The sequence below is a fragment of the Ictalurus punctatus genome, chromosome 8 (assembly GCF_001660625.3).
Source record: "Ictalurus punctatus breed USDA103 chromosome 8, Coco_2.0, whole genome shotgun sequence".
Classification (NCBI taxonomy): Eukaryota; Metazoa; Chordata; class Actinopteri; order Siluriformes; family Ictaluridae; genus Ictalurus; species Ictalurus punctatus.
The window spans coordinates 12,211,540-12,283,628 of record NC_030423.2 but is presented as its reverse complement, the minus strand read 5'-3'; the positions used below and the strand labels follow the sequence as shown (position 1 = coordinate 12,283,628).

Here is a 72,089-nt window from a genome sequence, read left to right as displayed (position 1 = left end):
GATGGTACAACACATGCAGGTTGGTTTTTTTTTTGTTTTTTTTTGTTTTGTTTTGTTTTGTGCCAGTGTATCCACTTGTGTTTCTATCAACATTGAGAGGCACATTATCTATTTCTGTATATGAGACATTTCTGAGACGCAATGTTCTCAATTTAGCCGTAAGCTGCGATTAATTCCATTAAGTAAAGGATAAAACATGACCTGGTGTGCTGTTATAGGAAAATAATCAACGACAATGTGTGGTGATGTGTTACCACTTTGAAGTTGAATATTATGTAACGGCAAGCCCTGAATTTATTTATTTATTTATTTATTTATTTATTTTACATCTTTTTTACGTCTTACACCGCAGCAATTTACCAGCAAGTTAGTTATAGCGGCTGTAAACAGTTTCTCTCCCTTAATGTTTAGGCAAAAAAACACACAGTCGTCTGTTCTGAATAGTTGCCTATGGTGGAAAACTCTCGGCTGATGCTGACACCCCAGACTCCTTTCATAATGTTAAATGATCATCTCCTTATAAAAAATGCCACCATATGAACGCTAAAATGTTTTTATTTGTTAAATAACAGCACACATTTTAATTTGATCAGCATTAGCTGATCAAATTAGATTATTAGATTATGTGGCACGTTAGATTATGTGGCATGTCCTACAAGTCCAAGTAAATTACATGCTACTTTAATGAAACAATAATGTATTAGCAAAAGCACACTAATGTAAACCCGAGTTTTGCTTTGAGCCTAGGACTAATGTCAGTAGCTGTAGAAAATTCGTTGACGGATTCTGGCGAAAGATATTACAGAGTTCAGCAGCACCATGGTACAGTATAAACCTGAAGATCTTGTGTGGAGTTAGTAAGAGTTACGCTACCCAAATGCACACACCAAGCTTTCCTCACTATTATAACTTACTATGAATAATGCCCCATTTTATTGATTGATTTATGTTTAATTCCTCTGTCACATTCCCTGACCTCTCAGATGCTTTTGATTTGATTCCATCACAGGTTCTCAATTGTGATGAAGCTGTAAATCTTATTGATGATATTTTACAGGTTTCTTATCGAGGATGGTGTGATGGTTCTGCATGTACAGGAAACTGTAGGCCAGATATGGCCCTTTTTTTTTCTTTTTTAAACTTGCCCTTTTACTTTTAGTTCCTGTTTAATTTCGAATTTCCCAAACACAATTAAATTGAAACTTTTGACCCTTTTTTTCCTTTCCTCCCTACTTTTACCTCCCCCTCTCTTTTTCTTTCTTTCTTTCACTGTCCTTACTTTGTCTATTACTTTTTCCTATGACCTTTCTTTGTTATTTGATCTCTCTCACTCTCTCTCCTTCCTTCCTTCCTTCTAATTCCCTCCTGTCTGTTTTGGTGCTGTAGAAGAAGCAGCGGCTTCCTTCCTCTGGGACCTCCACTATCTTCATGCTGTCGCAGACTACCAGCACTCACAGCTTTTCCTGGAGTGACTGAGGTCTCTTGGTCTGCTCTTTGTGTTTTATGTTCGTTTCTTCCCCCTGTGTTCTGCCTGCCTTCTCCCCATACTTGTCTTTGTCTCCCCCTCATTTGTTGGGGTGTGTAGTCCAGAGTGTCTCTTGGGCTGGTGCTTGGTGCATTTATTCCCGAGAGGAACGCTTGATGGGCTTCTCTTCAAGCTCGAATGCTGGTTGTTTTTGGGTGTGTGTAGAATGAATTCAAAGGAATTCCATGGGTTCATGCTCAGGCCCTCTGTGATGGATGGATGTCCTTTTGGTTAGCCTGTGCTCGCCACTGTGAGAATGCTGCAGTGTGTGTGTGTGAGAGTTCTCTCAGCTGCCTGTTCCCCAGTCACTCGCTTTGTCTGTGCATGCCCAATCAGGTGAACACAGCATGCATATGCACAGATTATACCTGCATGTGTGAGCCAAGTCTACACTGTTCTATACACAGCTACTGTGGGTCATCAAGAGTGTGTGCATTGAACGTTACAGAGTTTGTGTGTATGTGTTGGTTGAAACCCACACTGGTGTTTTAGTTTGAACTGCTTTATTGCTATCAAGGTGGTATAATTTACATGCCTTAAATTATGAACAGGTCAGACTGTGTCAGGATATGAAACCTTAATTCCTCATCTTACACATCATGCAAAAGCCTTCTTTTCACTGCTTCTGACAATCGTTAGTCACATTTTTCAATGGAGAAATTTCAGATTTGTTTTTGTTCCAATATCGATGCAGGTTACAGTTATGGAATAAGTCTATATATATATATATATATATATATATATATATATATATATATATATATATATATATATATATATATATATATATATATATATATATATATATATATATTACAGTAGCCACTGTCTGTTCTCGTTTTTCTTTTTTTTTTTACCAAAGGTGAACTGGCTAAAAGAAAAAAGACGACGAGTATCGTTCTTTCCAGTCCGAATAGGAAGACAATTTTGTATTTGTGGATCTGCAGTTTGTCTCGGTTGCTGCAAGCTTTAACTGCATTTTGTATTGATGGATTTTAGCATTTGATGTGCAAGTGCCACCTACAGGCCTATTAGCTGAAGTGTAGGCTGTTGGATGAAGAACATGACAAATGTGAAAATGGCCTTTATTATATTACCACTTTAATAATTATGCAATAATAGTAAATATAATAACTATAATAATGCGAATAAGCATATAAAAACGTTAAAAGATGCGCTAAATTTTCTCTGGCTCTTTAAATAAAACGTTTGGTTTTTTGGGGGGCTTTTATGGTTCTGCCAGCTGAAAAGGTTCCCGACATCTGGTGTTGATATTAGTTACAGTAAGTAGTGTGTTTTGTAAAGGTAATAGCATTGTGTTTAGGTCCTGGCGAACACGCATCACTAACTTCCCTCCATGCTTAAAAAAAAAAAAGTTTAAATGTAAACATTTATTTTAAATACATTTTTAAATGTTAATTTATTTTAAATAATAAAATAATTACTTTTTTAACAATAATTTTTTTAAAACCCAAGCTTGTTTCATGGGGAAGCACTTCATGATTAGCCTGGCTTGCATGCTTGCACCCATCCAGAGTGTATAACATCGGGTTTTAATTCTGACTGTCGGGGTCAGTGGGTGGAAGCAGTGAAAAGGATGTGTAAGGTTTTGTTTATCAGACTAATAAGAACTATAGCATTGCCATTATAGCCAACAAACTGTTGTTTTTTGTGTGTGTGTGTGTGTGTGTGGTTGTATGTCATGGTTAAACTTTACAAACACGCATATACATTTATTCCATGGTGTCCTAAGTGTCTTATACACTCCCCACCCTTTCAGAAGAAGCCGTCTCTCTCGGGTGCGGGGGGCAGCCAGTCCTCCCGGTCTTCAGCCAGGCCTCTGCTCATGAGAACCTTTTCAGACGAGTCCAATACTGTCATATGAACAGGTACCAGACCTACCAATCACAGCCCTTTTTATCGCCCTAAACTAACCGGGCGGTCAGTCATGTCTTCTGGTAAATTCCTGTACTTACAACCTTCACCTCATCAGCTAGTGTTGTTTGGGTGAAAATACATGGTTTTTATCACTGCAAGTGAAATTACACATTGTAAAATTGAAGAGAACAGCTGGGCTGGGCGGTATATCGATAAATTTTCAAGCTAGATATTCAATTATGTGGCAATGGTTCCGATTTAAAAGATCAGATGAGCAGCAAAACAATTGTCGTCTGTAGAGGACATTTTAAAATTTAAAATCTCGTCCAGCATTTACAACAGCGCCATAAACTGCAATACGAAGAGTGCGTTAAACTTCACGCTGCTGCTGCAGCAACCCCACACACGAAGCCGTCACTGCCCGGAAAGTCTTCTGCCTCCTCGAAACAAACTACCTTGCGAGCTTCATTTACCCGTGCTGTGCATTATGAAAAGAACAGTACCAAGTGGCACGATATAACCAAGTCGGTGGCCATACAGCGCTATAGATATGCGCCCTGTTGCAACAGTGGAACCTGTAATTGTACCGTTTTAATCAGTCTGTTATCGTTGAAATCAACTAAAGGCGCATTCTCAGAGATGGGCCTATTTCTGTTTAATATAGGCTATTTATTTTATACAGTTTTTCATTTACATGTTGATACATTGTGCTACTGTATATTTCCAAACAGGCATTTTATACCGAACGCAGTCCGTTTTAATAAAAGTGCCTGCGACATCACGCATGTGACTTTAACTTACAACTGAACGTTTAGCCCACTTCGTAGAAAATACAGAAAAATGTGTGTGTGTATCGATAGATAGATAGATAGATAGATGGATAGATAGATAATATATATTGATAATATTTATCGTGTATCGCAACTCAGCCTCAAAACACAGATATGATTTTTGGTCCATATCGCCCAGCCCTAGGAACAGCATCTGTAGATACGTTTTAACATGTATCTTACATCTGGATTCAGCGAAATTCTCTTACATTAGTTTTGCCATTATCTCAGGTAAAGTATACCTCTCACTCTTAGAAACAAAAATTGAATTAAATTGAAGGCTTAGGCTTAAGGTGGGATCTGAAATGAAATCTTTGGCAGGTTAAGCAGAATGTTCCTTTCAACCTTCTAGAGAAATCCCTTCTATCGAAAAAGCTCTTGCCTGTTCTATTGGAAAATTCCCTGTGATTGGGTACTTGACTAATATGTGATTTATAACTAACTAAACCCTGTTCAGCTATGTTGGTCTGGGAATCTTTTCTGTGGTCAGGGTTTATCTCTCTCTCTCACTCTGTGTGTGTGTGTATATGTGTGTGTATATGTGTGTGTGTGTGTGTGTGTGTGTATATGTGTGTGTATATGTGTGTGTATATGTGTGTGTATATGTGTGTGTATATGTGTGTGTATATGTGTGTGTGTATGTGTGTGTGTATGTGTGTGTGTGTGTCCTGTGTCATTCATATATGTATATACTTTGCCGATTTATACTTATATACTTTGTGTGCGTCAGTGGCCTTGTGCGTGATGTTAGTGTTTGAATGTGGGTTGGAATTTGTCTTCTTTTTGTTTGTTTCATTTCCGTGTTGCATGAGTCATCCCTGCGATACCTAACCTGCCTAATCCTGGTCAGTGTGTGGTGTATTTGGTTGCAGAAACTTGGCCTTTAACGGAAACTTTGCACCCTGAATATGTGTTACACATGTGCTTCTGCCTGCTGTGAATGTGTGCATGGTGATTTGCGTCAGCTATAGATGAAACTATGCATGGCTCACTCACCAGCATTAAATCCGCTTTTCTGTCCTTCTCAGCTGTTCGAGGACACCCTCCTTCATACAGCCAGGTAAATCGATGGAACTGATGATCGATGGCCGATGATGCCAACGATCAGCTCTCAGCAGGTCCGTGTATGTTGTGCTCATTCGTTTTTTTGTTTTTGTTTCAAAATGAGAGGGGGGAAAACAGCTATTTAATTTTATTTCTGTACAGTGGAAACGAAGATAAATCATGGCAGATCTTTTTCTTTTACTGTGATCTAGCAACCAACAAAATTCAAGTGAAGAAAAATGCACAAATTTACAATAACCTAGTTCGATAAGTGCCCTTTTCGTAACGAGTCATGTGACTGTGCTCGGAATTAACCAGTCACATTCAAACTCATGGTCAGAAGTGTTTATCGTGTACCTGTCATCAGTAAAATTGACCCCAAATCAAGATCAGCTGTTTCGTATCTTATTAGTTTTGTTTGACTGCTGAAGCCATGGTCTACAAGAGCTTACGAAGTATGTGCAGGATCTCCGTGTCAAAATGTATCAATTAGGGCAGAGATACACAAAAATTTCCAAAGACATTAGATATTCTATGGAACACTGTGAAGAACATCAACAAATGGAGAAAATGGAGCATTACCAAGGGCAGGACAGCACTCAAATATTGATGGAGTGACGAGAAGGAAAATTTCAGGGAGTTTGATGCTAAAAGAAGACAGCTGATCACCCATACCCATGCTGAAACATGATGGTGGCAGCATCACGCTATGAGGCTGCTGCTTTTCACCTGGGACTGGGTTTCTAGGTTAGGGTTAAATATTAGTTAAGAGTAGTGTACACTTATTCAGCCAGGTTATTGTATTTTTTTTTTTTTTTCTTAAAATGTTTTTATTTGTGTTTAAATTTTGTTGGTTGGTCTAAGGTAGAAAAATCAGTTTTTTAATTTTTTTTTTTTTTTTTTTTTTAAAACATTTTGAAACAAAAACCAAATGAGCACAATGTCCGCAGACCTCAGACCCAGAGCCTGGCTAAGAAAATCAAATCAAAACTCAAGTAATACTCTAATCACTTCCAATAAAGTATAAACAAACTGAATCATTTGGATCAATGATTAACTTCACGTGTTGTTTTGATTTGGGATGCTGGTGATTTAATAAATAAATAAATTTTATATATATATATATATATATATATATATATATATATATATATATATATATATATATATATATATATATATATTATATATATATATAATTTTATTTGTGTTATCTTTGTAGGTCATACTGTTTCCACCTGACTTTTTAAATACATTTTTAAAAAGTGGTTTTCTTTCTTTTTCCTTTTTTTTTTCCTCCAAACTTTGACTTGAAACATTACCACGGTTGCTGTGTGTTGTAAATGAACACAAGTTAAACATTTAAACAATTCTCAGTTTACAGCAATACATTAAATAATCCTCTGGCCATTTTACTAGGAACACCCATACCTCTGCTCAGTGGCATGGTTGTCGTTGCCACATGGGCTGGTTTGAGTATTTCAGAAATTGAGTTTACACAGAATGATGCAATAAATAAATAAAGTATACAATTCTATATATAATCTCACACCTTGTTGATGAGAGAGGTCAGAGGAGAATGGCCAGACTGGTTCCAGCTGACGGGAAGGCTGCGGTTACTCAAATAGCTATTCTTTACAAAAGTGATGAGTAGAAAAACATCTCAAAATGCCCACTGAACCTTGAGGTAGATGAACTACCAGAGCAGAAGACCAGAAAAATCTTTAACTGTAGCCTCAGATTCCTGTTCTTGGCTAACGAGTGGAACCTGAGGGGTGGGCTTCTGCTGTTGTAACCCATCCCCTTACAGTTTGATGTGCTGTGTTTTCTGAGATGCTTTTCTGCTCACCACAGTTGTAAAGAGTGATTATTTGAGTTACTTTAGCATTCTTGTCAGCTCGAACCAGTCTGGCCAGTCTCTGCTGACCCCTCTCATCAACCACAAATTTATTTCAGAATTTTTTATTTTTCTCCCCCCCACACCATTCTATTTGACTGTTTTTTGCATGAAAATCCCAGGACATCTGCAGTTTCTGAAATACTTAAACCAGCCTATCTGGCACCAACCACCAAGTCGCGGCAAAGTCACTGAGATCCCATTACCCAACCCCGCATTCCGATGTTTGATGTGAATATTGTCGGTGGTAGTTCAGCTCGGAAACTCATGCCCTGCGTAGGAATGACGTGTCACGCTGTGTGTTTCTGTTCTTACTACAGATCACCACCATCACAGCATTGTCCTACAAGCTTCTGAAAGAACGCTACTGAAGAACATGGAAAAGCCTGGAGGGAAAGAACCGTGAGCTATACTGGCTGCATGTCCTCCTGCCTGGTCAAAAACCGAAAGAAAATGGGAGCAACCAAAAGAAAACAAGAATCAAACCAACAAAGCCTTCTCATACCAGGCCTGGATCCCGCAGTCTGGCAGCACTCCGGCTCTTATTTCTCTCCTGTTCATCCTTTTCTCTTTCTTGTATGACTTCACACATGCACACTGTGTCGCTGGTCCTCACAGCATGTGCCACTTTTCGACCACGATGTCCCATGTCCTATCCACCACGTCTGTCACCAGTGCCACATTCCCACGCAGTCATCCCAGCAGTTTTTTTTTCCTTCTCCTTCTTCCAGGTTTTAGTTTAGCTAGTGTCAGATGTTCAAGATTGTGGGATTTCTCGAACATGCTATACTGATGGTCCTGACCCTATTGGTTTACAGATCTGCCTTTCAACAACACGCTGTGTGTCCACTTGAGTTAAGCGAGAGGTGTGCATGTGTTTCCTGTTGTGTGTGTGTGTGTGTAGGGGGGGTCAGGAAGCATATTTTAAAGTGTGTAAGCTCTTTCTTTAGTTCTCCATTATAAATTTGGCTGCAGATCATCATTTCTAATGACGCAGGGATCACTTGAGACATGGGACTATGGATTACTACTTGTTAATAAGTGGACGTGTATTTCTGTCGAGCATTTGCTGGAAAACCAAAAAAAGTCTTCTGGTGTGCCTGCTGTCTGTAGCCAGCCCTGCACATGGGATGGTGTATGTATGTGGTTTTTTGTGAGACAGACCAAGGTGAACTTTTAAACCAGCACATATTCGAACAGAGTGGCCAGAGCGTTCTCTCTGTAGCGGCACGGGGTTAGTTTCCACTCTTTTTATTGTTATTTTTCGTCTTCAAACATGAGCATAGCGATTGTCTTTGGCTCCTTTGTTCTACCCTTCCTACTTTGCGCTTCTTCATACATTCCATACTTTCTTTGCGCCATCGTTTCAGTCACTTTCTCGATCATTGTCAATCCCCCCCTCGACTGTGTGAATCAAGTTGACATATTTATTGAAGTAGTTTTAGTCACAAATGTTATATTTTTATGGACGCATATCTTTTTATCATCAGGAACAGTAAGTTTAGCCTGTGTAATCCCACATGCTGGGTTCGTTGGATGTTTGAGAGCAGGGATAGCTGTTCGATCAGCGCTTCACACTTTTTCCTCAGTCGGTTGAAAGTTAGAACGGTGCATGAGGTCAAATCTCAATACGCCCTTTAATAGATGCTGAATGACTATTTATGTTTGTATGTATTTGCTAGTAGCCCAAAGTGGGCATGGAGAACCAATTTTGGCATGGGGTTGTTTTTAAATTTTATTTTTTTTATTTATTTTTTTTTTTTACAAAAATTAGGTCATGTTTTGAAACCATTCAGATCTAGAAGGCGTTGTGCCCCGTTGCAGCTTAACCCGATTTAAACCAGCTTACATGTGCATTACTGTGAGAGCGGTGGCGCGTGTTAGACCTCTGACTGTGTCATGATGCCGAGCATCTTAAGCCCAGATTTCAGTTAGCCTATGAGCACTTTCTAATACTGTCATTACTTGCTATTTTCAGAAAAGAATATACGTGAAAGCTCTATATTGTATTTTTATTTCATTTGATCGAAAGATTTATTTGGAAATGTCCGGGTTACACAGCCATTTAGCTGTGACATTCTGAGATAAAGTCGTCTTAGTCTGAGTCATGGTGCATGTGTGCACAGCGGACACATACACCAGTTCCGTGTGTGTGTGGAGCTCAGAATAGGGATGGGTGAATGGGACCTGCTTGCAATGTTTCAAATACCTTTAAATGACATCAGAGATGCTATTTTCACAGCTTATAACTGTTTGATTGTCATACTTGCCTGAAAACAAGGGGAAAACAGTTGACTGTATTTTTAATGCACCCTTTTTTCTAAGCTATTTATTTTATAAGAAAATGGGTTTAAAAATGTACAAAAAAAGAAAGGTGTAAGACTGCCTGAGGGTTGAGCACTGTGGCAGTGTCAGGATGTGGTGCTGATTGGAGTCCAGCACAAACAAAGTCAGCCATGTCCTCCGTGTCAGGACCCTCAGGCGCTGACCCTCTGAGCTGAATGTACCTCTTTAACACCGGTCTGTTCCAAATATATATTAAAAAAAAACAATCTTTATATAATAAAACTGTTTTGAAATCAAATTTCTTGTTGGCTGAGTTGCTTTAATGGTAAATAAGTTAAATCGAATTGTTTTATTAATCATATTTTAATCAGTAGTTTTTTTTGGTGAAACAATTTATTTAGACCTTATGAGAGGCAGCCAAAATGTATTTGGTCGAGTAGGGGACTCCTTGGAGAAGCTCCCCTATGAATCCGTTTAAGATGATGCGAGTATGTAAAGCTACATCAGGAATACTGTTAAGAATGAAATATAAAATAGTTTCAAGTTGTTTAAAATGAGTTTTTCATTGTATATTTTTGTTATGTTATCTCATAGTGGTAATGTCCTTATTATTCTAAAATCAAGAAAACATTTAAAGCACTTCCGCACCCCTATCCCCAACAGTTTTTCATCGGAAAGAGAAAATTATTGATTGCAGAATTCAATTGTAAAACAGTTGAAAACATGAAAGTACACATTTAACAGCTGACCAAACCCCTGTCCCCATCAACCCACCCATCCAGCTTGCTCATGACCAACCCAAATGTAAAGGGAGGAGAGGAAAAGGGGATAAACTATCAAATTAAATTAAAGCTGAACGGTAAAGCCAGGAAAAAAAAAAAGGTTGTTTTGGAGATTCCCAAAAATACTCTTGCGTAAGACCTGAGTGTGTACCTGATTTTCTCCAAATAAAGAAAATGAACCAATCATCACAGGAGTATAATTTCTCCACTTGAATAAAATAAAAGCATCTGGCTAAGAGGATACAGAAAATTTATAATGCTGGATTGTGGAGACATCTCTAAAATGTAAACCTAATAAGGCAATGAAAGGGCAAAGCTTAAAAATAGTAGAAAAGCGCTCAAATATTGACTGTCCTAAAACATCTGATCGCCTAACAAGTAGTTTCACGATGGGAACGAGTTTGAGGCAAGTAAATCCATGACACGCATAACTTACCGTCTTCATGACCTACTTCCATTGCTACTCATGTAAGGACCCAGTCACCAATACGAGGTACAATGTTTATTTGCTGTCCAGTAGTAGAACAGAAAATTAGGAAGTGCCAGACCTCTGTTTATGATTCAGCAAGATTAATCTACAAACACTTGCCAGATTCATATTCCAAATAAATCAAGAAACGTATGAATCAAAGATCCTAAAAAAAATAAATAGTCTGGATATAAAAATTTAGCATACCAATTTTTTTTTTTTTTTTAAGGTCTGAGAAATAAGTCAAATTTAATTTTATATTACATTTTAATATATTATATGTAAGAGTGTAGAGAAGGCAAAGTAAGTGAACAGAGTGACTCCTAAATATTTGAAGTAGTTCAATAAATTTTTATTTGTATAGCACTTTTAACATTTTTCACAGAATGATTAGAATTTATTACTCTTCTACAATTGTATACTACAAAGTCAAACAGTATTAAGTGTGTTGACGGGGTGTTTAGTGGCGCGTCACTTTCTTTAGGTCGAAGCAGCAGTTCTTAGGGACAAGTCTACACTATGCATTAGTGTGCTTATCCACTGAAGACAGGGTGAGACATGGGCATAAACTGTTTTTAGGAAATTTTTTCGGTAGAAAAACAGCAGTAGAAGTGTGTCAGGTTCAGGCACTAAAACGAAATCAATATTATTTGCTGAGAAGGGCCATATTTTCCACTCTCTGGTATCACCTCTGTAGGTGAGGATAGAGTAACTCATTACTCGAGTAAGCAATTATATTCTATTTTATTTGTATAGCGCTTTTAACAATGGTCATTGTCTCAAAGCAGCTTTACAGAAACATATGCACACAGGATACAGATTTTAAATGTGTGAATTTATCCCTATTGAGCAAGCCAGAGGTGACGGTGGCAAGCAAAAACTCCCTAAGATGATATGAGAGGAACCAGACTCGGAAGGGAACCCATCCTCATCTGGGCAACAACGGATAGTGTGAAAGTAAAAGAAAGTTCATTATGGTTTTTATATGAAGTCTGTTTGTTGAACTAGTCCACTGTTCACTAAAGGAGACTTGAGTGCAAAATTGTATGTGGTAACTGCAGTCCTAAGGACATAGTGGCAACCGTAGTCCCAGCAACCCTGAGTTCCAGCGAGAATGTTCATGTGGAATTGAGGTCCAAAACCATTGCCATGGTACTTCAAGCGGTACCATCCTCAGCAATCTCCAGGCAGCACTGCTTGGGGTCGTCCTCAGAGGCAGAATGTAGCCTCCAGTTGAGAGCTCCATCCAGAGGTAGGGCATCAGGACGGATCAGGCAGGTCCAGAGAGCAGAAAGGGTCAGGATCACTGACATCTCCATAATATCATGTGTGGCTCGACAGAAGGTGAGAGGGAAAGAAAGAGATGGGGAGATTGTTAGGTATGCTTACTATCCCGTGATGGGTAAGACCTGTGCTCTTTTCTTTTAATATTTCAGGAACATCCGTGACTGAACTTAATTCAGTCACTTAATGTCAGTCAGTTAATGAGTAGTTCACATGTCTGTGTTTCAATCATCAGCACAGGGTAATTAGGGGTCATATTGGTGCAGTGGATATAAAAAAAAAATGCTATTTTATTTCACACTTCCTTGTAAAAATAATATTTATAATAATACTAATAAAAAAAATGTTCCAGATCTGTCAAATTGCGATTGGAACTCCTGTGCACAGCTCTCAAGTCATTCCACAGGTTTTGGATTGGAATGGTCAGAGCCCAAATCAATGTTGATCATCTTATTCTTAAGCCATCCCTTTACTGACTTGGATTTGTGCTTTGGGTGGTTATCATGCTGGAAGGTGACATTCTTCTTCACCTTCATCTGTCTATCAGAGGCCTGTAGGTGTTTTGCTAAATTAGATCGGTATTTAGAGCTATCCATGATTCCCTCCATCTTAACTTTAGCCCCAGTCCCAGCTGAAGAGAAGCAGCCCCATAGCATGATGCTGCCACCAGCATGCTTCACTGTGAGCATGGTGTTCTGTCTTATTTTTGTGCAAAACATATCTAAAAAAAAAACAAAAAAAACAACTTTTTGTCACATGGTTTGCAGTGAGTGTATGTTTTTCCAAAATATAGTCGGACTTGCCTAATTTTGTGATTTATTTTATTTGTTTATTCACTTTGGGAATGCACTTCAGTCTTGCCACTCTACCCTATAGCCTAGACATATGAAGAATACAAGAGATTGCTGTCACACGCAGGGAGTGATCATCACTTGACAGATATTCCTGCAGCTCCTTTAATGTTACCGGCAGCCTCCCTGATAAGCTTTATTCTTGTGCTTTAATCAAAATTATGGAGGGACACCCTGTTCTTGGTAATATCACTGCGGAGCCCCATTTTCTCCACTTGTTGATGTCCTTGGTACTTTTAATGTTTTAGGAACTCTTTACTACCCCTCTCCTGATTCATACTTTCCAACAATGAGATCCCGTACATGCTTTGTAAGCTTTTCACAGATCATGGTGTTAGCAAAGCTTGGATGAAACCAAGATGTTAAGAAAATCCTACCGAAACAGCTGATCTTGATTTGGGGGTAATCATACTCACATCATTGATGACAGGTGTATGATAAACAGGTGTATGATGTGTTTGATTAATTCTGAGCATAATCACATGCCCCATTATAAAGGTTGTGCACACTTATGCTTGGCTGGCTGTGGCTCAGTTGGTAGAGTGGGTTGTTCATTAATCATAGGGTTGGCGGTTCGATTCCCGGCCCACGTGACTCCACATGCCGAAGTGTTCTTGGGCAAGACACTGAACCCCAAGTTGCTCCCGATGGCAAGTTAGCGCCTTGCATGGCAGCTCTACTACCACTGGTGTGAGTGTATGGGTGAATGAGACACAGTGTAAAGCGCTTTGGATAAAAGCACTATATAAGTGCAGACTATTTACTTATGTAACTAGGTTATATTAATGTTTTTTCTGTTTCTTTTTTTTCTTTTTCCTAAAATGTTTGTTTTGTTGGTTGCTATGATTCGTTAAAAATATCTGAATGGAAAAATATCTGACATGATTTAACTTGGTTTCATTTTTTTTACATTACAAAAACCTGCAATTTTAACAGGGGTGTGTAGAATTTTTATATCCACAGTAACTTTAACTTTAAAGATACAGTGCCCTCCACTAATATTAGCACGCTTGGTAAATATGAACAAAGATGGCTGTGAAAATTTTCTTTATTGTTTAACCTTTTGATCTTCTGTATTAAAAAAAAAATCTCACAAAATTCACGTTAAAGGAGAAGACTCGGAGCTGTTATCTTGGCAAAGGGAGGTAACACTAAAAAGGTCCCAATAATTGTTGCACACCTCTATTTACCAATGTTTGTTTGTTTGTTTTTTAACCTGTGTTTGCACAATTGCTTGATATAAATGAGAGCAGAGTATTTTTGTGAATCTTTTGAAGTAAAGATCAAAAGGTTAAATAGTGAAAACAAATTTTTCACAGCCGCCTTTGCTCATATTGACCAAAGGTGCCAATATTAGTGGAGGGCACTGTATATGCAGATGTTACAATGACCCTCAGTGAGCAGCTGTCATAAATATAGGTTATGGAAAATGATTTCCTAAAAAGTCTGGAAACTGTAATAAACATGGATATTGGAAAATGAGTAGTACTGGATATAGGTACATATCTGCAATTGTTCTCTTACAATACGTTTGCTCTCCATGTCCGTTTATGTTTCCACTACCGCTCTGCTCTGTTGTTTTATGATATGAATGGTGAGTGCAAAGCAGAGAAGAAAAAATGTTTTTCTTTCCCATGTAATGATCTACACTGTGTGAGTGAGAGTACTGACATAGCAGTCTGATGCAGGAGCTTCCACTTAGACAACACAACAACAGTGGAGGGATTTTGCCACTCCCTCTATGCCAGTCTGACCAATGAGGGGAGTGGAGACAGCAGTACAGGGAGGAGTCTGGAGATGGAGTGTTAGCAGCCTCACACAGAGCTGCAGCACTGACGCACTCTCATCCACAGAGGCAGTGGTGTGTAGAGAGAAGAAGAGGACTGTTATGGAGTGATACTTCACAGACGAGTCATTACAGTTTGGATTGTCCTGACATCCGGCACTTCTCTACCTTATCCTCTGTGTGCATGTGTTTAGCATAGGGTGAACTGGACTTTCTCCTAGTCACAGCAGTGTGTGTGTATGCTTGGTGTTAATTTTCCTAGATGGCACCCTGAGCTGGAGAAGCCGGAATACACACTTTGCTCCATTCAAAGTGACTGTCAGGAGAGGAGCCCTGATCCAGCTCTATGCTTGGTACTTTTCATTACTTTTAGGATCCAGACGCAGGAAGGATGTGAGGGTCTGGAAGGCCCGACATTGTGGTCTTTAACCCTGAAGCACGGCTAGGGAATGGGCCCAGGCTGTCCTCCCCAGCCTCAGAGAGACATGGAGGGCTATTATGGTCTTCTGCAGGCTGGCACTGTGCTGGAGAACACACTACAGCGTGAGTACTCATCACACACAAACTCGTCCTGGGTGTATGGCTTAGTGGACAACACACAGCCATGCACCTGCTGGTTTAACTGCTGCTTGTTTGCTCATCTGGATAGTCATCTTAATACTGATGCAGCATGGATTATTTTAAACCCTGAACAACTTCGACCCAGATTCTGAATTCGTTTATGATCTGCATATACAATGTAGCGGCTATGCCGTGTGTAAGGCTTAATTATACACAGTGATCATATTTCCATACAGTATAATTTGATCTAATATCAATGTCTGGACAAGTTACAGCGCAATACACATTTCTGAGAGTATCTTGGGTATCATTTATTATATTTATAACACTAACCAACTCCTTTGTTACGGTAATAAAGAGCTGATTGGACAGTAAGTATATTTTGCACCCAGTGTTTGATTCCCCATGCTTTTCTTGCCTTGCTGTGATAAAATAATGAAATGATAATAAGCTTTTCAACATTTTTAATACGACTACTGGTTTTCTCACGCCAATAAAACTGAAATACCATGATATGTATCGTGAAAGTGTTGATAGTATGACGTATCATTCCCCCACCCTTAAATTTCTTTTACCTGTACTGCTTTGTTAATGCATTTGCTTTATCATGATAATGCTTCGTCGACCATCCTGGCTGGCCAATCCTGTAATCCCATTCTCATCACGCATGTGATTTAAAGCGGTTTGTTGGAGGATGTGGGATGGGATGATGAGAATGACATTCTGATCACATTGCGCTGCACCAGATGGCAGAGCAACCACCGATACAGTAGTTACCCATCTGCTCTGAATCTCCGTCTCCTCATTTCCCCCTGCAGCCCCAAAACATGGCTTCTGCCTCAATCGGTGACTCAGCATCTGAGTGCTGTACTGCTTAGCTTCACTGACCACTTCACTTTCTCCTCTCCTTTCCATAAGTACATATTCTGTAACAAACAAGAAAAGTTATCAGTGACCTGAAGGAATGCTCTGCTTCCTCAAAAGTAATATACAAGCTTTGACCTTATTGTCAAAATGTAACACATGCTGATTCGGACACAGATTCTGTGTGTGGTTCTACTTTATTGGCCTCTGCTCCATTTGAAGGTAATTCTGCAGCTATTCACATCTATTTTTACCTGATGTTATGGTTAGTGCTGTCTAATGACCAGGGTAACATGATCCAGCTGCTCTTCTCAGACTTTTGGGTTGGTTCAGTGTACAAAGAAACCCATGTACCGGTGTAAAAGCATCTTGTGTTTTCATTTGAATATTTAACTGGCTTGTTGTTTCCATGAGCTTTAATCCTTCTAGTAGCAGTTCTGTAATGTATGTAGAGTCAGTTTAAATCTCCACTGTCCTATATATCACTGTACCCCAGAGTAAAGACTACCAGGATTAGAATATATATTCCTGCTATCCAAGTCCTCATTTCTAACGTGGTTCCTCATTTCTAGTAAGGTGGTTATTTTTAAGCACACTAAGAACAATGGCATGTCAAGCCTAGACAAGGGATAATGTATTGATTGTCTGCATTAGGCTCACCATACTGGAGATACAGACAGAATCAGGAAATGAAATAATAGAAATACTAGAACATGTTCACTATTACAAATCTATCCATCAGACTTCATTTCTTTCATATGCTTCCCCTATAATCACTCAAGCCGTTAATCCCCTTTAATCCTATTTACACAAAATGCCCTCACACCAGTGTCCTTTTCAGGAAACAAAACGTGATCAGCTATGAAAACTGGCCGTATGTGTGTGTATGCCTAGAGGATGGGTGTGATGCACTGTTTTTCTGATAGGTTGTCAGATATGCCTACACAGTAATGCGTATGAAAGGTTGTATTTTGGCATTGGCAAGGAAGAAGGATTTGAGTTTGTAAAGAAGAAGCCTGCGTGAATAGGTCAGGTTAGTGACATGAGGCGAGAAGGATCAAGGCTGCGTGCATCAGAAAGTATGATCTGAATGTTGTTCAGAGTGATTACATGATCTTGATGTGGTCATGCATCTCTAGGGATATACAGCAGCTCAGTCTTGCTGGGATTTAACCCTCCCCCCATACCTATTTATAGTGGTGCTTGAAAGTTTGTGAACTCTTTAGAGTTTTCTATATATCTGCATAAATATCATCAGATCATCGTCATTTCATAAAGAGAACCAAATTAAACAAATGAGACAAATATATTATACTCAGTCACTTATACTCATTTATTGAGGAAAATAATGCAATATTACATTTCTGTGAATGGCAAAAGTATGTGCACCTTTGCTTTCAGTATCTGCTGATCTTTAACAAACTGCAGACGGCAGCAATGTTCTTTTTGGAGAGCAGTGGTTTTCTCCTTGCAACCCTGCCATGCATACCATTGTTGTTCAGTGTTCTTCTGATGGTGGACTTATGAACATTAACATTAGCCAATGTGAGAGAGGCCTTTAGTTGCTTAGAAGTTACCCTGGGTTCTTTTGTGACCTTGTAAACCATTACACGTCTTTCTCTTGGAGTGATCAGTGGTCTTGAATTTCCATTGGATTTGTGGAGTCCAAACTATTTAGTTTTTAGGTTTCGTAACATTTTCCAGCCTGATGCACTTTATTCACTTCCGCAAACGGGTTGTGAATATCAGACTTCTGACAGATCTCTGTTCTTTAAACAAAACAGGGCTCTTATTCACACCTGATTGTCATCCCATTGATTGAAATCACCTGACTCAAATTTCACCTTCAAATTAACTGCTAATCCTAGAGGTTCACATACTTTTGCCACTCTCAGAAATGTAACATTGGATCATTTTCCTCAATAAATAAATGACCAAGTATAATATTTTTGCCTCATTTGTTTAATAACATTTGTTATCTAACACTGTTGTGGTACACTGCAGTGGTTTTAATGTGGTTTTTTTCAGGATAGATTAAAATAATGACGTTGTACATTCCATTTAGGGAAAGAAAAAAAAACACACTTAGGCAGATCGCCTAAGGGGTTTCCTTGCCTAAATTACAAAGGCAAAGGGGATGGTGGGAGGAAGCGACAGTATATCCTGTATCTCCCAGCATCTAGACCAAAATTTAAACGATATCAGATAAATGTTAAGTTGTTTTGAGCTGAAAATGTGTTCAAGAAAAGTTACAAACCGAAAACCAGTTCTCACTCAGCTGAGCTATAAGTGTACACATACTGAGCAAATAGATGGTTCTGCAAACATCATCTGTGCAGCCACCCTCAGTAATAAATGAGAAGACTGTCTCTAGGTCTATGTGTTTTGCCATGGGCTATGTGGGTAAAGCCAACATAATGTCAGGACATGACTGGATCCTCAGATAAAAGGCGCTTTATTGGCATGGGAGAACAAACATGGAATAACATTCAAGCATTAAATGAGCAGAGCAACATAATTGCGCCCCCCCCCCCCCCCCCCCCCCCCAAACACTCATTTTAACATGCATGTAAACCATTATCTCTTCTTATAATGACTGCTTTTAAAACGGCAGATTTGAACGTCTGCATTATTAGAAATAATTTGCAGGATTAAACGGACTGAATTTGTCAAGAGCTCTCATCACACCACACATTTTCTCTGTTCACCTTTTTGGTGATGTGTCTAAACATTAAACCACCATTTATGAACTAATAATAGTAATTCTGATTATGCTAACATAATGACAAACGTTGTAGTAGTAGATGAATGAATACATTTAAATAGAAATATTTTTTTAAAAATAAAAAGTTGAAAATTTAAAGTAAAACTCAAAGATATCCTGAATGAAGGAAAAGTCATCTAATATTTCTCATTATGAGATTATTATTGAACAAATATAAGACCATTAAGGCTATTTCTAGACATTTATTAATTTTAAGCATCATAATGTCTTTTGGGAGCTAATTTTGCTTATTTATAGATTTATAGCTTAAAATGACTAAACAATATCTAGAAATAGGCTTTATAATCTTATATTTGTTTACTAAAGAGAGATATTGGTTTGGTATGCCTATATTTAAGATATCAAAGATATTTTTCTTGCTAGAATTTAATTTTTTTCACTCCCTGCATGGGGTGGTGTGGCTAGATTGTAAGTGGTTTCTCTCTCTCTCTCTCCCTCTCTCTCACACACACACACACACACACACACACACACACACACACACACACACACACACAAAAAAAAACATCCAATCCTGCCTTAATTATGCCTTAACATACGGTACATACACTCACCCCAGACCATATGGCAAAATGTGTTCTGGTCTGATGTGACACAGGTAGAACTTTTAGCATAATTCTAAATGATAGGCACAAAACAAGAAAGTTGATCACTCAAAGAACAGCATATGGTGAAACATGGTGGTGGCAGCATCATACTATGAGGCTGCATCTCTTCAGCTGGGACTGGGGCTCTAGTCAAGACAGAAGGAATCACAGCTCACTTCAAATGTCAATCTTTTTGTCAATCTATTTTGTTTGCAGGGATCCGTTAGACAGCTGAAGATGGAATGGTATGACTTAAAGAGGGCTGTGCACAGGAGATCCATTTACAATTTGATGGATCTGGAGCATTTTTTCAAGGAAGAGTGGAACAAAATTGCTAAATCAAGATGTGCTAAATTGGTAGACCCTTACCCAAAATACTGAGTGCTGTATTACATGTACAAGCAAGATGTGCTTTAACAAAGAATTAGTTAAGGGGTGTGCAAATTTATGCAACCATGTTATTGTACGATTTTTTTTCTTCTTCTTCCTCCTGAAATGTTTCTATTTGTTTTTACATTTATGGCATTTGGCAGACGCCCTTATCCAGAGCGACTTAAATTTTTCTCATTTATACAACTGAGCAATTGAGGGTTAAGGGCCTTGCTCAAGGGCCCAACAGTGGTAACTTGGCTTGAACTCCTGACCTTCTGATCAGTAACCCAGAGCCTTTAACCACTAAGCCACCACTGCCACTTGAATTTTTTGGTTGCTATATCACATTAAAGGTGGAAAAAAGATCTGACGTGATTTATCTTCGTTTCATTTGTACATCACATCAACCTGCAATTTGATAAGGTTTCTGAAGACTTCATACATCCACTTAAAAGTAACGATCAAATAAATCCACGTAGTGATGCACTGATGCTCACAATGTCTTGTTTGGTCAACCATTAAATATTTATCTCTGATTGAGTGACTTCATTCATCATGATCCGCTCCTGCTGCCAAACCTTTCCACTGGCCCTGGCAGCCTTCTATGCACAAATAATTACATTAACTCTTAGATGCTTATACAGTATTCATGTCCTACATTTATTATTTAACAGTGAGAGGCATATGTTAATGAGCGGCACCTGTTTTCGTCATCTGTAAAATAAGTAATATACTGTATTAGTGCTCTGTTACATGTGCTAACCTGATATAAACGTATTTACTGTACAAAACTGACTAGGTAGAAATGAAAACTGTTCTGTTAGTGTACCAGATACTTCTGTAGCATGTTGTTTGGAAAATCCAGTGATTTGAGTAATAAGGTACAGATTTGATATATTATAATATGTTTTAATATTAGGCATGGGCAATGTGGAAAGAATAAAACACAACAGGACATGTTGTTGTAGGAAAATAATAAAGAATTATTGCTACCACCCTGAATTTGATTATTTTCCTGCATTTAACATTATATCCTACAGTGTTTTATTCTTCTAACTAAAACAACATATTTTCATTTATTACAGAACATTGCTTAGAATGTTTTTATCTATTTACAATCTAGATACATCTAATTTTGTGGAATTTCCATGAAATAATTTTACTTCTGTTATCACTTAGGTTTTGTTTTGTTTTTAACCCTGTTTTATGATCCCCCTCTCCTTCTTGGAGTTAATAAGACATGCCATGTTACCAAGACACCAGAAAGTCCTCGATCTTCTCCCATGCTAGAAAACTTAAAGAAACAATTTAAAGTGCACCTATTATAGTTTTGAAACATGCCTAATTTTCTTTTAGAGGTCTCATACAATAGATTTACATGCATCCAAGGTCAAAAAACACTTTAACGTGCTCATAATTTGAACTTCAGCATTACCCCCACCCCCCCCCACCCCATGTCAAAAATGACTCGTTCAATGATCCATTCTAAAGGATTTGTTCTAAACTCCTCCTTTCAGAGCGCATACTCTGCTAGGATTGTTCAGATGTCCCAGTCTGTTGTGATTGGTCTACCGCTGTCAGTGTGTGTCGAGAAGGGAACTCCCACTACCATAACAAGTTTCAGCTCTGTCTGTTCGTGAGCAGCCAATGAAGACCAGAGGCAGGGCTTTCTGTTACAAACCTATGTAGGTTAGTACAGGAAGTAAGTCTGGGATTACTGATGACTCGTTTCTGCTGTTCAGAATCGGTTCATCTTTTGGGAGTCAATAACTCCGTTTGTCGTGCACTTTTTTTTTTTTACTTTGATTTTTTAAAAACTTTGCAGATGATTTTACATTCACAAACAGCTCTATAACACACTACATGAAAGATAATGTCTAAAAAAACCCATAATAGGTGCAGTTTAAATGTTCCCTCACAGAACATATCACTATCAAAAAATTATAAATATTTTATAATTGATAAAATCCATTTCTGTGGAACGTCCACCATACAAGTTCCTGTGTAAGTTGTTACTATAGAAACAATAACATATTAGAAAAGCGCATTAATATCAACCTGTGGTATACTTTGCAGCAAGAACTATACTGTCATATAGAGCTACTGTTATAAAAAAAATGTTTTTTTTTTAAATCAGCACTTTCTGAACAATCAAAGAATTAAATAGTATTGCTGTATAAGGCAAAACATCACAATGCATTAATACATATTAAGAATAGATCGTACTGTTCTCGTATCATGTATGTACCATGATATTTAGTTTTACTGAGAGTTTTCTAGCAAAGTATCAATGATGAAGTCTTTACAAGGAAAACGATTGATAAAAAAATAATTGTACCTTGTATCGGTCACTTGTTGCTCTAAATGGTATAATATACAGTGTTTTCATAAAAGTCAATCATGTTATTTTGAAATGCAAGTGCAGTCTTAAGCAACAACTTTAGTGTCATTAGAGTTCAATTCATTGAGAACTGGAACATTACTGTTTAAATCATAAGTAGGAAGTGCGGTTGCTGGTCATGTGTGTGTATGTAATTTGAACACTGCAGTGAGCATTGTGTTATGTGGCCACAAGCCATGGGAATTCATCAGTGTTTCTAGGCTTTTATTCCTTACTCTGCATAATGTAACTACATAACGTTTGCTATTAGTTTCGTTGTAACTGTCGAATAAATCATAGTAGCTACTAAACTATATGCTTCAAGATAATACATGACTTTAATGGGTTACCATGTAATCAAGCACATGAAAGCTTCCTCTAAATAACGTGACATCACAGGGACAAACTGTGCATGAAAAGAGTCGGATGTGGATGAAGTTTGATGAACTATTAATATTCCGGTTATAATTCAGCTAGTTGTGAGGACCACTAGCTGTCCTGCTGTATGAGGGCCTTTCATTTGTTAATGACTGGCAATTGTAAGAGAGAGGTATTAGGTGTCTGCTGTGGGAGGGAAAAAAAAGAGACTGTATTGTACAGTAGGTCAAAGCAAACTGCATTACTACAAAGAAATACAGACTAAATTCAACAACCTAATGCAATAATTAACCAAACAATGGTGATATATAATAACTACATATTTATCTATTTTTGACAACCATTACAAATGAAAGACATTTATCTTACCTTGTTAACACCTACATTGTCATATGCTGACATAACGGCTAAAGTTAAATGATCGATGAATCATTCAGTACAATTACCTAGCAAATCAAGAAACATCAACCAAACAGCATTCCAGGTTTTTTTTTTTTTAATACAAAAGAGTTTATTTAAGGAGATTTTTTTTTTTTTTTTTTACAGTACAGGTAAAAAAGAAACTGAATGCAAACAAGTGCCTAATTCAGAAGCGTTACAGTAGTAAACCAGAATTGAAAAAATAAAATAAAATAAGTATTAAAGAGTAAGATATCTTAACACTTGGTGTTTTAAAATTTATTTTATGGGTGCAAAGCAAAAAGTATGAAACCTATCTTCAAGGATAAAATAGTCCTAAATCTTAACCACTGTGCAAAGGGGTATTACTACTGATAGTGGTACTAAGTACACATCTGCTTGCAATACGTTCCACAGGTAAGAATGCTGCTGCAGAGTCAATAGGTGTGCACCTTAAACTCCATACCTCCACAGGCTTCCCAAAGAAATATCTGACTGGATGAGGGTGTAACCATGTTACCTTTGCAACAACATGCCTGAGATTTTACATTTATCACTAGAAACCTTTCTGCATTCCTAGGACGTGGCTCTGAATTTGGGTCTAGGACTGTTTCCACACAGCTGGACTCACTAAAACACCACTTAGCAGAAACACAGGCAGATCTTTCAGCCATGCAGCTACTAACAGAAAGAGCTACTCCAAGACTCCTTACTTTAATGCACATCCTAACAAACAGCCCACTTGGCTGACAAAACCTTTTGGATATATTTTATGGTACATTGATAACAGTATATCCCTTTCAGATTCTCCTGGAATGACTCAATTATGTTTAAATCCTCCAAAGGAAGTGTTTCAGATGAGATTTGGGCATAATGTACATCATGTCACTAGTACAGTTAAGAGATGTTAAGAAATCCAGCACTATAATTATAAGCCATTGGCGTATAAAGCTGCTGGTTCTACTGAAAATGCCTCGTGACTTGAACTTCAATGTTTCTGTTGTTGTTATGATACTGCCCTAACATTCCATTGAACCTCTCAAAAGAAAAGCTCCAAACAGAAGTGCAAACTATTTTGCAAGAGTGCATGTGATTAACATACTGCACTTTTGATCATGCGTGAGATAATTTAGTCAGTAATGTGATTAAGCTGAACATTCCTGCTTAACTTTGTTGTTTTGCCATGTGGACACTGGATGGCATTGGAACAATCTTAAAAATATCTTCATTATGTCAAGATTGGTTTGTTGTGGCTAACCGCCACCAAACCAGTGAAGTTTTTCAGTACGATGAATATGATCTCTTTCTATCCTTTATCCAGAGGTGGCGATTCCTGTGAGTTTGAAAGAGGTGGCTGGCTATATTGAGAAGCAAGTGGCTTATTTATCAGGTGAGGGACTGAATAGGTTTGTCTTCATGGTATCCCATTCGTCTTTGCTCTAATGATTTGTGTTAGTCAGAGATGATTGCTCATACACTCAAAGCATGCAGATATTAATGCCTGACAGTCCACCTTAATAGGAACACCTGTATACCTGCTCATTTATGCAGTTATCCAATCATTCAATCACGTGGCAGGAGCACAATGTATAAAATCATGCAGATACATGTTAAGAGCTTCAGTAAATGTTTACATCAAACATCAGAATGGGGAAAAAATGTGATCTGTGTGCCTAGGGCTAGGGTCTCTAGAGTTAACATAGAACTGTGGGGAAAAAATAAGATCAGAAATCAGAGGAGAATGACCAGACTGGTCTGAGCTGACAGGAAGTCAACAGTACCTCAAATAAGCACTCTTTATAACTGTGGTGAGCAGAAAAACATCAGAACGTACAGCACATCAAAGCTTGAGCAGTAGTAGAAGACCACACCAGGTTCCACTCCTGTCAGCCAAGAACAGGACTCTGAGGCTATCATGGGCACAGGCTCACCCAAACTGAATAGCTGAAGACTGGAAAAAGACCAGGTGATTTTTTTCTTCTTCTAATTTTCAACTGTCCGAATTGGGTGAGTCTGTGCCCATGATAAGCTTAGATACTTGTTCTTGGCTGACAGGACTGGAACCTGATGTGGTCTTCTGGTGTTGTACATGCTGAGATGCTGAGATGCTTTTCTGCTCACCCCGGTTGTAAAGAGCTCCAACCAATCTGGCCATTCCCTCTGACCTCTATTATCAACAAGGCGTTTCCACCCACAGAACTGTCGCTCACTCATACTGTAGTTTTTTTTTTTTTTTCCGCACAATTCTGCATCAACTCTAGAGAATGTTTTGTGGGAAAATCCCAGGAGATCAGCAGGTTCTGGAAGACTCAAACCAGCCCGTCTAGTACCAACAACCATTCCATGGTTAAAGTCCCAGAGATCACATTTTTTCTTCATTCTAATGCTTGATGTGAACATTAACTGAAGCTCTCGACCTGTATCTGCATGATGTTTTGCATTGTGCTGCTGTCATAAATAACTAAATAACTATGACAATTTATAATTGCATAAATGAGCAGGTGTACAGGTGTTCCTATTAAAGTGACTGATGAGTGTATCAATGTAGCATTGTTTTTTTTGTTTTTTTTACATTTTTTTTATTTGTTATTTTTTCCCCTATTAGGAAAGTCAGCCAAGCAGAAAGTTGTGACTTGGATATTCATTTCTACTGTATATATACACAAAAAGCTTACCCATTTACACCTATTGCACTGTCAGTCATATTTACAACATACTAGCATGGTCAAGGACATACTAACACTGTGATCTGGTCTCTTCAGGGGGCCGTGGCGAGGATTCTAGTGTCATCATTACTCTCCCAGAATGCTCAGATTTCAGTGATATCCCAGAGGAAGCTCTGGCTAAAGTCCTCTCATATCTCACATTGATTCCACGGTATGGGAGACTGATTAATCTTCTCCTCTTGCTTTCCTTCTCTCATTGCAATGCAGCACAACAATGCTAGTTTATATATTCCGTCCATGTTAAATCAATACAAGCTACCTCTTCTCAGTTCTTTAGCTATTACAGTAATCTTAATTTTACTGTGTAACCATATGCTTAAAACGTATTTAATCATTTCTCTGCCATGTAGTTGTTATTTAGGCATGCATGTTATTTAGCAGCATACTATATACAGTATTATTTACAAGCATTTCCCAGTTGGTAAGCATTAAAAGATGAACTCTTTAGTTTCTATACTGCTTCCATTTACTGCTTACAGTAATGTACAACTGCTGATGTTTTCAGAGCACGGCAACCTGGAGTAAAGTTTATCATCATTCTGGACCGAAGACTGGATACCTGGAATTCCATCAAAACAGCACTTGCAAGGATAGCGGTGAGAAATTACAACTTATGAAACATATTCAGCCAACCCTATCCTACCTCTGTTCACAACATATACATGCATGTTAGTGGTGAAACGTTTGGATTGTAACATACATACAGTACTGTGCATAAGTCTTTGGCACCTTATTTTTTTAGTACAAACTGTTATCGGTTTTTATTTTATGATTTTTACATTATCAGTCAGTACCAAAAGCATTTTAGATTTCCAAACATTAGTTTTCCAGCACAAAATAAAATGTTACAGAAAAATGTTTGTATGTTAGTAAAGAAAGCAGCATATTAAGTGGTAAGATACACTTTTCAGATTAAAAACACAATGAATGCTGCCGGATTTTGCTGCAAAAATAAGAAGCAAGTGCGACAGTTAAAGTCTCCAGAAGAACCGTGACTGGTTCTGCAACATGCTCAATAAAACCTAGGGCTTATTTCCTTATAAAACTGCATTAATTCTACCTGAGACTGCTTTTTTTTCTTTTCTTAAAGCAAAGGGTTGTCACACCAAATATTGATGTTGTTTCATTTATTACTGTTTACTGCTCTTTATAGTATTTTTTTTAAGTAGAGAAATATTCAAATATTTTTTTTGAAGGAATCTTCGCTCTTTTATTTGCATGTGCCTTTTGCACAATACTGTATGTGTGTGTGTATATATATATATATATATATATATATATATATATATATATATATATATATATATTATATATATATATATATAATATTACACACAGTATCTCACAAAAGTGAGTATACCCCTCACATTTTTGTAAATATTTGATTGTCACGTATCGTGACGGAGCGGAGATAGGACAGATGCAAGTGCAGTATGAACAGTTGTTTATTTTAAAAGAGAGACAGGCAGACAAATCCAAAACGTGATCCATAAACGTAATCCAAAACAGGTGAAGGTCAGGTGATCGGCATACAGGCATACACAGGGTTAAACATGAATCAAGGTCGTGGTCACGGAAAACAGGGTCGATAAACAAAACGAGAAACATGAACTATGACGAGGAACTGGGAGCGGATAACCCAGCGTGAACTAACTCTAAACATGGAACGTAACTAGGACTACTGTATGAACTAATCTAACTCTACGATAATCTTCTGCGTTGTGTGCTGGGAGGCGCGCAGTATATATGTGGACATGATCAGCGTCTAAACTTCTAGCAGCTGAGGGCAATACAGACACGTGAAATCCCAGCCAATGACAGAACAGGGAGGAGACATGACAGAAACATAAACAAAACACATGTGTCCAGATGTCACTACTGTCAACAGTGTAAAAGCAGGTGCTCGCGCATTCGTGCTTAGAGCACGCTGCTTCAAAGGGAAATCATGACAGAACCCCCCCCAAAGGCACTCCTCCCGGAGTGCCATGAGTCATCCCATTTCATTGGCAGCCCCGGCCCCCTGGGCTGAATGTCCCAAGCAGAGCCAGGAAACCGCACGGTGTTCTTGGCGGAGCAGGGAAGCAGAGCGACGTCCCTGGCTGAACAGGGAGGCAGAGTAATGACCACAGCCGGGCAGACAGGCTGAGCGACGTCCTCGGCAGAGCAGGGAAGCAGGGTGACGTCCTCGTCGGAGCATGAAAGCGGGGCGACGTCCTCGTCGGAGCATGAAAGCGGAGCGACGTCCCCGGCTGAACAGGTAGGCAGAGCGACGACACAGCCGAGCAGGCAGGCTGAGCGAAGTCCTCGGCGGAGCATGAAAGCGGAGCGACGTCCACGGCCGGGCAGGCAGGCAGAACGAAATCCTCGGCGGAGCATGAAAGCGAAGCGAAGACCACAGCTGGGCAGGCAGGCTGAGCAACGACCACCGCCGGGCAGGCAGGCTGAGCGAAGTCCTCGGCGGAGCATGAAGGCAGAGCGACGACCACAGCTGGGCAGGAAAGCAGAGCGATGTCCTCGGCGGAACAGGAAAGTGGAGCGACGTCCTCGGCGGAACAGGGAAACAGAGCGCTGTACTCAGGAGTGCAGGAAAGCGAATTGAAGTCCCCTGTAAGGCCAGGGAGAGGAGCGTGGGCGTCTGTGAGGCCAGGGAGAGAAGCGTGGGTCTCCGTGAGGCCAGGGAGAGGAGTGTGGGTCTCTCCGTGAGGCCAGGGAGAGGAGCGTGGGTCTCCGTGAGGCCAGGGAGAGGAGCATGGGTTTCCTCGAAGCAAGAGGGGGGAACGATGTTCGCCATCGAGCAGGAAGGCTGAGCGACGACCTCAGCTGAACAGGGAGGCTGAGCAACATCCACAACTGAGCAGGGAGGCTGAGCGACGTCCACAGCTGAGCAGGGCGGCTGAGCGACGTCCACAGCTGAGCAGGAAGACTGAGCGCCAACCTCAGCTGAACAGGGAGACTGAGCAACATCCACAGCTGAGCAGGGAGGCTGAGCGGCGTCCACAGCTGATCAGGAAGGCTGAGCGACCTCCACAGCTGAGCAGGGAGACTGAGCGACATCCACAGCTGAACAGGGAGGATGAGCGGCGTCCACAGCTGAACAGGGAGACTACAGCTCTGGAGTGGAGCTCTACTCGTAGGTCTCAGGCGGGGGCTCTGAGGTCACCAGGTGAACTATGGGCAAGAGCGGATCTTGGGCGGTCGTGTCGGTAGACCCGGGCGTGAGCAGAACTTGGCTGTGCATGTCAGCGGACTCAGGCATGAGCAGAACTTGGCTGTGCGTGTCAACAGACTTGGGCGTGGGCTGAACTTGGGCGGCTGAGTCGGTAAACTTGGGCGTAGACTGAACTTGGCTGGCCGGGTTGGTAGTCTTGGGTGTGGACTGAACTTGGGCGGCCGGGTCGGTAGACTTGGGCGTGAGCTGAACCTGGGCGGCCGGGTGAGTAGACTTGGGCGTGAGTATGACTTGATTAGTAGGCTTAGATATTAGCGGATCTTGGTCAACTGGATCAGCAGGCTTGGATGTGACATCAGGAACTTGAGACTTGACTTGGACTTCAGAGACTGGAGACTTGACTTGCACCTCAGGGACTTGAGTCTTGACTTGGACTTGGACCTCAGGGACTTGAGACTTGACTTGGATTTCAGAGACTAGAGACTTGACTTGGACGTGGACCTCAGGGACTTGAGACTTGACTTGGATTTCAGAAACTTGAGACTTGACTTGGGCCTCAGGGTTGAGCTCTGGTGCTGGAGCCTCCCTGTTGACCTCTAGATGGAGCTCGGCAGGTGAGCCCACCTCGTGGGTCTCAGATTCGAACTCTGATCTCGCCAGGTTAACCCCAGGCTGTAGATCTGGCGCTGAGACCTCCTCCTAGGTCTCGTGCTGGAACTCTGAGGCAGCCATGTGGACTTCTGGTTGGAGCTCGGCGGGTGAGACCTCCTCGTGGGTCTCAGGTTCGAACTCTGATTCTGAGGTTGCTACGTTGACTTCTGGCTGTAGTGTTAGGGGCTTTTCGGTGTAGACGTTTGTGCTGACGCCAGCTGCTCTTGAAGCATTCTTTAGAGCAGAAAAATGCTTCCTGGAGGCCCAGCTTCTTGCAGGTGGGACATTGAAGCCGAGTCCCTCTCCCGCAGCCCTCAGTCATACATTGCGGAGAATTCCTCCCCGCGTTGGCCGGAACATGAAGTGGATCACAGGTGACTGCCCTGTCAATTCCCTCATAATAGAGGTTGAATGGCGGGTCAGCCTGGGGCTGTCCATTGACTCTCCACCCCAGTAAATCCAAACCATGAAGTTGTCCGGGCTGCATGAACTCCTCCATAAAAAGTTCCGCAAACTGAGTGACATCATGTAGGACCCAGCACTCACCAGCTGCTCCGCCCAGTCACAGGCCGGACCGCAAAACCTGGACACCAGGAACCCGATCCACTGTCTCTTAGAAGGCTTGGGATATGCCAGGCTGCAAAAATACACCTGGCAGCTAAACAGAAACTCCAGCGGATAGCTCCCCAATCCTGCTGTCTCTGGCGGAGGTTCGACATCGTACCTTTGGGGAAATTGCACGGACGAAAAACGCGGCCAGTAATCCGAGCGTTCCCCGATGAGGTATTGTCCTACTACTTCCCTGGTTTCTGTAGCGTGACTTCTCTCTCGTCCTCGTGCTGCATCTGTGTTGTGGCGGAAGATTCTGTCACGTATCGTGAGGGAGCGGAGATAGGACGGATGCAAGTGCAGTATGAACAGTTGTTTGTTTTAAAAGAGAAACAGACAGACAAATCCAAAGCGTGATCCATAAACGTAATCCAAAACGGGCGAAGGTCAGGAGATCGGCTAACAGGAATACAAAGGATTAAACATGAATCAAGGTCGTGGTCACGGAAAAAAGGGTCGATAAACAAAACGAGAAACATGAACTATGACGAGGAACTGGGAGCGGATAACCCAGCGTGAACTAACTCTAAACATGGAACGTGACTATGACTACTATACGAACTAATATAACTCTACGATAATCTTCCGCGTTGTGTGCTGGGAGGCGCGCGGTATATATGTGGACATGATCAGCTTCTAAACTGCTAGCAGCTGAGGGCAATACAGACACACGTGAAATCCCAGCCAATGACAGAACAGGGAGGAGACATGACAGAAACATAAACAAAACACACGTGTCCAAATGTCACTACTGTCAACAGTGTAAAAGCAGGTGCTCGCGCATTCGCGCTTAGAGCACGCTGCTTCAAGGGGAAATCATGACATTGATTATATCTTTTAATGTAACAACACTGAAGAAATGACACTTTGCTACAATGTAAAGTAGTGAGTGTACAGCTTGTGTAACAGTGTAAATTTGCTGTCCCTTCAAAATAACTCAACACACAGCCATTAATGTCTAAACCACTAGCAACAAAAGTTAGTATACCCCTAAGTGAAAATGTCCAAATTGGGCCCAATTAGACTTGTGACTTGTTAGTGTTACAAGGTCTCAGGTGTGAATGGGGAGCAGGTGTGTTAAATTTGGTGTCATCGCTCTCACACTCCCTCATACTGGTCACTGGAAGTTCAACATGGCACCTCATGGCAAAGAACTCTGAGTTTCTGAAAAAAAGAATTGTTGCTCTTCATAAAGATGGCCTAGGCTATAAGAAGACTGTCAAGACCCTGACACTGAGCTGCAGCATGGTGGACAAGACCATACAGCGGTTTAACAGGACAGGTTCCACTCAGAACAGGCCTCGCCATGGTCAACCAAAGAAGTTGAGGGCACATGCTCAGCGTCATATCCAGAGGTTGTCTTTGGGGAATAGACATACGAGTTCTGCCAGCATTGCTGCAGAGGTTGAAGGGTTGATGGGTCAACCTGTCAGTTCTCAGACCATACGCCGAACACTGCATCAAATTGGTCCGCATGGCGTTCGTCCTAGAAGGAAGCCTCTTCTAAAGATGATGCACAAGAAAGCCCACAAACAGTTTGCTGAAGACAAGCAGACTAAGGACATGGATTACTGGAACCATGTCCTGTGGTCTGATGAGGCCAAGATAAACTTATTTGGTTCAGATAGTGTCAAGTGATGTGTGAGGAGTACAAAGACAAGTGTATCTTGCCTACAGTCAAGCATGGTGGTGGGAGTGTCATGGTCTGGGGCTGCATGAGTGCTGCCGGCACTGGGGAGCTACAGTTCATTGAGGGAACCATGAATGCCAACATGTACTGTGACATATTGAAGCAGAGCATGATCAGTATGTAGTATTCCAACATGCTAACGACCCCAAACACACCTCCAAGATGACCACTGCCTTGCTAAAGAAGCTGAGGGTGAAGGTGATGGACTGGCCAAGCATGTCTCCAGACCTAAACCCTATTGAGCATCTGTGGGGCATCCTCAAATGGAAGGTGGAGGAGCACAAGGTCTCTAACATCCACCAGCTCCGTGATGTCGTCATGGAGGAGTGGAAGAGGACTCCAGTGGCAACCTGTGAAGCTCTGGTGAACTCCATGCCCAAGAGGGTTAAGGCAGTGCTGGAAAATAATGGTGGCTACACAAAATATTGACACTTTGGGCCCAATTTTGAACGTTTTCACTTAGGGGTGTACTCACTTTTGTTGCCAGTGGTTTAGACATTAATGGCTGTGTGTTGATTTATTTTGAGGGGACAGCAAATTTACACTGTTACACAAGCTGTACATTCTCTACTTTACATTGTAGCAAAGTGTCATTTCTTCAGTGTTGTGACATGAAAAGATATAAAGAAATATTTACAAAAATGTGAGGGGTGTACTCACCTTTGTGAGATATTGTGTGTGTGTGTGTATATATATATATATATATATATATATATATATATATATATATATATATATATATATATATATATATATATTTACAGTATGTTGTGCTCCAATATAAGCTCTGATTTGGATGCAAATGTTAATTTGTGGAAACTACTTGAAGCATTCGTTGTGTTGAACTATTTCAATTGCTTTTGTTTGATTTGTTCATTGCAAACAGCTGAAAGTCTTTAAATTTTGATAATAAACCTAATTGGCAATGGGGGTTGAAGAATTTTGATTGCAACTGTATATAAATCATCATTATTGGGGCTGCACACTTAGGCCCATAATCACTTCGTATTTGTCCATGGTGCTGATTTGGTTGAATTTTCTTCTGGCCTCTGATTTTGCTTCATTTTACTGTCAATTGATGCATGTTTATCAACAAATATAAAAATGTTATACCATTGAAAGCTACTGGCAGAAAGGGAAGCAAAGTTTAGAACTACTGAAGTACTTGTCACCCTTTTCAGCATGTTGTAATTAGCCATTGGAAATGGGCCTGTCGTTATTGGTGTTTTATCATATTCATCATGTGAATACTGGTGTATTAACTGGTAAACAGTTAAACAGTAAATTTAATATATTTGAAAAAAAATATTATACTTTCATTGGGCCTTATTGCAGGCTAATGGCCTGACAGTAGTTATGAGTGAGACTGAAAGAGAGGAGAAAATGACAGAATGACTGTCTGAGACTGATAGAAATACTGACAGAAAGATTGATGGAGAGACTGACAGAGTAGCTGAAGGACAGGTTGAAAGAAAAGCTGACAGAATGAGTGATAGAAAAAACTAATGGGGAGATTGACAGAAGGACAGACAATGGGAATGATGGAGAGGCTGAAGGAAAGGCTGACAATGAGACTGACCAAGTCTGACATGGAGAGCGACAGACAGACTGACAGAGGCACTGATCGAGAGAGCAATGGGCAAACTGACAGACAGTCTGACAGACATATTGACTTAAGAACTTTCAGAGAAACTGATGGACAGACAGATGGACAAACTGACAAAGGAGCTGACAGAGAGACTGATGGACAGAGAGTTGGACAAACTGCAAGAGGAACTGGCTGAGAAGAGGTTGATGGACAGACTGGCTGAGAAATTACCTGAGAGAAAGACAATGAGACTGACAGTGAGAGGGACAGATACAGAGATGGACAGAGAGACTGACAAGACTGATAGAGAGACAGACGCATAGACTGACACAGAGACTGAGAGGGACCAACACAGGGACCGACCGGAAGACAGACACTGAGACAGACACAAAGATGGACAGGAATACTGACAGAGAGACTCTCAGAGACAGACACAGGGACAGACACAAGGACTGAGAGAGACTGATTGGAAGACCGACAGAGAGACTCTCGGAGACCGACACAGGGACTGAGAGAGACCGACACAGGGTCCGACTGACCGGACAACCGACAGAGAGATGCTCAGAGATGGACACAGGGACGGACACAGGGACAGAGAGAGACTGACTGGAAGACTGACAGAGAAGCTGAGACTGACACAGTGACTGACACAGTGACTGACACAGAGACTGTATATCACAGTTAGAGGACAAGTTATACCTACTTATCTCTTGATAATAACAGCATACTGTGCTGAAGCTATAACGTTTAGATTGCAGGACTTTGGTGTATGTGTTGAACATTTTTAGCTTTAAGAACTTGCAGCAAGGAATTTCAGCTTCTAAGCTGAAATCACAAAAATGCAGAAATGAAACACTTTACTGACGCAATGGAGCAAACCTGTAAAAAAAGAGCTTAGTGAGGCTTGCGTATGATTGGCCAGCTGCTGCACGCAGATATACCTGAGTTTAGACAGCATGCGCTACGTGCAGGTTATACATGATGAGATTGTGCTGTGTGGAGAAAGCAGAGAGAGAGAGAGAGAGAGAGAGAGAGAGAGAGAGAGAGAGAGAGAGAGAGAGAGAGAGAGAGAGAAGGACTGGGACTGCGGGTGGTTCTGCAGCCACCAGAGTACTGCATCATGCATGCAATGACAGGAGAGGACGAGCTGATTTAAGGGATTATCTGTACTTTTTAAACCACTGCGGTCATGAGTGTCCCCTGTTCCTTCTACGGAGTCCTGCGCAAGTGTAATGAGGATACTGCAATGGTAACACTCCGGCATTTAAAGGGTTAGAGTGGATTTAGCTTATTCATACCGTTGCTGGCTTGAATCTGTGTTTTAGCTGAGACTTTAAAGAAAACCCCGCTTTGTATTGAGACGATCCTTAAAACATGTTTCCACGAACGACTGTTCACAAACTGCTTGTTTGGTTTGTAAGCATTATTTGTAAGCAATGTTATTAATGTTGGGTCGGATTTGTTTTGTGGAGAGAACTCTGCAGAGATTTACACTTCATGCTTGGTAGTCATCAGCTGGTCATGTGGCAGCTTTTCATTTCTTGTCCTTTTCCCATGCACCATATGGATGGACTTGATCTCTGCAGCGGTTTGCATCCTGTTACAGGATCAATAACAGCAGCATTGAGCAACACCGGCACAACTAAACGAGGACAAAGCGAAGGTCTTTTTTCATTAACACATTAACTGAAATAGCTTTCTTGCTAATGATGTGTCAAAGGAAGAAATAAACTCTTTCTCCAGTGCCCTCCAGAATTATTGGCACCCACCATGAATTTAATATATAAAAAATAACATATGATATCCTTGTTTTAATCCTTTATGGGATTGAATGTGTTACAGCAGCAGCTGGAATGTACCATGTGAGAAGGTAGATAATAAATATGACGGTAGTGGTGTCTGTATGACAAGAATACAATATGCAATACAATAAGTGACATTTAGAGTTCAAACATACAAGGACATGTACTGTATAGTTTGATTGATGTGTCCTTTTTCCCCTCAGACACAAACAGGTTTATTGAATCTAGTGCAATGTTTTCTACAACCTTACAATTAATATTTTTCTGCCCTTGACCCTGGAGAGAAGAAAAGCACTGAGTCTCTGTCTGTGATGTCTTAAAAACATTGGACACTTTTGAGGAGGGATCTTGGTCCACTTTCAGAACATGTCCAGCTCCTTTATAGTCTCAAATGTGTGTATGTGGTCTTCTCTGTCAGACTGCAATTCCATACAATTAGCTCTGGACAACAAAACCCAAATGGGATGGAAATAATTTGCTTGTAATAACTTGTTTCCTAATAATCAGTGAATTCAGAATAGTATTTGTTGAAATTGTATTCATTCATAAGCAGGATTTTTCTGTTTTCCCATAGTGATGTAGGCTGGCCTGCTAATACAATAATGCTTAACTCATAGCTATCACTAGGCCTAGTTTGAACGTGAATTTACTGGATCATGTATGGATAATCTATTTAAAATATCACACCTTAACTGAGTATTCACCAAAAAGGGATAAATATTTATAATCAAAACATGCAATCTGAAATTATTATTGACCGTTTCCTTTCAATAAACAGCTAAAAAGCGGACATATTTTCAGCTCATGCTTCTGTTCCACTCCCATCATCTTCTTTACGTCTTCGTTCATGACGCAGTTGAGCCGCGAGATTCCGAGATTCCACAGAAACAGCAAATAATAAATCAAAACAAAGCCCTACATGGCAAAATAAACCTTTCCTGAAATGTTTCTGCTGTTTATTAGTATTATTTCCTTTTTTCCCCACCACAATGCATGCAACATAGAAATGTGACATTTCATGAGATTAAATATTGTTTTCTAGAGTTTGACACAATCATGATTCACAATCAACACACACATTTTTTAAAAAAGTTAATAAACATTTTTTAAATTTGCATATTGTTGCAATGTGCTTCATGATACTTTTTTTTTGCTTTTCTTTTCTGTCCTTCAGGCATCTTTTCCAGGAAACCTTCACCTGGTATTAGTACTGAGACCAACCAGCTTCTTCCAGCGCACATTCACGGACCTCGTCTTCCGCTTCAGCCAAGAGGACTTTATGCTCAAGTTACCTGTAAGACCGTCTACACTTATTCTACTCAGATCTGCTCCTGGAGATGCACAACACTGCACAGTATACACCTTACACCATAATTACCCCTGTCCCTGTATTAATAGACTGTGTGTGTGTGTGTGTGTGTGTGTGTGTGTGTGTGTGTGTGTGTGTGTGTGTGTGTGTGTGTGTGTGTGTGTGTGTGTCAGGTTGTGATGCTGAGCTCGGTTACTGACTTACTGCGCTACATTGATGAGAATCAACTCACTTCTGAATTTGGAGGCACTCTGGACTACTGCCATAGCGACTGGATCTTCCTCAGAACTGTACTGCGCTGCCACTTACACCCCTCTATTTACAGATAACAGATGGTGATGTTACTGATAAAGCGTCTTTACTTTCTACAGGCTATAGAGAGTTTCGCAGTGACTGTGAAGGACATTGCTCAGATGCTGCAGGCTTTTGGCACAGAGTTGGCAGAGATGGAATTATCACAGGAGAGCAATGCCATCGAGCTGCTGCTGCTGTCACACACTGAGAAGTACAGGAGACTGAAGGTACTGTTGAAAGTCAAAACGTACGCGTTTGTGTATGTGTGTGTGTGTGTGGGGGGGGTTATTACAGTAATTACTGATTGTGTGTATATTCAAAGAATTTTTTAACAAAAACAAAACTATATTTGTACCACAGAGCAGTTGAATCTTTTAATCTGGTAAGGAAGTGTTGATTATCGGTTTCTATAACAGTAGTTCCGTCACTAATGCTGGCTACAAGGCAACACTTACAGGTACACTTGACTCTGATAACAGCATTGCATTTTCCCTATGTGCTGAAAGTCCAAACAGGAATGCATGTCAAAAGCCCTGCTGCCACCAAAATTCACTCCGAATTACAAATAATGCTAACTAGCTATATTAGCTTTTAGCATAGCGAGCCATGTTAATTGTTCAACACTTCTGACAATCACCTGTTAAATGGTGTTGCCAAGACTTATGCTAATGCTAATCAGGCAAGGGCAGAGCAGCCACAGTTTGTGCACATCATGGGGTATTTCTGCTCAAATAGCAGAAGAGCCTGCTCAATAGAAATAGGTTTTGATCACAGGAAAATAATTACAGGGAACACTGATTGGAACAGTATTTAATTTAGGGTGGCACAGTGGTAGATTTTCTCCCATTTCACAAAGACATGCCACTAGGTGGATTGGCTAAGATACAGTGCCCACCATTAATATTGGCACCCTTGGTATATAAGAGCAAAGGCATCTGTGAAAATTTGTGTTTATTGTTTAACCTTTTGATCCTTTATTTTAAAAAAAATCACAAAAATACTCTGCTCTCATGGATATGAAACAATTGCAAACACAACACAGGTTTATCAAAAAAAAAAAAATCTTTAAATATAGGTGTGCAACAATTATTGGCACCCCATGCATTCATATGAGAAAAATATATTTTAAAAAATAGTATATTTCCATTGATATTTAAAAATAATAAATAAATAAATAATAGTACAACTGGGTGACTAGGAACAGGAAATTGTTCAACAATGACTTCCTGTTTGTTTCATTGGGAGGGAGGGAGGGAGGGAGGGATGGTTGCCAGCAAAATCTGTTTTCTGTTTGAAAGGGAATTCAACATTGGGTGAGCTTCACACTGTGGGACAAAGTCTGTGTAAAACCATGTCTATTTATATGCCTGCCTATAGGAGGTGCTTGCAAGCTACCTCTCTCCATCCAGCAGCTAAATAAATATATATCTTTTCTCTTCTGTTGCTATCCTGTGCAAACAGCATGAGCCTTAGAGAGTTCAGAAAGTTATTTACTTCCTGCTCGTGTTTTATTACAGAGGGGGTGGACACTTTTTTTGTCTGAAGTTTGTGGGAGTGGAGCATGCTGCGTTAGCCCTCGAGGGGGCTGACTGTCCTCATTGTGAATGCTTCGCAATGATGTGGCTCTGCTCATTAGGCAGCTAGCCAGCTCAGATCCTGAGGGTCCCATATGTATCTGGAGGGGGAAATCAGAGACCAGCGATGCTCTCTCTCACTTTTTCCTCCAGATCCAACTCTCTGCTTCCAGGTTTTGGAGCTCACAATGCAACAACTTCTTCCGGTATGGAGAGTCAACCCTTACCGAGCCTCTCTGACTCTCTGAGCCAGAGGTAAGAGCCAGTGCATAATTCTTATGGGAGTGGAGCATGCTGCAGTAGCTCTCGAGGAGGATTTGTGGGGGAAAAAAAACCCCTCCTTCCCCTGGATCCGTCTCTATTGTACCATCTCTCTGTTCCTCACACCACAGAACATTCCCCTTTTCCTGGAAGTGCACCATGAAGAGTCACACTTCTGGGGAAAGCCATGTATACAACCCTGCAATGTCTCATTATTCGGCCATCGTGAGGGATAAACAGTACGGCTATTTTGCTATGCCAAAGGTGGAGGAGGTTCTTGCGAGCTACCTCTCTCTATAGACAGCAGCTAAATCAGGGGGACTGCCTTTGCCATCCAGGCCGTGTAAGACCACCTCGGTGTTGGTTGGCAAAGCCTATGTGGCAGTGTGTATTGCTTGTGGGTCTCGGCATACAGTGGCAATGATGCAGGCCTGCCAGGCTGACCTGCGGAGGGAGGCACAATAGGTGAGTGTGGCGAAAGCCAGGGGGTTTGGGCGCAAACCCCCACAGTCGCAGCCTGCTAGTAGGCCTGATTTAAAAATGATAATCAGTGCCGAAAAGGCAAAAACTAGCGGGCCACAGAGGGAGTTATCATGGGACAAGAGGTTGTTAAGCCAGTAAGCCCCCAGTATTACTGTGGGTCTCCCCTAGTCAGTGTCGTTCCAAGTTTTCAGTTTTCTCTGGTCAGCGAGCTGTCACAGGACAATGAAAATCTGATGCTTTCCATCCAACAAAATGTGGAAAGTTAACGTCACTAAAGATCATCTGGCAGCATGGATAGTACTGCCAAATGTGTCTCCATGGGTTGTGTCCTCTGTAGAAAAGGGTACCAGGTCCAGTTCATAGCTCGACCCCCCATTTCAAAGGTTACATTACTGGTCACCACAGTAGTCAGCATAATGCAGAGCCCAACATTAGCCCAGGAAGTAGATCTCACTTGGACAAAGGGGCCATAGATCATGTACCTCTTTCTCTGAGGGAGGGAGGTTTTACAGCCATTATTTCCTGGTCCACAGTAAAGACAGGGTATATGGCCAATTTTAGATCTGCGTTATCTGAACCGTACTCTTCGGACATACAGGTTCAGGATGTTGACACTCAAAGTTATCGTTCCACAGACTCAGTTTGAGGATTGATTTGTGATTATAGATCTAAAAAAGACGCATATTCCATTGCCCAGTCACAGGAAGTGCCTGAGGTTCACGTTTGGAGGCAATACGTATCAATATCAGTTCTTCCTATCGCTAGCTTTATCCCCTCGCACCTTCATGAAGTGCATGGATGCTGCGCTGGCTCCTTTGCAACTCCATGGCATCCATGTGCTAAACTATCTGGACGACTGGTTAATTCTAGCATAGTCCAGGAAGTTTGATTCAACATCAAGATGTTGTTCTTGCCTACGTGAGGTGCTTGGGGCTCAGGTTGAACTTTAGAAAAAGTTGCTTCTCCATTCAAGAATGACTTTTCTAGGGGTTATATGGGATTCAAATATGATGAGGGCATGTCTATCCCCAACATGCGTGGGCAATCCTATCAATATTGAGCAAGATAAAGTTAGGGCATCCCCTCCAGTTTCTACAGGACTGTTGGAGCTTATGGCAGCAGCAGCAGCAAATGTTATACCATTGGGCCCATTGCAGTGGTGGCTGAAAGTCGGAGGTTTCCTCCAAGGATGAAACCCCTGAGAGTAATTAGTATCACGCGGCGATGCCTACGTGCTCTGAGAACTTGGAGGTGTCCCCAGTTTCTAGCCTCCGTCACACTCTATGGGTGTCTCTTATTGCAAGATAGTAATGTCGGACCCTCACGGTCTCTGGAGCGGCCCTCATCTAGTGTGGCATATAAATCTTCTAGAAGTGTGGGCCATACTCCTAGCTCTGAAATTCTTCTCCTCAGTTGAGAGGTCACCCTGTTCAGGCAGGCTCAACTAATTCTTCTCTGGTGCTCAATCCGCTCCCACAGGCTCTAGATCGTGCTACGTCTGCTGCTAGTAGGACGGGATTGGCTAGCTCAAGTTTGGTTCTCGGAGATAATATCTCTGATGGACGGCACTCCCTGGGAGAGTTCCGTCCACAGGGATTTATTGTCTCAAGCAAAAGGGTTGATTTATCAATATTGGCCAGAACTGTGGAAACTGTGAGTCTGAGGGGCAGTAGCTCAAAGATTCCGGTCTTCCAACCGAGGTTGTAGAGACTGCGTTAAATCCGAGGAATGTCAGTGAGACTCAGTAAACTGTACAATAGCTACAGTCCTGGAGTTCTTACAGGAATGTTTCTCAGCAAGGTTGGCTCCTTCTTCAATTAGGGTCTACGTGGCTACCATTTAGGCTGCCATTTTGGGTAAACTTGTTCCCAGAGCATGAAGCTCACGCAGCATTGAGTTCCCTTTGAAAGGGAACATCTGGGTTACGCATGTTATTCTGTTCCCTGAGAAGGTAACAAAACATTGCGTAGCTTTGTCATACTGGGGTATGCCTGTAAATTGCGTCTTTGCTTCAGACATAGAGACGCTCTTGACATGGTTTACAGGCGCCGTTCGTATGAAAACATGAAGATGTGACGAAAATTCTACAGACAGAGCTGGTCTTTATTTGGGGTTAATCAGAATAATTTCATTGTAACAGCTGTATGATATAATTACATTTGAACATGAGATTGAAGGTGATTGGTTCATTCTGAACACAGGCACATCCCCAGTTATAAAAGGGTGTGCACACTTATGCAACCAGACTATAGTAACTTTATTATTTTTCCCTAAAATGTTTCTGATTGTTATTCACTTCATTTTAATATGTTGTAATTTCACACTGAGGGTGGGAAAATGATTCTGACATGATTTTATCTTGGTTTAATTTCTTTTATATCACAAAAACCTGCCATTTTAACAGGGGTCTGTAGACTTTTTATTTCCATTTTATAAGAATACATTTTTATTACTGTCTCTCCATCTATCTGGTAAATTGTCCTTTTAGAGGTGTTATAAAGTTAAAGACCAAAGCTTTAATTATTTGTTTTAAGGTGTAAAGGCTTTTTTTTGTTGGTAATTTTGTATTCATTGACTTTACATTTTGTAAGAAATATTCACCCCCTGCCTGATACTGTGACGTTAAGGAAAGGTTGCAAACTTTGCGATATATTTTATCCTGTTCTAATCAGCAAGTGAAATCTCTTAAAAACTTACATTAACAAACCTCCTCTGGCAAAACCAATCCAGCTTGAATAGTGCATAAGTTATAAGAAATAATTTACTAAATAATACAAAAACTCTATAAGAAAAGAAAGAAATCTAGATAATTAAGGCTCAACGTTCTTTTAGATCCAAAACAGTTGCAGTGTCTCTTGAGTGTCTCTTGAGTGTCTCTTGAGTGTCTCTTGAGTGTCTCTTGAGTGTCTCTTGAGTGTCTCTTTGTCTTTGCCACTCCAATCATGTAATACTGTTCTCTGTGCCTGTGCTGGGACTATGACAGATGTTTGTGTTGTTCCTTGTGAATGTAGGATGCTATCAGCTCAGTGATGAGGGAGGGACGCTACCTGCTCTCCAGCTTGGAGGTTTCTGGGCAGGAGGAGAATAAAGATACACACTGGGATATAACACAGGACTGGGACACAGTGCAGAGGTGTGCAGCCCTCATGACTAATTTACTGTCCTGACTCTGACCTTCTCTGAAAAACAAAGATACAATGAGTGTCATATTCTCAGAAATGACAGCTGAACAAAGTATACTTCATTTTTTTTCTTATATTATATTCTTTTTTTTTATTGGACTTCAGGTTGTACTGAAGTGCTATATAGTTATTAAATACTGTGCAGTTATTTACACTTTTCATTTAGTATTTTCTGTACTAAACTTTTATTTACTTCCACTCGCATTATGTACACATTATGTATTCATAGCCTCATTATTGTCTTGTGTATTGTGCTTTGCTCTGGAGGCATGAGCTTTTGTCCCTCTGTATACATGTAAATGGATGCGATAACAATAAAGGTGGCATGATTTCTAGACCTGAACAGACAGGAGTATTAGGAACAGGAAAATAGAACTACACTTATAGAATTTGGAAAAAAATTATATACAGTTCAGTTAGAAACTTATACCTACATACACCTAAGCTAAAACATTCAAGCTCTATTTTTCACAACTCCACACATTCCAGGTTAACATGTCCTGTGTTAAGTCTTTTAGGTAATCTACTTTAGGTAGTTTCAAAATAACTAAAAGAGAGAGATTTACTTCAGCTTTTATTTACTATATCATATCGCCATTTGGTATCATTGCCTTTAAATTCTTTAACTTGAATCAGACACTTACTGTAGGCTAGCCTTCCACAAGCTTCTCACAATGCTTTATTCGAATTTTTGCTTAATCCTCCTGACAGAACTGGTGTAACTCAGTCAGGTTTGTTGGTCTCCTTGCACTGACATACTTTTTCAGTTCAGTCCTCAAATTTTCTACGGGATTCAGGTCATGGCCTTATGATGTCCACTCCCACAATTTCACTTTGTTGTCTTGAAACCATTCTGTTACAACTTTAATAGTATGCATGGCGTCACTCCTTCATACATCACGCTGATAATTAGGCCAAATACTTCAGTTTTGGTTTCATGTGACCAGAGAACACTCCTCCAAAATGCTAGTGATCAGCTGCAAACTTCAGTCTGCTTTTTTTTTTTAATGCCGATGTTAGAATAGTGGCTTCTTCCTTGTGCAACAACCTTTCAGACAGACTGTTTAGACAGTCAACTTGGTGTATGTAAACATTTGACCCACTGAAATTCTGATATAGTGCATAAAAGCTGAAATAAATCTGTCTCTATCCGATTGGTTTAAATGGACCTCTGCTGTGAACAAAGTAGATACCCTATTTGACTTGCCACAAGAAATGCATGGTAACATCAAATGTGTTGAATTGTGCAAAACTGAAATTGAATATCTTTGGCTTAGGTGTATGTAAACTGTTGGCCTCCACTGTAATATAGTATTAGGGGAAAAATATAGAACTTGTGTTTTTGCATGCTGTTACAGACTGTTGGTCCAACTGAGAGATATGGAGATGGCGTTTGATGATTTCTTTGACAAGCACCACCTCAAACTTCAGCAGTACCTGCAGTTGCTGAGATATGAGCACAGCTTTCAAGAGGTAGGCTGGTTTTCTGTGCACAAAAACAATGTGATGGAGAAAAGACTATATTTGATTTGTATTGTCTCTCACAGATGGAGGGTTCTTTGGAGAAGTTGAGTGTTCAGGAGAGGAAGCTCATTGTTACAGGAGAAACACTGGCACAGACCGAGCAGATCATCAAAGAGCTGGATATTCTAGAGAAACGAGCTCAGGTAGCTTAAATATACTCTTAGAAAAAGGGTTCTTCAAAGGGTTCTTTTGAAGACTTAAGGTTAGCTTCCTTAAAGGGTTCTTCTAACGAGCCGTTTTGATGAGAAGAAAATCTGTTGTAAAGTTCTACATAGACCCTTTAAGGGTTCCCCAAGAAGGACAGCCTAAGAGTGTATGCCTGTGTTCTCAGAAGGATTTGTATGCGGTTGTACACTTTACAGCCAAATGTTTGTGGACACCTGACCATCACAGCCATACAGTATGTGCTTTTTGAACATCCCATTCCAGATTGAGTCCCCCTTTTCTGTTATAATAACTGCCACTCTTCTGGGAAGGCTTTCCATTTGATTTTGAAGCGTGGCTGTGGGGCACATTAGTGAGGTCAGGCACTGATTTCGGATGAAGAGACCTGGGGTACAGTCAGTGTTCCAGTTAATCCCTCAGAAAGGTGTTCAGTGGGGTTGAGGTCAGTGCTCTGTGCAGGCCACTCGAGTTCTTTAGGAGAAGACACATATGGATTGATGGACAGGTGTCCACAAACTTTTAGCCATATAGTGTATTTGAGTGAAAGATTAGAAGTATTTGCAAAAACAGAAGAAAATTTGTTATACCACTATGGTGTATAACAATATACTTAGAACTTAATTTCTACCTAACTATATGTTTTTCTGTAAACATTTTTATGAGAGAACAGACGAGTATTTATATTTATAAATATTATTAATTTCAACAACTTTCTGATGCCAAAAATGACAATGCCAAAAATGAAAATGTCAAATCTTTGACTCTGACGTTCTTTTCTCTGCTGTAAGGAGGAAATGACTCGGGCCCAGGTGATGATATTGCTTGGACACCAGTTGGCTGCAGGTCATCATTATGCCACGCCTTTGATCGTACAGCGCTGTAATGAGCTCAGACACCGCTGTGACACACTAAACTCTGCCATCAGTGCTAAATGCAAAACACTCATACAAGTGCAGACCTTACTGCAACACCTAGAGGAGGTGAGATTAACACACTCTTCCACAGGAATCATCTTACACAAAGATTTAAAAATGACTTGTTCATATTCCAAATCCATAAGCTGAACTATTTGTCTGTATTTCCTGTGTGCAGGCCCAGAAGTGGTGTGATGATGGCACGTACCTCTTGGCCAATCAGCAGTTGGAAAAATTTCCCTCTAAAGAAGGTGCTCAGGCAGCGCTGAGTGATTTAGAGAAGTTCCAGGAGGGGGCGCCAGCGCTCCTTAATGCTGGGCCAGACTTGCTGCTTATGGAATATGAGTGTGTTCTCACTCCTCAATTACAGGTAATCCTTTATTTTCATAGTTAATCTGATGACCCATGATTTGCAAATAATTTTTGCCATATATATATATATATATATATATATATATATATATATATATATATATATATATATATATATATAAATATATATAAATATGTATATATAATGTATGTATAAGCGATATTTGTACATGATTTAAAGCAAAATATTTCATTTTCTATGTTTGCTTCATTGATTTAGCAGGGAGAGTTGGTTGACATCAATGTCTCCTGTGTCCATTTGTTTCCAGACTCATATAGAGAAGACATTTGAGAAGTATGCCTCTGTACAGAATCTATTCCAGACTAGACAGACCTGTCTGAAGAAACTAGCAGACAAACATGTGCGGCCAGTACAGCTAGTAGCACCTCGACCAGAAAATCCAACACGTACCAAGTCCCCAGTCTTTTCCCCCAAACATGGTACACTGATGATATATCTATCCTACTAACACTTGCACAGAGGAACTCAAACACCACTTTATTAAATAGCGTATGTACTAAGCCTAGAGAAAATGCACTCCAGATACAGTAAACTCTAACAAAGCCATCTACAGGATGCAGTAAGTGCTCTTGAACGTTTATGACCACCATTATCATTTATTATTATTATAAAAGTGAGGAAGGAAAGCGCTGCTAGATATCAAAAGGATATTGTGGTGGATGTTGCTTAGTTGATATAAAAACCACAGTCAACAGTCACATATAGTGTAAAGTGGAGAGTTTTAGTGGAGCTGTGGTTAATGCACATATTCAGATATGCAGGGCTCTGTGCCAGGAGGTTAGGAAGAATCCAATCAGTCTTAATCTCAGGAGCAGATACTGATCCCTGCTGTGTTGGATCACAACAGGATCACCCCTGCTTGTTCCACACATCTAAAAAACACATCAAAGCCAGAACCAGGCAGCTATAAAGCTTCTTTCTGAGTGATCTCTCATACCCAAGAGTAGCTGGTTACTATCTCCTAATTCTTTGCTCTGTGCAGAAGCATTGTTCTTAACTATATATTTACAATTCTGTACGCAAATATGTGTGAGTACAAATTATATGTACATGTATAAGTACACTGAACGTCTTTAGTATTAACAGGCTAATGTTGTGCTATTAAAATGTCTTTACTCATACAAGAACCGATTTTTTATTTCCTCCAGCTTTTATTTTTTTTCTGTGGCGAATTTATTTTATCAATATTTTTCCTGCTCCACAGATCTCAATTCAAGTATAAAATTCACCTTTGACTTCTCAAGCAAAAGAACAACACGGAAAAGCCCAAACTCCAGGAAGGTAAAGGAGTCCGAATGAAGTACCGTGTGTCATACATTACAGCTGGCTGCTTCATTTACAATACAGATACAATACATGCATGATTAGCATTTAATATGTGTATGTTAGGCATGTGACTTGGGTCTAAATATAATAAGATGGATTTTTTTCTCTGTGTCAGATTGAGGTGTTGCATGACTATCAGAACCGCAACTTTCTGTCCTATGTAGTGGATGGTGAGGATGGAGCAGACCTGCTGAAACAGTGAGTCAGCTCTGTTTTTCTGTGCTTGACAGAAGAAATAAGTTAGTCTTTAATTATTAAAATATATTATACCACAGCACTGTTGAATTCCCAAATCTGAATTGGTTAAAAGATTGATGATTCACAGTGACTTGTATGGTGGACGCTCCGTATAAGCTAAGGAGAATAATCAATTGTTTTAAACATATGTGATATGATAAACCTTTCTGTAAGGACACATTTGTTTAAGATTTATGGAAGGGGTCTCTAGTGCCATGCTTTGGAACAGTCAGTTTTCACCACGGGAGACTCTTCAGGAATTTTAAGACTTTGTGCCTTCTAGTTTCTTGGTATCACTGCCAGCTGCATTTATTCCCCTCTTATTAAGTTTAAGGGAAAGAGAAACTGAGCAAGAATGAATGTTTATAGCTGCTATAATGTCCTATTTATAGCTGCAATGTTGGGTAAGTTACTTCAAAGTAACTAACTAATTACTTAACAAAGTAATTCATTTCTAATTACTGCAACCCCAATTCCAAAAAAGTTGGGACGCTGTGTAAAATGTAAATAAAAACAGAATGCAATGATTTGCAAATTTCATAAACCCATATGTTATTCACAGTAGAACATAGAAAACTTATCAAATGTTTTAACCGAGGAACTTTACTGTTTTAAGGAAAAAATAAGGTCATTTTGAATTTGACGGCCGCAACACGTCTCAAAAAAGTTGAGACAGGAGCAACAAAAGTCTGGAAAATAAGTGTTACTAAAAAGAAACAGCTGGAGGTTAATTGGCAAGTAAGATGATTAGGTATAAAAAGAGTATCTTAGAGAGGCAGAGTCTTTCAGAAGTAAAGATGGGTATAGGTTCACCAATCTGTGAAAAACTGCATCTACAATTTGTGGAACAATTTCAGAACAATGTTCCTCAATGTAAAATTGTGAAGACTATAAATGAATAAGTGGAACCATATCTGTTTAGTGTGCACTGAAAAGCAAATATAGAAATGTTCATTGACCTGGATGTGCATGTGTGTTTGCTTGTGTGTGTACGTCATTGTATGTTTGTGTGTCTATGTGCATTTTTCTCTAGTCGTGTAATGCGGGAGATGATCGAGACAGAAAGAATATATGTTGAAGAGCTTCTGACTGTGTTGCTGGTAAGAATGCTTAAGATGAAAGAGTTTTGGTGAAATTTGATTTTGCTCGAATTACGCACGGAAAAAGAGCTGCACCAGCGAGCTGAGATTGTGCTGCTCTGTACAAACTGGAACTGTGTTGCAGGGCTACAGGGCAGAGATGGACAACCCCTCCCTCTCTTCTCTCCTGCCCACGAGCCTACGCAACAAGAGAGATATACTGTTTGGGAACCTGCCTGATATCTACAATTTTCACAGCAGGCAAGACCACACACAAACACACACATCGTCTTCCAAACTTTATTATGCCACAGCTGATGAGCAGCGTGTAAACTAATCTAGCACATGGATGATAAGTAATCCCTGTTTCCTATGAGATAAAACAGGCTGTTAGAAAAACACACACACACACATCAGCTCAGTGGCTCAGAGCATCCCATTTTCTCACACACCTTTGTTGCTTTTTTTTTTTTTTCCTCCCCTACTTTCAAACACAACTTATCAGGTTTGCTCAGCTCCATTTGTCAGTGCCTTTGAGACCAGTTTCTCCCGCTGGGTATTTAGCTCTGATGGGCAGGATTGGCAATTTGGTTGCCTGCATGAAGATGTTCTGCCAATTAAAGCATCTTAATTATCACTTAATAGCTGCTGGTGAAATACGGATTTGAGCAAGCCAATGAGAAAACAGCTGGAGGAATGTAGAGCGGGGATGGGGGTCGTAGGGGGGCGGGGGGGATTCTGGGGGTTCTGGCACACTGCTGCTTGTGAATGCTTCAGAATGTTAAGAGCTTTAAAGCAACTCAATACTAAAAATCCTGGTCCTAATTTCATACATGTTTTTGGTCCAAATTTATGTACGCATGTCTTGATAATGAGTATGTCCGGTGGCACTAGTGATATTGTGTTGGTTATGATTATGAAATATGTCTAGCAACCAGTCAGCCCTCTGGGGACAGATAAAGTTTAATTAAATTTTGTCCAAAATGACTGTGTGAGATTAATGGCTTGTTTTCTCTAGAGTATTCCTGCAAGATCTGGAGAGCTGTTTGGACACGCCTGAAGCTGTGGGAGCATGTTTTCTAGAACGGGTATACCATAACATCTGTAGCTTAACAACAGCATGTCAAAACCTATCGTGATAGTCTATTTCTGTGTAATCTGGTGACGGATCCATAATTAATTTGGTTTGTTTTTGTGCTGTAGTGTATGGAAATTTTGTGTATTTCGTTTCAGAAAGAGAACTTCCAGGTGTACGAATGTTACTGTCAGAATAAGCCACGATCAGAGGCATTATGGAAGCAGTTTTCTGACTGTGCCTTTTTCCGGGTATTAAACTAACTTGTTTTAATGGAATTCTACTAAGTATTTGAAATTTGTTTGGATCTCATATTAATGACAGGCGGTGACCACTAACCCTTAACTATTTATAACGTTTCATGCAAGATGGTTTTAAATTCTTAATTCACCCAAAAGCTTTGAAGACTACAATTTTTCTGTATTAAATAATGAATTGTTTGATGTGGTGCAAACTGCAAAAAAAAAAAGAAGACATCTTAGCAAGTGAAAATATCTTGAGTACAGTCAAATTTATCTAGTATTGCATGTTAGATACAATAAAGATACAATTGCCTGTTAGATACGATAAACTAATTATTAGTTTATTATAATTGTTTTAAATACTCATTTCAAGCTTTAAATTGTCTTATTCTTTAGGCAGATGCTTTTCCTAATTTTAAGTATTTATTAATTAATATTAAGAAATATTAATTCAATTCACCCATTTTTCTGAATATTTTCACTTGCAGTGCACTGCAAAAAAATTAATATAATTTCTTAGTGAAGATATCTTGAATACAGGAAATGTTATCTAATATTTCTTATTATGAGATTGTTATAACTCAATTAAGACTATTTCTAGAGATATTTACTTATTGCAATCTTGTTCTATTGGCAGATTTGGCTTCTTTCTACAATTTAACACTTGAAATAAGCTAAATGATCTGCCAATGGAAAATTTCAAGGATGTAAAAATATTTAGAAATAGGCTTAATAATATTACTTATACTTGTTTTTAAAAACAAACAAACCCTGAATTGATTAATTAAAGAAATTACTTTGTTGATGGCCCCCCCCATATTCAAGATATTTGTACCTGCTAAGGCGTATTGTTTTATAGTGTGGTTTTACAAAAACATGTAATTTGACAACAGAAAGAAAACCAGAGCAAGATGTCTATCGTTGATGATGTGAATGGTCTGTTAAACATTTAGGCTGTGTTGAGATGTGTTGCTTTGTGTTCACCCATGTTTCAGGAGTGCCAAAAGAAGCTAGAGCACAAACTTGCTCTGGATTCATACCTGCTGAAACCAGTTCAGCGTCTTACCAAGTACCAACTCCTTCTGAAGGTGGGCACAAGCATTAACACACACTCCATGCACTCCACTCCACACAGACCATATATACTGTTGGATATAGAGAATAGAGTCAACTGAGCACATTCACTGATTACCGAACACATCTTCAGTGTACTGATGAAATTTGAATATGATCTGTAGCACAGTGTGTGTATATTGTACAGGAGTTGCTGAAGTACAGCTCGGGTTGTGAGAGGGTCTCTGAGCTGCAGGGTGCACTAACTGCCATGCTGGACTTGCTCAAATCAGTTAATGATTCTATGCACCAGATCGCTATCACAGGATATGAGGTGAACACTGTGTATCTGCATTTTTTGTGTGTTGTATGCAGTTTAGAGAAAATGTTATGCATTATCCAGTATGATGTTAATGCTGTGTCACATCAGCATTGTGCTTTGTTCAGGATTAAAGCAAGGGTGTGTGTGTGTGTGTGTGAGATAGGGTGATCTCTGTGATTTGGGCCGGGTCCTGATGCAGGGCTCCTTTAGTGTGTGGATCAGTCATAAGAGGGGTGCAACACGAATGAAGGAGCTTGCACGCTTCAAACCCATGCAAAGACACCTGTTCCTATACGAGCGCGCACTCCTCTTCTGCAAGCGCAGGGAAGATCATGGCGAGCATGCTAATAAGACGTCATCCTACAGCTTCAAACACTGTCTAAAGGTATAGAGTACACATGCACATGCTTACACACACATGCTCACACTCTGGCAGAAAAATCCTAGCCCTGCATGGCAATATGTATGTCTTTGTGTGAAACATAGTATTCATATCTTTATTTTGTCTCAGATAATCCTAATTCAGAATACTCCCTCAATAAATTATCATCAGTAATGAGACATTGACTAAATTTACATGCACATCAAATTCCGTTGAAGGTCTATATTCTGGTTGCAGCCATATTCCGAATACGACGTATCTATATGCGTACACAGATCGGAATATTCCTGTATACAACTAAGCATCTGTTAGTGCACACAATTCCTCTGAATAAGGTGTTTACATGCAATAAATTTCTGATTAAAGGCATATTCCAGGGGTGGGAATCAGAATATTGTTCTTAATCTGAATCGGCAATTGGATTGCGTCATTTACATGTCTCGATACTAATTTTGAATGCTGCCAAATTCCGATTAATATCGGAATATTAATGTGCAAGTAAACATATTGTAGTCACTGATTTTATTTGGTTACAATAGAGGTTTACAGAAGCACCAGTTCAGGGGATGATTGCAACTACAGGATTTTCACCAGTCTGGTCATAATTGATAAATACAGTAGGTCATAGCTAGGACCTTTCACGCATTGCAGGCTTACATATAGGTGCAACCGTAGGAGTCTGTGTGAAAGCATATGTAGTAGTGAAATGTTCCGGTGTAACAGAACAAAATTTCCTACAACTACAACCAGCAAACCCATAGCTTATTTGCTCATTTACATACCAGCAACAGAACAAAAAAATGCAATAGTAATGCAATTATGTTTTTTAAATAACTGAATTATACTGGGGTCAAAGCCAAAGTGATGGCTGAAAAGAACAGCATAATCACAAATATAGAAAAATAGTCAACATGGGGAAAAATAACAACAGATGTCATAAATGTCAGAATGACAGTATCCAGCTGGAGAGAAAAATTGTAACAGCTATTGAGTAAGATGGGAAAAGATGCATTAGCACATTAGGTTAACATGTTGGAACACTGATTGGAAGGCCATAAGTTGAAATCCCTTGACATTATCCACTAAAGCACATGCAAAGAAATGCTTAGAGCAAAGATGCCTTCAAAATAATGAAATTAAATGTTTCTAGTTTTTTTTTTTTTTTTTTACCGTAAAGAGCAGTAAACAGTAGTAAAATGAAACAAAGTCAATATTTGGTGTGACAAAAGAATAAAAAAAGTAGTCTCAGGTAGAATTAGTGCAGTTTTATAAGGAAATAAGCTGTAAGTTTTATTGAGCATGTTGCAGAACCAGACATGGTTCTTCTGGAGATTTTAACTGTCGCACTTGCTTCTTATATTTGCAGCAAAATCCAGCAGCAATCATTGTGTTTTTAATCTGAAAAGTGTAACCACTTAATATGCTGCATTTTTTACTGACATACAAACATTTTTCTGTAACATTTTATTTTGTGCTGGAAAACTAATGTTTGGAAATCTAAAATGTTTTTTGTACTCAATAATATAGAAAGTAAAATCTATAACAATGTTTGTATGAAAAAAAAAATGGTGCCTAGCACTTTTGCAGAGTACTCTCTCTCTCTCTCTCTCTCTCTCTCTCTCTCTGTGTGTGTGTGTGTGTGTTTTTATATATATATATATATATATATATATATATATATATATATATATATATATATATATATATATATATATATATTAATATATATATAATGTGAGTGCGTTCTCCCAGTTTACTTTTTTGTCCTATTCCCTGTACATGTGCAAAGCAAGACCCAAAATATATCACCAATCAGACCCTTACAGTATGTACCGTATTTATATATGTAACAGAAGTTAGATGTATTCTGAAAAAATGCATTGTAGATTTAATTTCTAGCAGAAATCAAGGTGTCTGTTCTAATGGTGTGATCTTAGAGAAATGTAGTGGTTCATTTGAGTACAGCTGTAGCAGCTAGTGCTGTTGGGATTCCAGTTATTTTCACTTCCGTTGACTTAAAACACATCTTCATAAATATTGTGAAAGATGTCCCATCTGTTTTGTTTTGATTTATAATATAGATCTTAGCTGCGGGTCATCATTTGCCTCCCCTGGTGTGTGTGCGTGTGTATGTGTGTGTGTGTGTGTGTGTGTGTGTGTGTGTGTGTGTGTGTGTGTGTGCACGCAGTGAAGTGATAATTGAAAGTGGTTCTGCATGTCCTCTTGCAGATGAGTGCTGTGGGCATCACAGAGAATGTGAAAGGAGATGTGAAAAAGTTTGAGATCTGGTACAGTGGCAGAGAGGAGGTATACATGGTGCAGGTGAGGTCTTCATGAAGAGCTTGTGTCAAGGGTTAATATGAGCTTTAAAAAAAAAAATCTTGTACATGATTATAATTTGCCTTTTTGTGATCATAAGGCCCCTACAGTGGAGGTGAAACTTGCCTGGTTGAACGCAATTAGAAAAATTCTCACGAACCAGCAGAAATTATTCAAAGGTGAGTATAAATATCTAGCATTAAAGACTATATGTTTTTATTTTTTTTACATTAAAAAAATATTCCTCATGAATTCTCCCGCCATGTGATTGGCTTAGGTGAACTTTGTCACCCCAATCCATTGGCTGAGCAGTTTCCTCTGTCTCCGCCCCTCTCTGAGAGGTAAGGCTTTTGATAAATTCAACCCTTTTAAACAATTAGCAGCTGTTTACCTGTTTTTCCACTCTTCAGCTTCTTTAGCCTTTGATTTCCAAACATCTCCCTGTCCTGCTCTTACACTGCCTAATGCTTCAGTTATACATTGAATATATACTGTAGAAACAGAATAGGAATAGCGTGTAGATATGAAAGATATACAGAGTATATTCACAACCCTTGTAGCATTACAAACCATCTTTAAAATGGCACAAGGAAAAGCACAATAATATGCCGTTCCCTATCCAGACAATAAACTTGCAATAAAAAAACATATTATAATGTCCATTTAACCGGTCAAACTAACATAAATAAATAAATAGACTCACTGGTCAGTTTAATAGGAATACCTGTACACCTGCTAATACATGCAATTATCAACCGATCATGTGAACAATTGCTGTGGCCCATCAGCTACAAGGTTCAGGGTGTTGTGTGTTCTGAGGTGCTTTAATGCTTATCACAGTTGTATAGAGTGGCTATTTGAGTTATTATAGACTTCCTGTCAGCTTGAACCAGTCTGACCATTCTCAATCATTAACATTGTGTAAAATCTAGAGACTTCTGTGTGTAAAAACAATCCTTCCAGGATATCAGCAGTTTCTGAAATACCTGTCTGGCACCAACAATCATGTCAAGGTCAAAGTCAATCAGATCACATTTGTTCCCCATTCTGTTGTTTGATGTGAACTGAAGCTCTTGACCTGTATCTGCATGATTTTATGCATTGTGCTGCTGCCACATAATTGGCTGATTGGACAACTGCATGAATGTGCAGGGATAGAGGTGTTCCTATTAAACTGGACATTGAGTGTATATGATAGTATGAATGATAGTTTATAGTTAGTATAAAATACATTCATGATAAAAGGTGAAAGTGTGTATTGGTGGTGGTGGTGATGATGGGGAGGATGAAACTGCACTGTGTGTGGTTGCCTGTCCTCCTGCAGGGCCATGCGGCCTTCCCGTGGAGTCCTTACAGGTTGCCTGCCACATCTGGACCTTGTGTCCGTGTCAGCGGGTGCGTGTGTTTGTCTGCGCTCCCGGAGCCCACGCCTCGCTCGCCCCTCTCAGCGCCACTGACGCTCCGCGGTAAAGCGGGCCGCTCTGATTCTCTTTCATCACACACACAGGGCTGCTGCAGCTGCACGTCCCTCATGTCATAGCTTACCATTAGAAACCTTCTACATGCTCATCCATAATGCTGTTCTGCATGATAAAGCAAATGATGAGAAAACCAACAGCACTGGGTTTGGCTCCATGGTTGTGTCTGCTGAAACCATGCTTAGAAGCAGTATTTCAGTCACAATGCTTGAAAAAGTAGCTGATGTTTGGCCTGATCTTAGTATCTAGTCAAAATCAGCTTTCACTGATAGTTAACCATATCATGTCCTATCAGGGTTTGAATGAAATATCCCTCACTTTTTGAAATGGTGGCCAATACAAGCATTTCTTTTTGTTAGAAAAAAAGGTGCAATAATCACTCACAGGTAAGTGGTGAACAAATAAGCTTTGAATAAAATCCTTGACAAATCTTGACAAACCACATCTTAAACTTTTGTTTCATTTTAGCTAAGCATGTGGCTGTGCTCTAATAAGTTCAGTCTGTTCCTAAATCTGAATGCAGGCTTATATCTTCTGGTGCAGTTTATGCTGGGCTGTTGGACAACATGGCTAGTTTCCTTGGTTAAATTGCGTGTGTTTGAGAGAGTATTCATTCAGCTTCTTTAGTGTATCCTGTTCCTCACCTAACACAGCAAAAAGCAAAGAGCGTCAGTCAGCTCGGAGGAGACGGAGTCGGGCCACAGCAGTCCAGACCCATGTAGCCGTTCTCCACAGCACCAAGACAACAGACACAGTGCGTACACACCAGCTGGGCTTAGTTACATGTATTGTTTCAGAGGACACAGTGTTCGTTTCTATTTAAAACATCTCTCTTCATTTATGATTGTGTGTCTCAGGTTGGCCAGGTGCCACTCACTCAGTTGATATCTGTGAGGATCTGGAGGACTGGAGTGGAGCTAATCTCTCTAACATATCTGATACTGAAGAGGAGGACACTGTTCGTTTGGTGAGTGTGTTCAATCTCACACTCCAGAGTCCAGCCATAATGACCAACAAAGGCACAGTGTATTTATTCCCAGAAATATTTTCTTAATACTCTTTCCTGTATTCCCTGCCATTCACTTACTGTCACAATCTACCAGTCCCCAAGGAAATGCAAGGCTGTAGCAGGCTCTCACAGATACGGTCCCGATGACCTCATCATTAAGTGTGGTGATGTCATACAGCTGGAGCAGGAGGAGGATGACGGTCATTGGTATGTTCTGTTTACTTCTGCTTCATTTCATGTTAACATTTGTGTTTATGAATTTAGATAGGGGTCATTCCATCTCGAGTGGAACAATAATTGCAAAGTTGGTTGCTCGACCATTTTTAATTTTCGTCATTTTTTTTGAGTGATTACTTGTGTACTGGCATTACAAAACCACCAGTTTTTTTTTTTTTACTTGGTTTAACTGTGACAGCCATCTTTGTGTCATGGCACACAACAAATTTTGGTTATACAGCTGTTTACAGAAACCTCAATGTCTCGCCTCAGGATGGGTGTAGTTACTTGTAACAAAAACTGGTCTCTAGAGCACATTACAAGGGACATGTGTGTGTATATATAAACATTTTGCACATTCTTGTTCCTTAGAAACTTACTTAGAACTTAAGTCCAAATGTAATGCTCAAGATTGCTCACAGTTCTATGTTTGTTGTCAGTTTATAATGTGAAGGGTTCAAGTTTCAGTCTTATGTTTTTAGAGGGTACTTAGGTAAGTATAGTGGTAGCATGCAGAACATTTCAGGTTTGAGACTTCCCGGGGTTTTTATGGGGGCAATAACGTGCAAATTTAAAAAAAATTCCTTCACTTTCGGGTTGAATATCTCTGGTGTGGCACCAGATACGAACCTGAAATTTTCACCGAAATAACTGAGTTTATGACTGGAGGTAAACTCTGCAGGACAGTGGACCTCGAGGGCCAGATTTGAAGAACCAGCCTGATCTATCATGTTTGTACAGGTGTACATTTGGTATGCATGAATAGATTTTATCCAAATATGGAATTACAATGTTCACTTGGGTGTTTTACAAATGAACAGTCGTCATAAACAGAGCTATGGTGGTGTTTCTCCTGTGATAAAATCAGTAAGTGTTTGTGTTTGGAAACTGATCCATGGTCTCTTGTAGGTTGGGGAAGAACCTGAGCAAGAAACAGAAGGACAGGCTTTCTGCTTCAGGCCTGCATGGCATTCTGGGAAGCTGCAGCAGAGGGCACACCAACCAGCTGCAAGGTGAGTAGTGTCCTGTATAAAGTTGTTTTGGTGCAAATGTTAATACAGTTGCAGTCAAAATTATTCAACCCCCATTGCAAATCAGGTTTATTGTCAAAATGTACAGATTTTCAGATGTTTGCAATGAACAAATCAAACAAAAGCAATTGAAATAGTTCAACACAATGAATGCTTCAAGTGGTTTCCCCAAATTCAACTGAAAATTCCGCATTTTTTGGGCAAATGACCCCAAATAGACGTTATGAATTCTCTGTGACCTCAAGTCCTTGTCATTTTGGTTGCTTTTTGTTATTAATTTTTGAGAACTAAAGAAGGTAGATGGACTGAGAAATCTGTCCATTTTTACTGATGAACCCCCAATGTAGTGCAGTGTCAGAATAGAAAAAAAATAGCATGTACTCTCAGAGTAAATGGGACTTGTTTGAATGCAACTCACAGTAACTAGTAGAACACAAAATCCATCTTCATAGTTAGAGCAATATAAAACAAAAGAGAAGATTGTGATTTTCTCTCACAATCCAGTTTGTAAATCATGCAATCCCACATAAACCCTGCGTTCAATCTGAATTCATCTCTGCATTCACAAAGCACAGTCAAGGTTATGAACTAAATAAAAACTTACTTTTATATGCAGAAATATTGCTTGCCGGCCTTCAGTCACAGTGACGTGTTTTCCCAGACCGCCATACATATATATATACTATGGTTTCATACTTTTCATCTTTGATTCTGTGTATAGTCTTATATCTTCTATGTTGGTCTGTGTCCTTTACAGAACCAGGAAAACTGAAAAAATGGAAGCTCAGCTCCCTCTAGACTCCACGCTGTCTGTCTTTTGGCATGTTCAGCCTCATGGATATGTCAGCTTTATTCACGACACTTGAACACAACGGCTACGCTCTGTTCTACACAGGGGTGGGCCCTGTAGCCAGAGATTTTTATCATGACATTTTTAACATTTTGGAACTTATGGAAATGTTGTTTGCTGCATCCAACAAAAATATTCAAAAAGCCTTTGACATAAGGTACTGTGACATGCTTGATATGGAAGTGTTTTGCAGACAATTTTCAAAAGCAATTGCAAACTGTATTTGCAATTGCATTTCCTAATTGTGGATGCATAAATCGTGGTATAATGAAAATGCAAATCGTGTATTACTGTTTGCGTTTTTGTTTACACAAACATACAGTGTCTGCCAAATTTCAAATGGAGATGCAAAGTCCGTTAGCAATTGCATTTCTCATGTCTTACGAGTTATGATCCTGTCATATCAAAATAGCAATAGCATTCACCCCTTTGTTATTTCACTTCCTTAGGGTTGTGTACAGCGCTTGACAAACTTCAAATGGAATATCAAGTCCCTTTGCATTTGCATTTCCAATGCCTTGCACAGAAACCTGTCAATCAGTGAAGGAGGTGTGAGTATACTACGGGGCGTGTTTGTATTTGGAGATGACGTCAGTCACAATCAACGGCCATGAAGGAAAACGTGCTGATGGTTCGGCACAATCATCTGTGCCTGCGTCCACAATTAGGATTAAAGTGTATTTGCAATTGCTGTTGAAAATTGTCTCCAAAATATTTCCGTATTTGACATGTTATTGGAGTCTTTAGCAGATGGAGTTGATGAGAGAATTACGACCTTGTTCTTATTTAAAGGTCTACAGTATATAGTATAAATCAACCCAAATCACTTGCCCATGATGGAGGATACAAATTTTTTTCCTAACAAGTGCTTTGTCTTCAGTTTAGTTGTCTTGTGGATTTGAGAGACCCACAGCCTCTCTGTTTCCCCGCATGGTGACTGGACTTGATGCTTGACGGATTTGCGCTGACAAATGGACATTGCAGCCAGGCACTTTAGCACTGTGTGGCACCAGTTAAAGTATATCTGAGGATTTTTACCAGTATTTCATTATGATATAATACCCACCACTAATTCTACATTCTCTAATTTTGAATGTTTTCCAAGATCTGTCTTCCAAGGACTGAAAAAAGGACCAGCATTTCAGCAAGAGTCAAGAGCTACATGGCTTTTTCATTTTCCTTGTCAACCACCTAGAAGAGGTTAAATGTCTCTGATGGACACACACACACACACACACACACACACACACACACACACACACACACACACACACACACACACACACACACACAGACAGGTTGTCAAAGAAAACCAAAGGTGTGGCTAATCCCGATTCTTTTTGAACAGACTTAAAATATAATGTTGACAAATAATTGTGTGTCTATGGACTGGCTATAATATAGCCTTCCATTTACACAAACATGGATCTGAGGTTCTGATTCTTGTACATTTGGCTGAATACCCTTCTCAAATTCTTTGAGAGATTTAGGGACAATAACATATTATTCCACAATGCAGCATTTCATTAGCAATCGGTGAGCATTACTGTAGCTTTCCTGGCTCCAGATCATTTTAAAAGCACTGTAAACAATACAAAGGTCACAGAATCTTTGGATTATTTTTTTCTGCCTAAAAAAACCCTAATGAATAAGCATTTGGAAGACCTTCGGTGTATTATTAACAAACGTATGCATGAAGATCCTTAATTAAGTCATGAGGGCTTGAGATTGAGCTACAAGTTGAAATGAAAAATGCACACGCACAAAAAAAAAAAAAAAAAAAAAAAAAAAAATTAAAATTATTTAATACATCTCAGCTTACTATTAGAGAAGGTTCTACCGCAGACATGAAATGTGCCTACTGGGTTCAGCGCATAATTAAATATTGATTGTGGACTTATATGAATTTACCACATCAAATCAAGCCCCCAGTTGGAGGGCTGTCTTTGATATGCTGGCGTTTGAAGTGGAAATGAGTTTGGTGAAGCAGCAGGACTGACTCCAAAGCGCACATATCTTTACGGTGCTAATGTATTTATTTTGCTACTACGTTCTTACTTTACAGTTCAGAATGCTGTGCCAGCCCCCGAAAATCTATAACATCTTTGTCACATGGACATTGCACACTATTATTTCCAGTTTAATGTGCCTGAAGAGCTTTAAACTATGTAAATAAATCATTCATTTTGAGTATGCACTACACTGTAAATGTAACAACTTTAGCACTTAATTTTTATATGGACAATTGTAATATATATGTTTAAATAAATGATTTTCTATAAATGCAGTTTTAATTGGAGAGTTCTCTCTCTCTCTCTCTCTCTCTCTCTCTCTCTCTCTCTCTCTCTCTCTCTCTCTCTCTCCCTCTCTCTCTCTCTCTCTCCCTCTCCCCCTCTGAAAAGCCCCTGAAATGGTTGAAAGGCCTTGATCGGTGATGGGGGAGATCCAGCGGTTTTTCAGAACTGGGCCAAGAGTCTTTTTAGGCACACATAATCAAAAAGTAGGCTTAGAGTGTCAGATATTCTCAGCATACCACATTTCTTCTCTTCCTCTGAAGTGCGTGAGTTCAAAGCTGCAGCACTGCGTGGTTTTTGGGCTCTGAGAGATGAATTTATCAAGTGATTTCTGCCAGTCCAGTAGTGAAGGGAGAGGGGTGTTGCATGACATGCATTTTGAATCCTGTCCTATTTTTATGCTCGCTTTAAAGAAATGCTAAGTACACTTTGGTATTTTGTCTGTCATAGTCAAAAGCAATTGAATGGGGACTAAGCCGTTCAAGTCTTAATATACATTTTATTTTTGTTCTTTTGACATATGAAAATGATCCCATTTACACATTACATTAACATTACCCTATTTTGAATTTTTTTTTTTCTGGTGATCAAGTACTGGAAATATAGGACATTGTTTGATGGCTATGTATCATTCTGTATCACAGGAAAAAATGAGTAATGATTTTTTTATGTCCCCCCCCCCCCCCCCTTTATTAAATATTGTCACAAATGCTGGCAGTAGTCCTAAAACTGCAATTAATTTAATAAACCATTCATATTTAGAAGTTGTCAACAACTCCAACAAAACTCCTTTAAGAAGCATAACATGAACTGTACTTTTCAGTCTATGGTCTATTCAACATTTAGATCTAAAGATGATAGATGCATTACATAGAAATGTACTTGTGTTTGTCTCTTTGAAACAGTCAACAAAAGCATCAAAAGAAACACTTAAGAGCTATATTGAGCTAGATGCTCAAACAATAATTACCTCTCATGGACCAACATCTTGAAATTACATCTCGACAGAGTTGGGTATAACGCACTACAAAGAATCGCTTTACTGTATTCTAATGACTTTTTCTCATAACGCAGTAATGTAACGCATTACATTTTAAATTGACGTAATTTGATTACAATTACTGATGTCAATAAAATTACGTTACAAAAGTATCAAATTTTATATCTTCAGTGAACAGAGGATAGACCAATCAGACATGGTTTACAGGAAAATACATGGAAATACTTGTATTATTGGCTGACAGTCTCAATTCTGCCAAACGCTCGCTCACACTGTCAGTGTGAGGAAAAATAGATATATGCAGTTTTTTTTTTTTTTTTTTTTTTTTTCATGGGTTGAAACAGTAACATTCTCTGATGCTGAGCAGGAAAACAAGGTGTGTAAATGTCTATACGAATTCCAGTTTACGTGAACATCATATGAGCCGAGCATAAGGAAAGATAATGTACTTTGCATGGCACTGTAGCAGCTAAACCCATACAATTATAGATTTGCTGTGTCTCCCCTTGGCTAGTGACACCAAACTAACCTAGTCAGAAAAGTTTTATATTTTATCGGTCTGGTAGTCCTACAAACAGTGACAACGCCCGAGGCAAGTTTTATGATAAATCCAACTTTTTTCTGATCATGTCATACATTGACACACGCTAAAATTACTGAAAGAACTATGAGTTTCACTTTATAGTGTATTTTTGAAGGTTTGATAGGTTCTGAAAGTAAAGTAATTAGTAATCTGATTATTTTTTACATGCAGGCAGTAATCAGTAATGTAATCCGATTACAATTTTAAAGTAGTAATTAGTAATCTGTACTGGATTACTTTTTTTTTGAGTAACTTACCCAACACTGGTGCTCAATAGTATCTTGAAATAATAATAATAATAATCAGTCCCGAGAGACAAAACTCTTCAAATTAAAACTCAACATCATTCGATGGCTTCTTTTTTGTGATCCCCATCACATACTGTATCCATTTATAGTAGTTGCCTACCCGTGTGTATACACCATACTTTCCCTTCTTGGCACATTCCTCCCCCCAGCTAACAATGCCTGTAAGGAACCAAGTTCCTTGATGCTGGTTGGCATGGGGTCCCCCACTGTCCCCCTGACATGCGTCCTTTGATGCGTCCTGATAGCCAGCACAGAACATGTAGTGTGTGATCCGCTCACTGCTGCTCTCCTTACAATCGCTTCTATCCACGTATGGCACTTCAGCTATCTGAAGCGTCTCTGCAGTTCGCCCATCAAAGAGCAGCCGGCCCCAACCACTAATAGTGGCCAGTGTGCCAGATTGAAGCAGGGTCTCGCTTAAGCTGCTGGGCCCTAGGCAGATGGACCGCACATGGTCAGTGAAGAGGATGGAGTTGCGTAGGCGCACAAGAGCAATGTCATGGTTGTATAGGCTGGTTGATGGGTCATAGCGAGGGTGCATTATAGCCTTCTCCACCTCTAGGTCCTGCTCTGTGCCTTCTTTCTTGTTGACATTGTGCTCACCTGTGGGACATGCAGCATGTTAGTATAGAACAACGTTGGATTTGTCACCTTCCAAATGACCTGGATCATTTTAACTAAATTTAATTTAGATCTAATTTCATGATTAACCACTCATTCATGCAATTATCTAATCAGCCAATCATGTGGCAGCAGTGCAATGAATAAAATCATGCCGATACAGGCCAGCGGCTTCAGATGATGATCACACACATCAGAATGGAGAAAAAATCTCAGTGATCTCAGTTATTTTGACTGTGGCATGACTGTTGGTGCCCGATAGGCTGGTTTGATTATTTCTATAGCTGCTAATCTCCTGGGTTTTTCGTGCACAATAGTCTTACTCAGAATGGTAGAATAAAGAAAAAACATCCAATAAGTGTCAGTTCTATGGACAGAAATGCCTGGTCAATGGGAGAGCTCAAAGGAAAATGTCCAGACTGGTTCGAGCTGACAGAAAGGCTACCGTAACTCAGATAACCACTCTTTATAGTTGTGGTGAGCAAAGACCATCTCAGAATGTGTAACTTGTCAAACCTTGACACAGATGCTCTACCAAAGCAGAAGACTACCTAGGATTCCACTTCTGTCAGCCAAGAACAGAAAACTGAGGCTGCAGTGGGCACAGGCTCACGATAAACTGAACAGTTGAAGACTAGAAAAACATAGCCTGGTCTGATGAATCTTTATTTCTGCTGAGGCAAACAGATTGTAGGGTCAGAATTTGGCACCAACATCATTTATATCCATGGACCCAACTTGCCTTGTGTAAGCAGTCCAGGCTGGTGGAGGTGGTATAACAGTGTGGGAAATGTTTTCTTGGCACACTTTGGACATGATAATACCAATCAATCATCATTTGAATGCCACAGTCTATTTGAGTATTGTTACAGACCATGTGCATCCCTTCATGGCCACAATTTACACATCTTCTATTAGTTACTTCCAGAATGATAATGCACCATGTCACAAAGCAAAAGTCGTCTCAAACCGGTTTCATAAACGTGACAATGAGTTTAATGTTCTTCAGTGGCCTTCCCAGTCACCGGATCTGAACACCTTTGAGATATGATAGAATGGGAGATTAGCAGCATGAAAGTGCACCTGAAAAAAAATCTTCAGGAATTGTGTGATGAAATCAAGTCAACATAGACCATAATCGCAAATGAATGTTTCCAAAAAGCTTGTGGAATCCGTGCCATGAAGAATTGAGGCTGTTGAGAGCAAAGGGAGGCCCCACCCAGTATTAGTAGTGTTCCTAATAATGTGCTCAGTGAGTGTACTGTATATTATAACTATGAAAACCCTTCTTTAGTTAAACCTTTTATTTAAAAACTAAAGAGACAAAAAGTTCCTTTTAGTTACTGAGGTTTAGGTGAATACGTAGCATTAATTACCTGCTGTGTTTGTGTGTTTATTAGTACTTTTTAATTCTACTTTCCAACTGACTAGGTTTGAAAATGTTGCAATGTAAATCGTGCTGTATAAATACTAAATTAAACATATTTGTTGTTGCTGTTAGACTGGAGTCTTACCTACTCTGATGAAGAACGCTGTCTGCTTGCTCTCTTGTATACAGTGTGCTGCAGTTATGACCCACCGCTCGCTTAGAATAGAACCTCCACAGAACACCTGCTGCGTGGAGCGCAGCACCAACGCCACCTACAGTACACCAGTCAGCAAAGCCATGCTTATACATTGTCAAAATAACATATGCTGGATTTTAACTGCTTATTCCAACATCCTTGATGGCGCATAAGTAACAGCTGTTGCAAAATTGCCCACACTCTCACTGTACCTGCCAGGGAATGTCTCCAGGCGATGCTGAGTCTCCACCAATGATGCGAGTCCTATTGTTGACTGACTCTGTGTTGTTATAGAACCACGTGGGTAGTTTGGTACGAGAAGGTGTGATTTTGCCCTTCTTGTGGCTTACGGTTTGGTTGGTGATGAGAACACTTGGGTATACACTTCTGTCAGGTTCTGTTCTGTTAGTCAAAGTGGAGCGTAAAGACCTCACATAGATCCTTGTGCTCTTTTTTCTTACACCACAGGGGAACTTCACTGCAAACACACACACAAAAAATAAATATTTTAAATATATTTTAAGGTCTTACTTCCTGCTTCACTACTCTTTGGACGCTTTTGCTTACCCTTCTGTGCTTTGCTCCCTTGCTATTACATTCTAACTTCATATTTTCACATAAGCTGTTCAGCAAAGTGCTCAAAACAACCTAATTTCACACTAAATGTGGCTACATTAAAACCAAAGACTTTTGAGACTGAAAAATTACAACAAAAAAGGGTTTTTCTCTGAAAGCAGATTACTCGCCTCTTGTAAAGAGAAATAAAATTTTTTTGAAGAGACACAACACAGCTGCCTCCACACAGACAAATGAGAAAGAAAATGCCTCATGCCAAGCCCTTCTTTAGAGGATTGTAGTTCTTGAAACAAAACTACCTGCAGCACTGCGACCTTCGACAGAACACATAGGAGGGCATCACCGTGGACCCCCTCAGCCTACAGTTGGTGAGTCCTGTGATTCCAATGCTCCTAAACATGTGAAACAGAACTAAAATACCCCCAGCAGAACAGGTGACAAAAGTCACTGATGAAAGTATGAGCAAAAACTGATGGTATAAACTGGGAGCTAAACCCCAAAATGCTCAAGATATCAGACGGTTGTCACCGGCATCGCAGATTGGAGCAAGGGCATGTTCAACTCCCGACATGACTTGACAAACCAATACTGGTTTTCTTCCACCCCCGATTAGTCTTCAAAAATAGATTTGAACCATTAATGAATATGGACAAAGAAACCCCATATATGCCCAGGCATAGATTACAGCAGCCAGCAGCTAACACGTCATCTAGCAAGCACTCAAGGTCAAGCAGGCAACGGCGATCGGCCGAGACCACAGCCGAGCCCAGCACTCTGATAGTATGGGACTCCATTATCAGAAACATTGGCAGCAGGACTACTACCACTTGCTGCCTTCCTTAAGCAATGGTTTCTGAGGTAAATAATGAACTTCAGAACATTCTGCTAGAGCATAAAACTGTGAATCGGGTTATAATGCATGTTGGGAAAAATTTTGTTCTGAAAGAGCAGTCAGAACTACTGAAGAGGGATTTCAAGTAACACTTTGATTAGATTAAATGTTCAGCCGTTCATCAGTGGACCACTCTCAGCCAGAGGAACAAATGTTTTCTCATTTGCTTGGTCTAAAAACATGGCTACACAAAACCTGCAACACGAAAGGACTGAACTACATCGACAACTTTGATCTTTTCTGGAGTTAAAGTGATCTGTTTAAATCTGAAGGCCTTGCACTTTTGGAGCAAGAGTGTTAAATGATGATATCCTCTTCTCCCTCCTTCATCCATCTGTAACGTGTGCCAATCCTCTCAAACTGAATAGCACACAAACACCACTGCAGTGTCTGGATGACAACAGGTCCACACTTCAATATCTGGACAGACATTTGGTCAACACACCCCACAAGGAGACAGCACAGCCAAAACACCCCACTGCTTAGGAACTCAATCCAGGCTGAGCCCCACCCACAGAGTGTTCAACAGTTGGACTGTGATGAATTAGAATGGCTCCAAGATACAGGACTGAAGGATGAGTTCCTGGAAGAAAACAAAGGAAGTCAAGATATCATGCTTCAGCCTCATGTACAGTCACTCCCATGTGACACTTTCTCACTCTCATCAACATCACCTTCATCTCTTCTTTTAGTCAATGATCTCATCACCACAAACAACCTGAATTTTATGTTTCTAAAAGAAACTTGGTTAGATGACTGCTGTGGTGCAACAATCCTCAATGAATCGGACCCTACAAACTTTACTTACAGTTGCAATCAAAATTATTCAACCCCAACTGCAAATCAGCTTTATTGTCAAAATGTACAATAAATCAAACAAAAGCAATTGAAATGGTTCAACACAATGAATGCTTCAAGTAGAAATCTGTGGCTTATTTATATGATTTTGAGCAAACTTTTCTTGTACTTTTGGGTCAGTAGTGGTGTATGTCTTGGATTTCTGGCATGTAAACTGCATTTAGTATGCACCTTACTGTGCTCACTGAAATCTCAGTGCCTGTTGCCACCAAGTCTTGCAGCAAGTCTTTTGCAGTCACTCAAGGGTTTTTCAGAACCTGCCTTCTCAGAAATCTGGTTCCTTTTTCTGCCCTGTCCAGGTATTTCATTAATTATCTGCCCCTTACCACTTCAGGTATTTGATGTATTCCAGCTCAAGCACACCTGATGCAACTAATAACCCTTGATTATTTGCATCAGGTGTGCTTGAGACAACACCTGTTTTGCATATTTGTGCTGTTGTGAGGGATTCTATTCAGGGGGTTGAATAATTTTGAAACTGGAGAAATCATTATAAGTTGCATTTTCGGTTATTCAACTATTTCAATCGCTTTTGCTTGATTTGTTCATTGCAAACAGCTGAAAGTCTGTAAATTTTGACAATAAACCTGATTTGCAATTAGGGTTGAATAATTTTGATTGCAACTGTACTTCTCAAGCATTATAAACAGCACCATCAACAACACATGTAGTCTTTTTGCTACAGTAGAGAAATTAACAAACCCACCAACTCTGATTCCATGTGAAATGCTCTCTGACTGCAAATGCAATGAGTTTGAAACTTTTTTCCAAGAAAAAAAAATTGACATTAGAATGGTGATCAGCTTGTCCTCATGTTTCACTGAAATTAGACAGCACCCACCACAACAACTTCACAACTATGTCAATATATCTACTGTTGAGGAAATTTCTGCCAAGTCTTGATGCACTGCTGTCTCGACACACTCCTTACATCCGTTTTCAAAAATGTTTTAAGTGTTTAGGAAAAGATCTCTTAGACATAATAATTGCCTCACTACTCTCAGGCACTTTTCCAAACCGCAATTGTTAAGCCCCTTCTGAAAGGTTATCTGGATAACATGGTTTTAAACAACTAGAGAACAATATCAAATCTTCCTTTCGTAGGCAAGATCATTGCTTTGTTTTCAATCAGCTGAACCGATTTCTATCCTCTAATAGCTATTTGGATCATTTCCAATCTGGTTTCCGGCAGCATCACAGCACAGAGACGGCACTCATAAAGAAAATTAATGAGTTAAATACTGATTCAGGCAAAATAATGGTGCTGGTTTTACTGGATCTCAGTGCTGCTTTTGACACTGTCAATTACATATACTCCTAGACAGACTGGAAAACAGGGTAGGGCTCTCTGGGGCGGTCCTTGGCTGGTTCAGGTCATATCTAGAAGGGAGGGGTTTCTATGTGAACATTGGCAGCTATGAATTTGAGTAGACGTCCATGACGTGTGGAGTCCCACAAGGCTCAATCCTTGGACCGCTGCTGTTAAACCTGTATGTGCTCCCACTAGGCCAAATTATAAAGAGGAACCAAATTGCATACCATAGCTATGCAGTGGACACCAAGATCTACCTAGCCCCGTCGCCAAACGATTACCACCCTATAGACTCCCTGTGCCAGTGCCTTGATGAAATTAACAGTTGGATGTGCCAAAACTTCCTTCAGTTAAACAAAGACAAAAGAGAAGTCACTGTATTTGGAAACAAAGATGAAAGCCTCAAGTTGAACTCGTACCTTGACTCCAGGGGTCTAAAGACAAAAAATCAAATTAGGAATCTTGGTTTCATTTTGGAGTCTGATCTAAGTTTCAGTAGTCAAGTAAAAGCAATAACCAAATCAGCCTACTATCACCTCAAAAATATAGCGAGAAGTAGGTGTTTCATTTCCAGTCAAGACATAGAATCTTGTTCATGCATTCATTACCAGCAGGGTGGATTACTGTAATGGACTTCTCACCGGTCTTCCCAAAAAGACCATTAGACAGTTGCAGCTCATTCGGAATGATGCTGCCAGGATTCTCACCCGAACCAAAAATCAGAACTCCAGTCCTCAGGTCTTTACACTGGCTTCCAGTTACATCCAGAATTGCTTCTAAAGTACTATTACTAGTTTATAAATCACTACATAGGCTAGGACCTAAATACATTACAGATATGTTTACTGAATATAAACTGCACAGGCCTCTCATAATATTAGGATCAGGTCAGTTAGAAATACCAAAGGTTCACTCAAAACAAGGTAAGACAGTGTTTAAATATTATGCCACCTGTGGTTGGAACCAGTTTCCAGAAGAAATAAGATGTGCTCAAACTCTGGCCACATTTAAAACCAGACTGAAAACACCTCTATTTAGCCTCACATTTACTGACTGAACACTATGCTGCACTTTACTGATTGAGCTACATCATTTCTGCTCTGTAAAATTTCCCCTTTTTTATCAATTATCTCCTGCTCATTTTCATGCATTTTTGTATTTACTTTTATTTCTTCTTCTGATATATTTTTAAGACCTTGTATTTTCTTTATCATTTTTATGTAAAGCGTTTTGAATTACCATTGTGTATGAAATGTGCTATTTAAATGTGCTATTTAATTGCACTCCGTGTTGAAGGTTTAAATGTTAGATGACGCAAGAGAATCTCAGCAGTCATTGTAAAAGCTGTATATACTAGATTACCTTCAGGCACACATTTGACCTCCTCCACTAGTTTGTACCCAGTAGCACAAGAACACGCTGCACCTTGAGTCTCCAGTGTGGAACAGAAGTGCATGCAACCTCCGTTGTTAACATCACAGTGCCGGGCAGTCACTAAACAGTGTAAACAAACACTCATTGGTCATGTTGGGAAATTACATTGTGAGATTGTGCTGTTTTTGTAATGTTGTTTTTTTCTGAGAGAGAGATCTTTGGTCTCACCTATTTCACAGTTGTGTCCAGTGAAACCTGGTTGGCAGTGACATATGTACGTACTCTTTTGGTACTCACATGTGCCTTGGTTTTTACACGGTGCTGCTTTACACTGATTCACGTCTGTAATATAAAAATATTTCTTTGATCCAAATTTCTTCTTTTTTTTTAATGTATTCAAGACATAAACAACTTTTAGCTGCAGTAAAAAGTATAGGAATAACTTACAATCATAACTTGACCAAAACTCCATCTGTAAAATCCACAAAAAACCCATAAGTTTAGTCATGTCACACCTGTGCTGTACAGTACAGTGATTGGTACAGAGTTCTGTGATATGTGTAGTACTGTGAGTTCTTCAGTTACTCACTGTTTTCTCATCATTTTCGAAGACTTCTCTGGCCTCCTCCACGTTGCACCTCTCCTCGAAGCACTCTCTTTCCAAATTCCCCTTAAAAAACTCTTCAAAGGCACCTGTGTTTGCACGCCTGTACCTCTGCAAAACAATATCTGCCTCCCACTCATCCAGGAACACTGGCCCTGGATAGATAGAGTCTTGAAGTGATTAGTACTAAGCACAGATCTCTAAAACCATATTTACAGTAGGCACTTATTCTTCCATTACTAGTCTTTAAAGCATTGTTGCATGTATTGTTATTTATGGAAAGCCAAGAGGCATTTTGATCGCATACTCATGTCTTCCATTGTCCTAGTTTGAGCATTGTGAGCTACTGGATGTCTTACCTGCAGAGATCTTCAGCTTTTGCTGTAGCAAAACCCAAACGATGAAAAGAACAGAGAATACAGCCATGACTGCGGAGAGCAAATTTATTCCACGCTTCGGTCAGAGGCTAAGTAACCTGAGCCAGCACTCCAAAGTGCAAAAGCATGTTTGTTCTACCCACACTGTTTTGCAGTTGTGTGTGTGTGTGTGTGTGTGTGTGTGTGTGTGAGAGAGAGAGAGAGAGAGAGAGAGAGAAATTTATTCACGTTCAAGTACATATGGGGCTTATAATTTATCTTTGCTGAAAACATGTTAATTTTGCTGTTGGGGGGGGGGGGGATCTAAGTATATCTATTAATCTGTGCATTTAGGGCAGTTAGCCAACATGCAAATGCTTTTAGTAATCGATGCAATATACATCAAATATTAAAACAAAAAAGTTATCAAATGTAATAGTTTTCTTCACGTACTAATTACTAAATAATGAGTCTTTTATTTATCACATTTACATATGCACAGTGAAATTCTTTTCTTCGCATACCCCAGCATGTCAGGAAGCTGGGGTCAGAGTGCGGGGTCAGCCATGATACAGCACCCCTGGAGCAGAGAAGATTAAGGGCCTTGCTCAAGGGCCCAACAGTGGCAGCTTGGCATTACTGGGGCTTGAACTCCCGACCTTCCGATCAATAACCCAGAGCCATAACCGTCAAGCCACCACTGCCCCTAAATGCTAATAATGTCATGTACTGTTTATACAGCATCCTCACCAGCATCTAGTATTTTCTGAGTGGATTAAATGCGTTTGTCCTACACTAGATGGCAGGCTTGCAACTTAAAAAAAAAAAAGAAAAAGAAAAAAAAAAAAAGAAAGAAAAGGTCGTGCAGTACTCTAAAGTAAAAAATTAATAAATAAATAAATCAATATTTGCTGGCTCGGGATCTGGACCAGAATTAATAATGTATTGTAGTTATGCTATTGGTAATGAGCTGATTACAAAATTCAGAAATGAGGTTGGTCATTTACTGTGTGCAGTTTCTCATTATAATCATTAGCTTATAAGCATTTTTTCTCTCCTTTGCCTTTTTCAGAAAATTAAAACTCTCCATCAGCGCCACTGATGGGTATACCTGAGGCTCCATGGGTGCAATAAAATTAAACATGGCCTAAAAATGGACTAACTGAACCCCAAGAAACATAGATACCATTAGTGTCATTAGTAGCAAGGAAGGAGCTGAATAAGCACTCTGGAGGAGAACCCTGGAGGCTACAGTTCAATTCCACTTTTAACCAGCAAGTTTAAACCCCTTAGTGTCTAACACAGGATAGCCCAGGCCTTCACCTTAGGGATCCCCTATGCTTCTCAGATGGAGTGGTCATATCGACTGTGGGCTTTTTCATCTCATGTAGCCAATACTGAGCTAAATTATTCATATTCTTGCAATTAAAGCCTGCCATCAACCCTCCTGTGAGAGCCACTCAATCTATGAAAGCAACAGTAGCAGAAACTTTTTAGACATGAGAGGGGGTGTTGATAAGTACCTCTCATATGAAGCAATTAACAAACAGTGTAATTGTAGCCCTAGGCCATTTCAGAGGGCGTCAGTAATTAGAACTACATCACTCCAAACTTTTTTAAAATTGCATCACTTAATAAGCTTGCCTTTGAATCCTGAGGTTGAATGTTATGTAATGCAGAGAGTAGTACATGCACATCTTTACCATTAAACTACCAGCCATGACAGCAGGGTTGGCAGTTCTATATAAAAAAAGGTGAAGGGAATGACTGACATGTGCAGGATCACAGCAATGCTAATGTATCAGAGAAGAGCTGAAGCCTCTATTTAGCTATA

The 72,089-nt window shown here is 39.8% G+C and overlaps 3 protein-coding genes across 12 annotated transcripts in view; 2 read left to right on the top strand and 1 right to left on the bottom strand.

Annotated features, from left to right (window-relative positions):
• atp11c (ATPase phospholipid transporting 11C) overlaps positions 1–9,758 on the top strand; it is a 78,796-nt gene extending 69,038 nt beyond the window's left edge. The window contains exons 29-31 of one of the 9 annotated variants that reach the window (XM_053682411.1): positions 3,309–3,414; positions 5,262–5,293; positions 7,495–9,758. In XM_053682411.1, the coding sequence (XP_053538386.1) occupies positions 3,309–3,410 (102 nt within the window). In that variant the 3' untranslated portion in view covers positions 3,411–3,414; positions 5,262–5,293; positions 7,495–9,758. Of the gene's footprint in view, positions 1–1,386; positions 2,237–3,305; positions 3,415–5,261; positions 5,352–7,494 lie in introns of those variants that run through there. The other 8 variants (XM_017474174.2, XR_001813382.1, XM_017474175.1 and 5 more) reach the window with 8 other exon arrangements.
• A 4,501-nt stretch (positions 9,759–14,259) lies between these two features.
• On the top strand, positions 14,260–61,553 carry mcf2a (MCF.2 cell line derived transforming sequence a). The gene is made up of 30 exons (XM_017474172.3): positions 14,260–15,175; positions 24,280–24,348; positions 25,721–25,835; positions 26,190–26,280; positions 36,368–36,487; positions 36,676–36,792; positions 36,874–37,023; positions 42,126–42,247; positions 43,655–43,769; positions 43,844–43,963; positions 44,774–44,965; positions 45,078–45,269; positions 45,541–45,712; positions 46,498–46,574; positions 46,735–46,817; positions 47,890–47,956; positions 48,081–48,196; positions 48,954–49,023; positions 49,169–49,261; positions 50,248–50,340; positions 50,514–50,639; positions 50,791–51,012; positions 53,239–53,331; positions 53,429–53,507; positions 53,606–53,669; positions 55,460–55,560; positions 55,664–55,773; positions 55,910–56,022; positions 56,941–57,044; positions 57,820–61,553. The coding sequence occupies exons 1-30, from the start codon at positions 15,082–15,084 to the stop codon at positions 57,858–57,860; spliced, it is 3,321 nt and encodes a 1,106-aa protein (XP_017329661.1). The 5' UTR covers positions 14,260–15,081; the 3' UTR covers positions 57,861–61,553.
• Positions 60,880–70,416, bottom strand: f9a (coagulation factor IXa). Of its 2 annotated transcripts, none has more exons than XM_017473384.3 (8): positions 70,259–70,416; positions 69,885–70,054; positions 69,743–69,767; positions 69,524–69,637; positions 69,284–69,415; positions 64,496–64,761; positions 64,233–64,359; positions 60,880–62,700 (listed from the first exon to the last, which is right to left on the bottom strand). In XM_017473384.3, exons 1-8 carry the CDS (start codon positions 70,323–70,325, stop codon positions 62,120–62,122), a joined length of 1,482 nt encoding a protein of 493 aa, XP_017328873.1. In that variant the 5' UTR covers positions 70,326–70,416; the 3' UTR covers positions 60,880–62,119. The 2 variants fall into 2 exon arrangements, with proteins under 2 accessions (XP_017328873.1, XP_047013139.1); XM_047157183.2 differs by having other exon boundaries at positions 69,593–69,637.
• Between the last annotated feature and the right edge of the window lie 1,673 nt (positions 70,417–72,089).

Coding starts and splice junctions, on each gene's coding strand:
- f9a (XM_017473384.3), bottom strand. CDS start 70,325: ATGGCTGTATTCTCTGTTCTTTTCATCGTTTGGGTTTTGCTACAGCAA. Junction 64,762..69,283: donor GGTCAAATGTGTGCCTGAAG/GTAATCTAGTAT, acceptor GTGTGTTTGCAG/TGAAGTTCCCCTGTGGTGTA. Junction 62,701..64,232: donor AGCGTTCTTCATCAGAGTAG/GTAAGACTCCAG, acceptor CATGTCCCACAG/GTGAGCACAATGTCAACAAG.
- mcf2a (XM_017474172.3), top strand. CDS start 15,082: ATGGGCCCAGGCTGTCCTCCCCAGCCTCAGAGAGACATGGAGGGCTAT. Junction 50,640..50,790: donor TCGCTATCACAGGATATGAG/GTGAACACTGTG, acceptor TGTGTGAGATAG/GGTGATCTCTGTGATTTGGG. Junction 53,332..53,428: donor AGGAGGTATACATGGTGCAG/GTGAGGTCTTCA, acceptor TGTGATCATAAG/GCCCCTACAGTGGAGGTGAA.